The following is a 69,751-nucleotide window of genomic DNA, read 5'->3' on the forward strand; positions in this document are numbered from 1 at the left end:
CAAGACACTATTGATGCGATGGTTGGTTTTAGTCAGGATTGATGCCTGGCAGCTGAAATTGTATGAAGCAGTAAAGAGCTGCCTTTTGCCATGAAGACTCGGCAAGCCAGGCTGACACACACATGAGGAGAGGCTGAAAGAAACGAGGAGCAGAGGGGATGGCAGCAGCCTCCCACCCTCTGAGCAAGCAGGTTGAGTCGCGGCAGAAACGTTCCCACCAGGGTGAGCTGAAGGAGAGGACAGGGGGCCGGGGGGTCGTGCTGGGGCAAAGGGGTCAGGCAGGTGGAGAGAACTGAGGATGCTGGCAGGGGAGAGACCACCTCTGAAAGTCCCAAGAGGAGCAGCCCACCATGGAAGTGCTCCATCAGCAGTACCCCAAGTTGGTCAGAGGGGACAAGGGAATACACAGTTAAATCCATAGAGGACATTAAAAAGAACAGCAGCTTCTGATACACAGTCAAGGAGAGACTTAACAGCTGGATTTTACTTTAACAGTTAAGCTGTCAGCGGTTGCAGCGAAGGCAACTGGAAAAAGAGAAAACCACCAAAAGCAGGCAGATTTCACCCCAAAACTGAGACCCCGACATATGAAGGAAGCAGAACGTTTCAGCACCTCCTGTCTCTTCCCTTTCATAGGGCACCTTCACGGGGCTCATTAAGTCCAGGAAGGAGTACTCTCCTTCCCCAGGGACGTACAGCCTTGTGACATTTCACACCAGTCTGGAATGAAAATATCTGGATGAAAACTTCTTTTTTCTGTCGTTCAGGTAACCAAAACAAAATATGATAATTCAGTTCATTCTGCAGCTATAGAGGCTGGAAACTTCTAGTTTCTCATCTGTTGAATTACAGTTGTTTTCCTTTTTCTTAGTTTGTATCACTTCACTGGAGCGACTGACCAGTTGAAACTGTAGACCATTTTACCAAGTGTTTTCCGGAAAAAAAAAAAACACTGTGAAAACCTTCTGTAACAAAATGAAGGCTTTGGGCATCAAAAACATGCCCATGCTTCTGTTTTACTCCAGACCACAGGAATGTATTAATTTCATGAAATAACAGAAACCAATGTTATGTAAAATTAATATGTGTTTTCTTAGAAAACTCAGTTTTGGACCAAGTAACCTCTTCTAAAAATATAGATGAAAAAGGAGTTCAGAGAACACAGCTTGTAGTAGTACTCTTAATATAACAAATTTAGAAAGCAAAACAAAAAGCCTGAGGTAAACACACGTCTGATGCTATTAAAGCTGCACTGTTGCGCTCTCTTTCCCCTGAGATTCTGCTGAATCTAGGGCTCCTAGATGACTGTAAGCAGTAACGGTCTCTTAAAATTAAGACTAAATGTGAAAGAAATGCAAAGTAGGTCGTGAACTCTTCCCGTCCGTGGAACCAATTACATTATTAAAGAATGCCAAAACAGTCTGTATGTTAACTGCTGTTCAAGATTTCACTGCGTCCCAAAAAATAAAATTCTGTTTCCTTTTCAATTAGTGCCCAAGAGATATTTAAGAACAAAACGGCATGAAAACAGCGATAGCTATGAGAAGTTTTATTGAGAAGAGTGCCACTTAATTTCCTTAATTTCGTGCATTTCCCAAAACAGCGTAAGGTCTAATTCTTTGCCTATCCCACGTTCTGTACAGTTCACAAATGTACCCCATTGATTTTCAGTCTGCAGAGCGCAGGGTGAAGATAAACAATAACTTTATATAGAAAATATTGATTTTAAGCCATTGATTCAAAGCCCTAGGGTATCAAAAGATTAGTTACTTTTAAGGAAAGTACTGAAGGTGACTTTCAGCTACTTCGTTACTGAACAACGCAAAGCAAATAACCCCTGCTATTCAAAGCAGCAAGATACCAATGCAGAAGCTGTTACAAAGCGAGCCGGTTTGACACACAACAGACCAATAGAAAGAGACCCAAACAGGCATTGCTGGCAACTGTTTTAGTGACACCATATAAACACTACACCTTCCAGTGTAAAAAAATCCCAATGGTGTTTTACTGTAATCTCCAGATGAAAAAGGAACAGCACAGAATAAAACCTTCCTGTGATGCCAGATCCCACAAGGATGTCTTCAAGCGTATGATGGAGCAGATAAACGTAGGACCAAGGAGCTGCAATCTGGTGGGCACCACTTCCTACTCCTGAACTTGCTGGGAGCTGGGGACCCTTAGTACCCACAGCCGTGATTTGCCGGGGTTCCACACCAACCCCCTACATCCAGGGCTGGTGCTGGTACCCTGCCTCGCACCGGCACGGGCAGGTGGCCCACGCCGGGGTGCTGCCGACAGAGCCGGCCTGGCTGGGGGATGCCACGGGGTCAACCTTTTGTGTTCATCGGGAGCAGTCCGTTATTTTCCCCAGCAGCAATCTCCTGCCCCTTTAAATTATCAACACGAGGTTTAGAGACAAACGGCTCAGGGGCTGTGGACGGCTGTTCACTCCCTTTCGCTAAATCCCTCTGCTCCTTAAAGTTCTTTAAAGTCTCTAATAAAAGTTGCTACGTAGTTAACAACTCAACAGCCATTTTTGAGCCGCGTGTAGCTTCCTCAAATAAAGTCTGCCCAAGCTTTGTCCATTGCGTTATACTAAATGCTGTAACTGATATTACTCCTACTCCCCGTTCTTTTCCCCACAATAGCATTTTTCGCAAAGTCACTTCAGGGAGGATTACACCTTGCCGTTTCAACAACAGCGTCCATGTGGAGAGTATAGTCTGCTCCTCCTTAGTTAACTTCCCTCCCATGTCCCCAGTGGCTCACCTACTACAGGTGTCTTCTTAAATATGATCCGGATCCATCAACAGCTCTGCCCGCTGTCCTCAGCTTCACTGAGCTCCGTCCCCACGACTATTTCCAGTCGTCTTCTTCCTTAGCATCACGTCGGGGTCACCAGTTGTCGTTGTTGGGACGGACACAACACTGAACATCAAGTTGCAGCAGTGCAATTTCTTTATTTAACAAGCAGTGCTTTTTATATCCTTTTCCCCGGGTGCTTATCTATGAATATATTCTACCATTCTACTTTTGCCCAGTACGCTCTCACATCACACGCCAGCCAGCCAATACAATTGTTGATCATGCGCTGTTCATGCTCTGGTCAAAGCCAAGATGTTTGCCAACCCTTATCTTTTTACTCAGCTCTTCTCAGGACTCCCCAGGCTCTTCAAGGGTACATGGATATCTGCTCAAGGTCAATGTTAAACACGCGTTCTGATCCCTCGGACCAGCCGAGGTTTCCCACATCAACCCACGCATGATGAGGAGAGAAGCAGAGGTGTGGGGCGTGTTGGATGTGCAGAGCTGCACGGGGACATGTGGCCACGCAGCAGGGGACCACCAGCAGGCAGCAGCTCTGCTGGGGTGGGCACTGGGTGCCGGCACAGGACTCTGCGCTCACCGGAGCCAGCCCGGGGGAACGCAAAATGCCTGACGGTACCAAAGGGAAAAAAAACATTTAATCCATCCATAAGCTACTTCCACAATCTCCTTATAAAACTCAGGACTGGAAATAGTGAGGGAACGCTACCGTAACTAGACCTGTGTTATCCTTTAACACAGGCATCCACTGCTCAGTATTAATAAGTCTTGCTTTTGTCAACGTTTTCCCTTTTTATGCACATTCTGATGTCAGGAAGAATTTCCAGATGTCAGCTGCAAGGGGAAACTGTGAAGAGAAGAAAAATGACCATAAGAAAAGCAGCCTGTGGTAGAGTGGTAATCTCTTGTCAAAAAGTGCCTTTCATTCAAGTACAGCAATCTTACAGACACTTCCATCTGTTTCAGTAGAGTCCTTTAAATGACAGAAAAGGAAGACAGTTTATCCCTAAGTGGATGTTCTTCACAGTCTATTTGCTGTTTACATTCCCATCCACGCTGTGCCAAGAGTACAGCCATGCTTAAGCCCAGAGACCTTTAAACATCTCATTCTCCCTGCACATGCCGTAATTCTTTCCCACGTGGTATAAACTGGGAGAACTTGTCAACGTTGGCCCAAACACAAACAAGGCGAGGTCAGAAAGGAGCGTGGGCAGACGTTGAAGGTAATTATGTGAAGTGCACTGTGAAGATTACACAGTGAAGGTTACTTCTAAGAAATCTTCCTCCTGCCCTGCTGTCAACATGCAGCTTCATGCAGAGAACGGTGATCCTGTGGTCATCAGAGCCCTCTCCCAGAAAATGGGAAAGCAAGAGTGGACGAACCTCCTGTCTAAAAAAATTCAGCTGAAAGACTGTGCCCAAACAGCACCCCATCCAGCAGCTTTACAAATCTGGAAGTAATTGTATGTACAGAAAACCTGTTGCAGGTTATAAACATGAACTACACAAGCAGCTTCCACCTTTTCTGTATTGTTGTAAGTCTTCATAGCACAAGTGATTTAGGAGGATGGCCTTAGACACGACCTGCTAAACCCAAAGCCCTTTTTCTGTGGCAGAAGCAATGACAACTCACTTTACAGGAGGGAGGAGTCCTAACCAAAGGACTTCTCATATTTAGTGCATGTAGTATCCTTTGCTGGGGATTAATGGGGTTTTGGCAGAAACACAGAAGGACCATCCTTCAGGACAAATAGTACTTATACAAACATGGGTTGAGACTTTATCCTGAAACCTTATCCTAGAAAAATCTGACATACAAGAGATTAGCCACAAGAGTCCCTGTAAGCTTTTTAACTCAAACCCCAAATTCAGATTTCACGGTGGTACAGGACTTTTAACTGCAAGAGCAGATGCCTTTAAGCAAATGTACTACAGAAGCATGGAAGAAAACCAAAACCGTTTCTAGTAGCAGGCACAGAGACAAAAAAGACTGCCAAAATACATATTACTAAGTGAATGAAAAGATTCCAATTTTTCATATGTTCCATATATCCTAAATTGACACAGTGAAGGTTTCCCCAGGGATAACAGATCTCTGCCCACATACTATCCCCAAAATTTATACCACTTTTTTAATATTTGTACACCTAACAGTGTCTTTCTTGATATTGACAGATATTTCTCACTGTGAGTGAACAAACCCACTCTAATTACCTGGACCATCCTGTTACCTTTCCACAATATGAAGATGATTGAGTTTCAGGGACAAGACCTTAGAGATTCCTATCAAAAACTAGAAATTGTGGTGACTGCTTACGGGAATGAAGGAAGCGGAGGAAAGAGAATGTTGTGGGTACACAGGGTAATTAGGGTGATTAATTCCTCATCTTCTGTAGTGCCCTCAGGCTGAGAGGGACAAGGGGGGAGGCTCCTGCCAGATAGCCTCCCCCTGGAATCAGGAAAGTGTCTGAGAGGTCTCAAAGACAAGTGCAGGCAAGAAGACCCTAACCTCCTAGCTTGCAGAGAAATTGATATGAGGCTATCCCCATGTGGAAAATCATCTTTAGACTATTGTGTCATTACCCATTGATGATCTGACAGCGTAAAACATTAAGGCTGCCCAGAAGGCAATGACTGACAGGAGGGCCTGGATCCAGCCATGTGGCGTCCAGAGGTTCACCGCCCCAGAAAAAATTACTCCAGAATCACTGTTGAGTTGGAGTTGCCATAAGCATAAGGGAGAGCCTTCCACTCTGCTTGTATTTTGAGGACATTTATATGCAAACATTGATGTATGAGCAATCAAACATGGTGGGCTTTTAGCTGACTGAAGGGGGCTAATTTTAAATAGCTCGGTTGAGCAGAAGAGCATGACTAATAAGTGAAATGAAACTATTTTTACTGATTACTGCATCATCAAGAATTTTTCAGGATAACAATGACTTCAGGTCATTAACTTCATTGTTGTCTTGTTTTTCCTTTAAAGTTCTTTCGACCACTTACTCAATAAATCCCTTACATGGCCTTGACATTTACGCTCTTGTAATAGACTGAAAAAGAGAGACAATGTTTATTTCCACAGCTTATTTGATTCAAGCTTCTACTCAGCCCTGGATCACAAGAAAGTAGGTGGAAAGTAGTGAATACTTTTTCCACAATGCTGAAAATGAATGCAGATCTTGAATATGACAATTTGGCTGAGAGTTGTTCAAGCTGCTGTCTGCCAGTACTTAAGAGCACACGTGAAAAGAAAGTAACTTTTGTAAACTTCCTAGTCGTTTTTGTTGGGCTAGATGGATTCCTTCCCACAAATGAATGATAGAAGAGCCTTACACTAGTCCCTGAAGTTCAAACTTTTTATTTCAATCATGCGATACCTACATAAAGGCCTTCTTTACTGATCAAAACAATATTGGCAAACAAACTGGCAGCTAGAATTAGAAATGCTGACTGAGGAGCAGAAGTAGAGGTAACCATAATTCACATATCAGCCAAAAGTTTCAAATCAACAATACCCTACACATGCAATGTGCAGATGCTGTAACAGTCAGTTGACTGAAGTTAATTTGCTTTAGAATCATAGAATATCTCAAGTTGGAAGGGACCCACAAGGATCATCAAGTCCAACTCCCTGCTCCTCACAGGACTACCCAAAACTAAACCGCATGACTAAGAGGGTCATTCAGAGGCTCCTTGAACTCTCTCAGGCTTGGTGCTGCGACCACTTCCCTGGGAAGCCTGTTCCAGCGACCGACCACCCTCTCAGTGAAGAACCTTTTCTTAATGTTCAGTCTGAACTTCTCTGATGGTTGTTAGATCACCTTAGAGGTTACTAACAAGAGTAACTCACACAGAGTGTATTTTTAAGATATATTAGCTAGGAAAAAAAAATTAGAATTACATTTTTATTTGCATCAGAAACACTATTACAGGATGTTTTCCGGCTCAGTCAGGAAACAGAACACGTATCACTATCTAGTGACTTCTCTTAGACTAACTACAGACCAACACTTAGCGATTAAATCATTCAAGCAATAATTTCAAAGAAGTATCTTTCAGAAAAACCAACATTATTTCCTGGACATAGTCACAAGTAGTTGGAATGGCAATGAATAAATCTTAAATGGATCCAGCTTTGGTTGGGATTCATCTTATCTCACATTAAGAGTCTGCATTGTGACACTTGCTTCTAAGGTAACTTCCTAGTCTCTATCAGTAGTGGAAAACCAACTATTTTTAGAGTACAATTTATTTGATTTATGTTATACGTCTACCTTAGCATGCGATGAATCATGTTGCAGAATTCTGGAAATCCCTATTTTCCTCCTTCCATTTAAATGGTGTTCTGCCATCGTTAGTTCAGAGAAGTTTGAATCCAACAAATGTCTTCAGTAAGGAACTAACATTTCCTCCTGCATGGGCTCCTTCGTTATGTAGTACCAACGAATATATGAAAAGCAGTACCTGGCATACTGTAGAAATAACAGGCAAAAAAACTTCTCTTCCAATACAAAGTTATGAGTGCCAATATTATTGAAGTGAGAAAAAAGAATTGAGTGGTAGCTAAATTTTACATGGAAAGAACAGAACTATAGGCTACTTTCAGAACAGGTTATCCAATACATAAAACCACTAGGAATAGTTAAATATTTCTGTATCAATACAGGGTTGCAACTTAAATGATTGCCATGTAAAATGTAGTTTTCTACAGGCCAGTTCAAGGACACCGCAGGCAAAAGCAAGGGCACTCTGACAGAAATAACTCTGACTGTACCATCATTAGGATCTTTTCCTTCACTGCAGCAGAAACGTTTGCATGGGAAGAACATCTCCATTCCTCCAAAATTCATCACCTGTTTATTTCTTAGTAACTTGCTGAGATATCATAATTAGACTGGTAACTTCAAGGAGAAAATAAACCACAAGACAATCTCCGTTCTGAAGCAGGTGCCAGCCTGGCCAGCAACGTTTCTCCTTGTTGCAGTCTGAAGGGAATGGGTGTCATGTACCCTCTCTGAAGGGTTTGATTTTCAACAGCTTTAACAAGAGACAACGGGCACAAACTGAAACACAGGAGGTTCTCTCTGAACATCAGAAAAGACTTTTTTTTACTGTGAGGGTGACTGAGCACTCGCACAGGTTGCCCAAGGAGGTTGTACAGTCTCCATCCTTTGAAGCTATTCAAAAACCATCTAGACATGGTCCCGGGCAACCAGCTCTAGGTGGCCCTGCATTGAGCACAGGCGTTGGACCAGATAACCTCCAGAGGTCCCTTCCAACCTCAACCCATCTGTGAATTTTTAGAAGTTGTAGGAGCTACTTTGCTTGTTGCTATCCCTAAACTGCATTTGGGCTCTAAGATGTATTTCTTCTTATTCAGTTTACCAGCTATTTTACATCCATGAAAAGTGAGCTCAGCATTTGCCAACATCAGTTGTTCTAGTCTCAGAAGTTACTTGTTCTCTGTCATACCTGTGTTCAATCAGGATATTAAAACATTAGAAGCTGAGGGAGGGAGTCTTCTTCCTTGTGGCTTTGTATTGATCATCCTACACACGTACAGGCAACTTTTTGCACAAAATGAAGATGATAGGGGTTGGGGGCATTAATTTTTTTGTTTGATCTAATACCATATCACAGTCTCTCTGAACCTTGTTGCATGACCCCTAAGGGAAAAAAGGACTGGTATCTGGGGTATCTCCTCTTTTTGACAGGATGTCAGACTCCAACACACCTCCAAGACATTAGCTCTAAGGTGCTATTATGGCATCTGCACTTACCAATGTGAGCTGGCTTGAAAGGACCATCTATCAGGCAACGCTTCTTTCCACCACCCCCATTCACATCTCCCTCCTCCTGCCCACCGACTTGAAATCTGTGGATTTTCCTCAGGGAAATTTCCTATACCGAGTTGGTTAGACTGCTTCATATTCTCTGTGTGAACACACAAGGTCAAATACTGGCAAGCAAAGGCATTACCTTCTGGAACAGTTCATGAAAGTTTCGCCAAACCCGGAGGTGAAAAGACACAGAGACTAACTGCAGATATGCCAGCTTTGTCCAGTACTCCATCTGGCAGACAAGCTTCTTACACAGTGACACAAAGAAGATGGTGCCAAATGAAGTTTCAGCAAGATATAAATAACAAAACGTAGAAATTATAAATTAATACATTATATAGGAATTACCATAATATTCATATTGCAAAATTGAGAAGTATCACATCTGGGGAAAAAAAAAAAAATCCCTGCAGCTGACAGAATGAAGGACTAAGAACACAATGCTGTAATTTTTGGAATAAATTAAGAACAAAAGAAATAAAGCTGGTTTCACTACTAATGATAACGTTGTTGATAACGCAAAAACATTCATTCAAGTAAGTCTTCCGCATTCAGAAATATAATACGTTTGCATCACATGAGGATGTTGAAATACTTTCTTGTACATTAGCAAACCAGGAGAAGTTAAACAAACAGTGACCAGGTATAAATATTTCAAAACTAGCAGATCTAGACAATTTACAGTAGGAAACCATGAAAGAATTTCCTGAAGAATGCTGCTTTTACTAGTTCCAATAAATCTCAGCATTCCCAGAAAATTCCAGAAGATAACCTAAATAATTTTGGTGTTATTCAAAATACGAAATTACTTGTAGTCAGACTGCTGTGAGCCTATTCCCACATAAAAATAATTACAAAAGTTGCAACAAAATCAACTGGAAAATAATTAAAAGAAAATACTACAATCAGAAGTAATCAATGAGATTTCCAGGAGAATAAAGCTTGTCAAACAAATCTGCTATTTATTCCTGAATACATTTTTTTGTTCCATGAAGCTGAAATTACGCTTTGCAGAGAAGAAAAACAGAAACATAAAAATCTTGCAAGATTAACTGGCTGTTCTCAGCAAATAAGCTTTTATAGTAAAGTGTTCTCAGAGAGCTGTTTCCAGTGATGTTATAAAGGACATAACGTTATTAAAAGCTTTCATCAGTGATCTGGAAGTAAATATAAAATCATGGCTGATGAAGTTTGCAGATGACAATACCTGGCAAGATGATAAAAAGTGATAATGACATCAGTTGCACAGATGAATCTGCTTTACTATGGTGAAATGGCACCAGTCTGAGCTCATTTGAACAAAGATAAATGCCACCGCATTGAGGAAAGGAGATCTCATCCTAGGAATAGAAAGTAAACTAACACAAGAATTCAACTTATAAATTCAGAAAGGACTAGAAAATTTTTACCTATGTATTAAAACTACCAACTACCTTAACTATATTGAAATCCTGTATACGGTCCTGGTGCCCGTATTTCAAGGAGGACTCTGGAAAGTTGACGAAAGTAGAAAAAGAGAGCCACAAAACTTGAATGACATACATGTTTTAGTGAGAGAGAGTTTATGAGCTCCATTTGTTTGGCTTATCCAAAAGGAAACTGAAAAGTGATTTGATTAAAACACCCAAGTACCTCCACAAGGAGAAACTGCAGGATATTAAGGAGCTTTTTACCCTAGCAGAGAGAGGCATAACAAGAATCAATGGCTGGGAGCTAATGCCAGAAAAATTCAAATGAGGCACAAGGCACACACTCATCACCGTGAGAACCATGAAGCATTGCAACAAACTGGCAAAGAGAAGTATTTTCCCTCTTCATGCCTTCAAACCAGGACTGGACATTTTTCGGAAAGGTATGATTTAGCTGGACACAAGTTATGCTTTAGTCAAACAAATTACTGGATTCAGTACAGAGGTAACAGGGATAAATTTAATGGCTTGTGATATATGACAGATGAGACTAGATGAACTAACACACACCCCAAGGCTAAACTCTATTAATCGATTTATCGGTGCTTTACGCTGCCATCCATTGCTACAGTATCTGAGCACTTTCATATTAAATCAATAGCAATAGCGAAATCCCTCGTGGACTTCAAGGAGCTTCTGGAACTTCTGCTTTTAGGAGTAAAACTAATTAGGGGTGGATTTTTGAGTTTTCCTAGAGGAGGTCAGGTCTGTATTTATCCTACTTGTTATAGACTGTATATTACTGTATTTCCTTTGTGCTCATATAGCATTTTGAAGCGGTGAGCTAGTGATTTCAGTCAGGCATAGTACCGCTAAACGGTTCTGTTTAGAGGAGACAAAACTGACTGTGTTTCTTAATGATTGCAGAGGTGCCAGTGGGTATCACAACAGAACTGTCTCAAGAGCTCGGCTTGTCAATGTTTTTTTTTTTACGGTAACACCCAAGAAAAATTGTTTGCATCCTCAAAGGGTCATAATTTAGATGAAAAGGAAGAGTAGTATAGGCCCAACGCACCATATAATCTAGTCCTTAAAAATTACATATTTTCAGAGACAAGATACCACTCTAAGAGGATAATGTGTCTGTTCTACAATTCTCATTCCAAAGCATTTGGATTTTTATATTGAACAGTTATTATAAACTTATGCTATAGGATATGGTGTCCTCAAAATACATGTATTTTGCAAAAAGGTATTAATTCAACCTTAGACTCTAAAAATTATAAAAATGCAGAAGTATTTTTTGTACAAAAGTCCTTCCCAATGTGCTATTTGACGAGTGTACATTAGCAAAGCAACTTCTAATTAATTTAGACAATGGCTGATGTCCACACCACCAAAAATAAAGAAAATTCTCTAGATGTTTCACTTTTTTTTCAACCACACTTTATTCTTCAAGCTAAAATCAATTTTCATTAATTACACCCTAGCCTTCTGGCCAAAGAAAGATCAAGCTCGGCAAGCAGGATTACTGCAAAAATAAGATATTGATCTATCTTTTAAGCCATATCCCACCATTACTTATTTTTGCTGGTTTATTAATTGTTTTTATGGACCAGTGAAGAATGTACTTCTCAAAACTCTGTGTTTCAATGGGCTACTTGTCCCCGTTAATTTTTCAACTAGAACAATTTTACAGACTGTGCATTCTCTATTGCATTCCGTAATCTCTCTAAAACTTTGTTTGGGCTTTTTGAAGTCCTAAATCAATTTTCTCTCTTTGTACGTGCACAGAAGAGGCGACTGAAGATGGCTTTTCCCTCAGAGGTTGTCCAGCACCTACAGGAAGAGGGCAGAGACCAAGTCCCCCACTGCACACCAGGCGCCCTGGCATTCATCTTTTGTTCATGCTGTTCTCTGAAGCCACTGAGCCTGCCTGCCTCAGGCAAGTAGAATGGCTCAGATCACCTCTAGTTAATTGTAACAGCTTCATCGCCCAAGCTTTCTTCCTGAAAGCATGCCTCTAGTAAAAAGCCTTTGTCTCTACAGAAAGATAAAGATTAAAGTTTTGTAATAGTCCACACAAAGTTGAAAGGAAAACTAAGTTTATTCCCTGAGCTACAACCAAGAAACACATGGCACTCCTTAGGACCTACTTCAGGTCAATAACATGCTTATGTGCCCAGACATGCGCTCATCCATTAGCCCTGTGGAAAAAGCAGTATGCCCACTCCGGGGTACGCTTTTGGCTTGAAATGATACTAAGTTAGCTTATCACAGTGAACAGCCCAGTTCTGAAAGCACACACCAGAAGGAATATTGGGTAATGGGCGTACCAGCCACCAAGATCCAGAAAGAGCATCATGAGAAGAACAGATGGAGTGACACCAACTCCTGGAAGAGACAGGCAGCAAGGAAACTGGAGGGGTAGTGGATAAAGGAGGCAAGCCAGGAACAGCTAGCAGGAAAGAAGAGTGCCCATGACAGGCAGTAAACCCCCCATACATCAAGTTTACCCACTAGACTAGTGAAAAATATCGAATCAAAAGACAAATATAGTAATATAACACACACTGTGTAGCAAAAGTGTTTTTTGTTTCTTGGGTTTGGATCTGCAATCCCAATTCACCTTAGACATCATTAACCACAGCATAAAAACGTAAAACAAAACAATAAAATAAAACATAGTGGAATATTTTGAAATGAAAAAATAGGAATACCAGTGACTAGTCAGAAACTGCATGACGACATACTTCTGAAGTTTCACAGTAACCAAGAGGCAAGCGGAGTGTCTCCTAGACACCAGCTGCTCAGTGAGACACAGTAGGTTAGCATTATACTGCTAAAACATCAGCTTTAATTAAATTTAAATTCCTAGTCTTAAATCAGGAGTTAAAACTGATTATATTGCTTTAATTTTCTTGGAAGCCTTAAAAAAACATGCCCTAAATATGCAGTAATTCAACCACAAAGATCTGCAGTTTAGGATAACTTCTACATCTACTTTTGTATTTCAAAGCAATTCATATGAATATTACAGACTGATTTAATGTGAATTGCTCTAGTAAAATGTGTACACAAATGACTGGCAGAACATTAAGATTCATAAGACATACATAAACAAAAAAAATGAACCTGTTGTACCCAGATTATAATATCATATCCTCATTCTCAGAATTAAGTGACCCAAAAGAAGAATAGGTGAGAAAGTGACCTCCCAGAATATGAAGGTAGTAGAAAATGCATTAGGCTATTCTAATAAATTGTTCATCTCAGTTGGTTTAATAATTTATCACAAACTAGATAAAACAGAAAGGCCCTTTAGGAATACAAAAAGAGCATTCTTAGAAATCAGTGTTCAATGCTAGAAATAAGTGAGGACATTAAAGACAGTGCAATCTAGCAGCACTTCTGCAAGCAGTGAGGAAGCCACAGCTAAGTTTCACATTTATGCTCCATGACCTTACAAAGTCTGAAGCACAGAAATGGTCACTAACAAACAAACTTCACAGTTCCTCTCCTTCCCTAGCAAAATTCTGTTTGGTTTCAAGGGGACGTTTATTACAGAAAACTCCCAAATTTTTACTTTATTCTAAAAAGATAAACAAATAAATAGATTATCTGTGGAAAATAGCACAGAGGGAAGAAAGGAGAATTTGAGTGAGAATATTAGTTCGATGGGTACATTGAAAAACAGTAACAAGTCTTAAAGACTGTACACTTGAGACCGATTATATTCTTACAGGCTTCTAACAGACTTACTTTGGGAACATAATCATAGAATTGCCTAGGTTGGAAGAGACCTTTAAGATCATTAAGTCCAACCATCAACCTAATACTGCCAAAACCACCACTAAACCACAGCCCTAAGCACCATGTCTACTCACCTTTTAAATACCTCCAGGGATGGCAACTCCACCACTTCCCTGGGCAGCCTGTGTCAATGCTCGATAACCCCTTCCATGAAGTTCTTCCTAATGTCCATCCTAAACTTATCCTGACGTTAATATATGCCTGTATCTTACAAGTTTGGCACTCTTAAAACAGCAATAAACTATATCAAACCTGATGAGTCCTGCTCTTGCAGACCTGATTTGATAAACAGTCCAAGGAAACTGTCTTGACTTTTAGTCTATGAGTAAAATCCATGACCAGTGAAGGCGTGTTCCTAAATGAAGGTGTTTATGTGTCAGGAGAAGCCATCAAGTTTATTCTCCTCTGGCTTTGACTCAGTTGGAGAAAGTTGGGGTTTTTTGGTGTGTGTTTTTTTTTGTTTTTTTTTTTTTTTTTTAAATGTCACGTGGAATTCTAAAGACAGTAGGGCAGGAACTAACAAAGAGATCTGAATGACTGCATCTTTTCCCCTCCCCTTTCAGCATGACTGTTAAAAAACCCACTAAAACCAGTATCACTAAATAGCAGTAAGGGGACAGTTATTTATTACTGGTTTCAAAGAGTTTAACTCAGGGAATACACAGCAATGACTTACAGTTAAAGAGCTGCTGTTCCTTTCCTTGGAGTTCAAAGGAAACAAGGAACCAGGCTTTCAAGAGATACCTGGCTGTCCTTCCACATAAGGGGCTGACACAGGAAAAGTCAAATGATTTGACTGAACCGAGGATGCTAACCCTTACATCTACCAAATCAGAAATCAGGCTCAAGGATAGAATACTATTTCAAAATTGTCAATTACTTTTCAGAAATCTGTAGGTTCTCCAAGCTGTTGTTAAAAATTTTGCATTCCTTGTTATCTCAGTATTTTATCCCTATGGGTCCAGTGGAGGCTAAAACAGATGGCACCCAGATATGGGATGAGCATTTAAAATCCAGATCTAGAATGACAGTCACTGCTTTGATTAAAGGAACTTGTAATCATATAGATCAAGTAGGCAGACAGCAGCCAAGCATCTATCATAAGAGAGGGCAGGGATAATATTAATTGATTCAGGGAAGAAACTACCAGATGATCACTCAAGGAACATAATGACTTTACTAAATGCTCAAAAATTCCTCCTACCCAAACACTCTCAAACAGCAATCTGAAGGGAAAAAAAAAAAAAAAAAAAAAAAAAATCCAACCACAGTAGGACTACAGGTCCTCCTTTAATTACATGTCTCTGCAAAGAGACCTGTAATAATATCTCCCATAATTTTTATAAGCATTCAAAATGAAAGAGACTAGCGATTATCTTTGAAAAGCAGTGCAGGGAAAAGGGGAAGGGGAGAAGAAAGAAGCCTTGTAGAAATTTGCTAGCAAATATACAAGAAGATGCACAGTTTAAATGAGGAGACTCTAAAGAATTGAATGCAGCTGTGCATAATGCAACCGCAAAACTGAAGAGACACAACTGAACTTCTTCAAAGCAAGAATTTCCGATTACTTAATATTCCTTCAAGAAACTTAAAATTTTAATAGGCCTACAAAGGCTTAAAAATGCGTTGGAGAACCACAAATCTTAAATTTTATGACAACCTTGGAGGACAAGCTGTTCTTATACAGATCCACTAAGTGGTTACAAGAGAGATATTTTGAGAACTACTTTAAAATGAGATTTTCTCCTCGCTTCCTGAAGTGGAAAATTCACTATTACCTCTGCAAACATCTTCTGGTTTTAAACCTGAATAATAGTTTCTAGTAGTCTCCTAGGACTACAAAGCAACTCTGAAGCAACCTGCAGTTCTATAGAAAATTACCCTGCGTTACTTAAGATTTGGCAGTTAAATACAGAAAGCAAGTTTAAGTGTTTCTCTGTAGAACTAAACTGGGATCAAACAACATTCTTCTTTTTTCTAAGGGGACCTAAAGTATATACACTAGTGTTTAATTTTGACTTTCTGGGTTCATGCTTTGCCCACTTGGGCAACTTAAGCAAATAACTTGGCTGTTATTTGTGCAAAACTTTGTAGGAATTTAAGTAGTTATTCTCTAATATAGATATATATATATAGGGTAGATATAAGTTTCTACACATATAGGCGCACAACCTTACAAACCAGGTATTGAAATGCTTCAGAATATAACTGGTTTCTATCCCACCACTTGGTTTTTAAGTCTTCTTACTGTCTCCAAATTTTTTCTTTGTAAGTCAGATTTCTTTTTAAAAAGTAGGTCATCTTTCTAAATTTAAGACATAGAGATTACAGAACTAAAAATTTATTTGAAACAAACAAATACTCTGAAGAGTTACTTACTGGAAGCTACTAAGCACTTGCTGGTTTTTAGGTTTTCTAAAGTGTTCATGAGTGTTACTTGGGACTGGATAGTTGAGGTTTATATTAACAAAAATTAAATAAGAAATACAGCATAAGGCAGTATATTCTGCTATTTGTAATAAGCTAAGTAAACATCTCTTGAAATAAGCACAAAGTAAAACTTTTTTTCTATCCTATGATAACTTTCAATATTAACCCTTTTTGTTTTATTCCCCCACAAAAAATGAAATTTAAGTAGAAAGGTTACTGCTAATGTTCACATTCCACTCTTTTTCTAAAATGGCTCATAAGGTTTTAAGCAGTACCTTCACATGCATAAAACATAATAAAAATCAATTCAAAAGTGAAAGTTTCACCAAAGACAAATACAAAAAACAGGCCAAAAAAAAGAACTTTTAAATACAAACACACAGTACAAGTAAAAAAAAGCTGACAACAAACTGATATAAAAATCAGTATTTATGTAAAAAAATAATGCATTGTATATTGTAAAATCAGTCAATAACAGTATTCACCTTCACACAGATTTCTAGATTTTCAGACTTCAAATGGTTACATAGCAAGGTTACATAGCAAGGAGAAGAGACCATACCTACATGTGAGGCAGACTGCTTTCTAGTTTCCAGCCCAGAAATTTACACCCTGAGCCAGCAGGGAGATTAAGAGCAGAACATAAACTCTGCTTACAGTGGAGTGCATTTTTCTACTGCTAAAGCATTCATCCAGCTCACATGGATCTGGGAGTCAGAGCCAGCCTGCCTTTGACAAAGAAACAGCCACAGAAGTTAGGCTTCTAAAATGGGGATGGGATGAAGGTGCAAGTCAGCGAGTGGATCCTCCATGTTCAACATACAGGAACTTTTCTGGAATCCAAAAACTCACTTTATGAAGACTTCATCTCAGTTAGACAGGTTATCCAAGTTCAAATATACTTTACAAATACATTTCATACCATGCAATTTTAAATAATATTTTACTGTAACACTAGAACTCAACCTTTTTCTTCATGTTTTTCTCTGAAAAAGAGTTTGTATTATATAAACAGAACACTTTTTTTTCTCCCACTAAGACAACTAAAGAAGCAGTAAAGAAATGCTTACCTGTTGTAAATCGCTATCACCCTATTGACAGTAATGCATTCATGTAGTTGAGGGTCTAACCCAAAACTATTTTAAAGCCATGTTATTAAAAAAATATGGTAACAGGATATATTTTCTAAGAAACACATCTAATATACAGTCTGATGAAGCATCAGAACTCTTATTACAGCTCTTTGCTTTTAGGTACCAAATACTCTATAACCATTAGGTAATAATTCTTAGTAAGGAAATACAACAACTGTTTTGAGGGGTTTTTTTCTACTTTCAAAATGCCCTATAAAGCTGCAAAATCATGTCATTTTAAAAAAGTATTGTAAGACAACTTCATATTGAATTTTTGCTAAAGAATACCTCAACTCTACCTTTCGGCCACGATGGCTCAATGATGTTGAATCAAATACTGTATATTAAAAAGTCTCCATATCTACAGAGAAAACTAGTATCACATCGCATACTAGTTATTAATTTCTCAGCAAATCGTATTTAGTGTGCAGTTTACATCGAAGATGAGCAAAACAAGATTGTCAAAACAGTACTTCAACATGTAAGAGATGAACATATAAAGGCACATACAGATTGTCAATGATATCACATTTCTTTGAAAACAGAGTATTTTCTGCACTTGTAAACAACTTTGTTTACATAAAGGCTTACACCTTTAAAGTGAGGTTAGTGCTGCTGACTCAGTTATTGCTACATTCACAGTTTAACAGAATTATAGACTATATATGAGGTACACTTCGAAATAGAGCCATCTTCATTTCTTCCTTGCTCATTTGATCATTAGATAACTGAATTATGCAGACTAGAACTACTGACCATAGAAGCCAGTAACACCCAAATCATCAGATCCAAGATAAACATTAGCAGTGATTAAACTTCAAAGGAGTAAAAAGTCACCTCTGCAGAAATAAGTTCCTGTTCTTCATTACATGAATATTTTCTTCATTTTTATGTATGCTAGTAAACTTTTATCTGGGCACATTAAGAGCCAATTCAAGCCATATTAGAATTTTTGCTCCTCTTGACCAGTATGTTAATTCAGTCTCTTGATTTTACAGCTTGGAGTAAGAATCACCTTCCCTTTGATCTTCTGGCATACAAGTCTCTTATGCTTTTTGTTAACTGCTTTATGAACACTTTGTATACTCTTCCACAATATGTATGTGTGGTTTTCCGTAATTCCAGTTCTAGGGGTTGCAACAGGGAATGAACCAGATCATCTCCAAATGAATACTGTAAAGAAGTTAAGAAAAGAAGATTTAAGGTCAATATGGGAGGAGCGTCATTGTTCAGAGTTATTAAAGAGTTTTATAAAAATGCCTTTGAACACCATATTTACTTTCTATAGGCTTATTAAATGTTTTCAAGAACTTAGAGAGCTTCTGAATGCAATATTTGAAAAACAAGTATAAATTACAGAAGTATTGTCTAATGTTTTCAATAAGCCTAACAAGCCAGATTTAAAAAAAAAAAAAAAGTAAGCAAATGAACATATCCAGACAGGCAAGGAGGAAATTTAAAATTACCTTATTAAATTAAAAAACTTACAGATCTAAAACTATTTCTGGTAATTTGTTTGTTGAACAGTAACTTTCTTGAATGACATATAACTTTTAAGGAATACAATTCTTGTCAAATTATAATGAAACAACAGTATGAAAATTGTTACTACTGAAGTTTCATTAAACTGAATGATGGTCAAACACATGCTATGTTTAACATGGACATGAAATAAAGCAGTCATTAATTCAACAGTGCAATATTTTTTAAAAACAAATGATAAGCTAAAACAGCATTTCAAAGTAATGTAATTTTGTTCATCTTATTACCACTGAATCAGCAGTGTTTTACGTACTTTCTCTGACATATTCATAAACCAAATGGGATCATAAATAAAAATAAATAATTTTTTCTTCTGTTTTTGACAATGCTCAAAGGAAACAAAGAAATCATATTTTTATGGAAACACATTCACTTTCCCTGCAATGTATTCTCAGACCCCCAAAAGTACTTTTCCTCATTTTTATATCCATATGACAACATGTAATAAAGCACCATTAAAATATACTATTGATTTTTGAAGGTTATACACACACAATAGCCTGCTACATTAAGATGTGCATCAGTGCTAAATTTTACAGCTCTTCAGTGAGTATACTGATGCAGTGATAAATAGTTTATTAGATGACTTATTTGCAGAATGAAAAGAAGTCACTGTGCTTAGCATTTAAAGGAACAGCAACATGTTAACGCACTGAATCTCTCGAAAAGGTCAAAGCATGATGTGAAAAAATATTTTCAACAATCCAAATCTATCTACAATTAAATGTTGAAATGCTGCAGTAAATACGTACAAACTTTGGGAAGAAGGTTTTTTTCCACATCTTAAAAATTTCTAGAAAAATTAAGGTTCTGGTGATCTCCAAATGCTCATACAGTTTACTAGTTGTATTTATTAAAGGAATGGTAATAAACCTTTGAAATAGACATTGACAACTACAGGCAATGTTTTAGAATCCTAACCAAGACAGTCTACACCATGTTTCAAAAGATGCTCATCACAGAAGAAATACACTGGAATTCTATCCAAGCAGTAAACAAAAAACTGGTGAAACACTTCAAAGGGAAAAATACGTTGTTGCAATCAAGGTAAGTATTAACAAAACCTACAAAATACTTGCAGCACTGTACATAAAAATACACAAAAAATAACTTCATGCAAGTACAATGTTGAAAACACTTACATTTTTTATTGCTTCATAGACAGCCCTGAAAGTCGGTTGTTTATCATCATGGTAAACACCTCTGTTTCCATGAAGAATAAATATACCTTCTTCTTCAGCTTCCTTACAATTACTTCCATAGATGCAGTGGTCAGGCCGATAATTCCATTGGCATGGAAAGACATAAAGACTTTCTGTGCAGATAAATGAGAAGTCTGGATTAAGTACCAAAATTGTTTCAGGAAATACACTAATATTCTCTTTTTTCTTAAGGCTGCTTCATAAATTTCTGTACAGTTGTTTTGAAACCTAACAGCTAATTACACTCTGGGAAGCTCCAGTGCTGTCTGTCAAAGCAAACACTTTCAAAAAATGAAAGAAGTGAAAAGTCCCTTGAATGCTTCCACTGAAAAGTCTGCTAAAAGATTATTTTCCTGGATTTTTGAACATTATAGAAAAGATCAACTTTGTCATGTTAGACTTAGAATCTATGTGGATTTACCTGGATTGTGAAAAAACATAATGTTCAATAGATCCTGATCACCCCACGTTATGTTCAACTTGTACTTCTTCAGCAGTGGCATAAGGATTTCACCCCACTGTAATCGGACTGGTGTCATATCATTCTATTAGACAAAACAAAGCAAAACAACATACACTCAAAACAACTATACCTTTAAAGAAGGAAATGCCCTACAGATTCACCATAATTTGCTTTTCAAAGTTACAAATCTCAGATGTATAGATGATTTCTTCCTTTTAAGCGAACGAGCACATCTAAGGAAAATAGTTATGGACATTTCCAATATGCTTTATTTCTCAATTATAATGTTATAAGGAAAATTATATGCACCTCTTCTATGTAACTGCCACATTAAATTTTTGCCTTCAAGATTTCCCTCAAAACATCTTAAGCAAAAGTTCTAAGAAATAGCAAGGTTTCTTTATACAGCAGTAGGATCTAACAAAAAAAGTGATGCATGCAAGTAGATGGGCACTATTTAAATATCTGCACTTTGTGCAATTTCTCTGTCTTTATCACAGAGTGATAATATTCATAGCTTTTAAAGTTAACTTCAAAAATTCAAAACAGATCAATATAAAATTAATTATTAAAAAGTTCCAAACACATACAGCTGAAAAATATTGGCTAGAAAGCAGTGTACAAAAATACAGAAATCCTTCAAAGGTTTTCAAAAGAATTTTCATTGAGTTGAACTAATTTTTTTAGTTACTGAACTTGAACTTCTACAGCAAAGGCACAACTTCTCACTAGCAAAAGGCAGTGAGACTCTACACCAACCGCTCCTACTTAATTCCCAAATTCTTGATTTAGCAAAATCACTTCAAAGGAAAAGGAGGAGTTCTTCTAAGGTTTTGGCTGAGAAGATGCTACTTGGAGTAAACTGGCCTACACTGAACTCCATGTTACCAAAGGGGTTACCGTCTGCAGCGTAACAGGTTACATACTAAAGCTACTTTACATCACATTTAAGCTCAATTAGAACAGAAAAGGAACAAGGCTGCTCACTATATACCTTCTACTTCAGTTGGGAGAGTAAGGATGGAATAACAGTTAAGCCCCAAAGACAGAAAATTCCTGAACAAGTACAGGATTGTACCCTTGATTCTTTTTAACCAAGTTGCCAAAAAAAAAAAAAAAAAAAAAATTAGAACTCCAGAATTGTTTGGGATCCGTATACAGAAACACCGTTTTGAGAAACAGAAAATATTACCAGCAGCAAAATATTCATTTTCAGAATTACAGTATCAAAGACTTTCTTCTCCAAACTTTCCACTGACAAACCAGAAAGTTCAAAAATTAGCAGTTCAGTTTTCAGTCTTTCCTCAAATCATTTCAGCCATCAAATATGAAGAGCTTTCAGAATTGAAGACAAAAGAAAGAAATACTATCAGATTTCAGACAAGAATTAATACAAAAAAGATCTATAGCTTATATTATGTAAGAAGCCAAAAGGAATACTACAGTCCCTTCTGTCCTAAAAAATTTATGACTATGATTGCTTGCAAGTATTTGATGAAAGCAGCCATAAGAAATGCCCAAGAGAATTCTTCTCTAGCAAGAATTATCATTAGACTCAGTGAAATGCGATTAAAGAAAAAACAAAGGCTTAACACCAAAACCTTCCAAAAAGCGTATCAATTGAACTGAATCACAGAAGGTAAAGGTGACTCCCTCACCTGACCTTTGCCATTTATACATATTGGCCTAAGGTTTAAATTTAGCCTCAACACTAAGAATTAAAACCAGAATTAAATTAGCTCAGTGATAGGATAATCATGATAAGAGAATATACAGTAGTAAATAAAGTTTTAGAGCATCCCATAGAAATGTTACTTTAAATTTTTAAAGTCATTATTTCATATAATTTTCATTTAACCTGTACAGTTTTAATAGCAATGAAATCCAGAGTATATCGCAAGGAGATGCAAAGCAGGTTAACAGCATACATCACGTTGCCAGATGTCTAGAAGCAATACTACTTGACAAATAGCACTATCAGATTTAAGAATTGGAAATTGTAATATTTCAATAACCTTTGCATAAATAGAAAAGTTATATATTAATTTACCAACGCTGATGTATAATGAAACCAGTGTAGGAATCACAGAGTAAGAGAAATTATTTTAATAGTTATACAACCTCCTCCTTTAAAATTCTACTGTAACCTGCAGTGAGGTCAAACAGTGTGAAATAGAATGCTCAACTTTAATCAAAATTGATGACAGAATTGTTTTTCAAGTTACTCAAGTAAATATGAGAAAAATAACTGTATGACAACTTAAGGACTTCCAAAATATAAATTTCCTCTCCAACATTCAGCAAGTTGCAAAGAAGGTAAAAAAGTTTCAAGAAAAAAAAAAAAAACAACCCACAATGGTAGTAGGCATTTCTGTGATGCTGTCAAGTTGATACAGACAGGCTCTTATGACCCCTCAAAATTCTAGTTTTTTTGAATGGAAGGAAATGTGTAAGAACAAAATATACATAAGGATGTTAAGATATTCTCCTACAGTTTTTTTTTGTTTAGATGCTGTGCTTTAATTAGTTTGGCCATTACTGATTTCTGTCCCAGAAGACTTCTGCTTGGCCAAGGCTTAAGTCAGACTTAGAAGAGCTGTCACATTTATCCTGTAGCAACCTAGTATTACCTGTCTCTTAATTCTAGTAAGAAAATATAAAGTTGAGAAAAAATACTCAAATCATACAGCAATATCTAAACAAACTGCAGCTTTGTCCCACAAACAGTTGACCAACTGAAATTTCCTTAATGCCAAATGAGAGCAAGCCCTCTTCCTTCTGGTTACATGACTCTATCCTGTTCTCGGACTAAGTGTAGTGCTAACACTCAACTAGATATTTTTGTCAGCTGATTTACTTCACTAACCCAGCAGAAGGATTTCTTTTTTCTACTGTTACCAAACTTAATGGAATCATAGAAGGGACCAACAAACACCAGAGGCTAGGACAAAGTAAATAAGAAAAGCAAGGAAATGCAGCTGGTAAGAGAAAGGAACCTTCCTTTTCGAAGCAATTAGCTTTTGCACAGGCTCACCATATTTCTTGGAACTATAGCCTTAAGCAATACTGAATGGTAAAAAAAAAAAAAAAAAAAAGTGTATAATGGCTTAGCTCATAGAAACTCTCTGAATTTTCTTTTTTTGTATAAAGCATACCCATGAATCTCTCCTTTGCACACACTATCTGGAGTTCTTTTCTTTGAGGCTTGTTAGCTTTTTTAAGAGCTCATTCCCTTCCATGACTGCCCACATCTCAGGCATCACAACAACTGAATTTCTCAATAAATTTGATAAAAGTCTTTGTTCTTTATTCATAAAGCCTCACTGGTCTAGGACTTTTCGTTAAAATGCCATATCTGCAGTATTTGCTACCTCTCTGAGTTTAAAAGTATTTACATCCATATGTATGCAAATATAAAAGAAAGAGTCACCTATTTCTGTCTCCTAAATAGAGAATCTGTCTCCTAAATACCCTAAAAACCCACAGTTTTAAATCCATTGTATTGGAGGAATATACTGATCCAAAACTTCCACTTTTTAGACAAATGCTCTAGCCACCACAGTCATACATAAAGGTCTACAGGCAGCTTTTTAAAGATACACAAATTTCCATAACTTTTATATTCCTTGAGGAATTTGTTGTCTCATGAATGAATATAAACAAATTTGGACCTTCCTATAAGACAACAAAATGTTTTCTAGCTCTACTGTACTTCACTGGAATAGTTAAGGGGACACAACATGGGACAGTACTGTAAGGTCCAAAAGCATCTGCAGTGGGGTATTAGCACAGCCCCTACCCCTGAATTTGGTCTCTCTTCTAAAGGCTCAAGACTAGTAGCTTCTTTGCTATCAGTAACAAGGGAAGCTATACACTCTCAGGCATACTGTATATAGTCTCAACTGCGCTAAACCCTTTTGAAGTTTTGCTGTGAGGCTTGCTACTTTCCGTATTGATGTATCCTCCTTTTAAGACATTCCAGGAACCTGAAGATGAAAACAAAGTCTCCGCAAGTCTCCACTAACAGCAGCGTTTTGGTACTAAAGCTTGTGCATCCTAGGGTCCTGTGATGCTCCGCAAGCTTGTGGGACCACATCCTGGATCCTAAGGGAGCATAAACTAAATGGCTTAGAGACCACTCAGCAGGGGAGCCAAGACCTCAGTAATCAATGCTGGGTAAGAGAAACTCAGTTCCTGCTTTGTCACTGCCCAGGCTGAACTGTTTAGCTACATCATGAGAGGAAAATGACAAACCACTATTATTCCTAACTTTCAGGTCACAGAATCATAGAATGGTTTAGGTTGGAAGGGACTTTAAAGATCATCCAGTTCCAACCCCCCTGCCATGGGCAGGGACACCTCCCACTAGACGAGGTTGCTCAAAACCCCAGCCAACCTGGCCTTGAACAATTCCAGGGAGGGGGCATCCATGAATTCCCTGGGAAACTTGTTCCAGTGCCTCACCACCCTCAAAGTGAAAAATTCCTTCCTAATATCTAATCTAAATCTACCCTCTTCCAGTGTAAAACTGTTAACCCTCATCCTATTGCTACACTCCCCAATAAAGAGTCCCTCCCCATCTTTCCTGTAGGCCTCCTTTAAGTATTGGAAGGCTGCTACAAGGTCTCCGCAGACCCCTTCTCCAGGCTGAACAATCCCAACTCTCTCAGTCTGTCTTCAGAGGAGAGGTGTTCCAGTCCTCTAATCATCTTTGTGGCCCTCCTCTGGACTCACTCCAAGAGGCCCATGCCTTTCTTATGTTGGGGGACCCAGAGCCATGCAGTACTCCAGGTGGGGTCTCACAAGAACAGAGTAGAGAGGGAGAATCACCTCCCTCAACCTGCTGGCCACGCTTCTTTTGATGCAGCCCAGGATACAGTTGGCTTCCTGGGCTGCAAGCACACACTGATGTTGAACTTCTCATCAAACAACACTAAGTCCTTCTCCTCAGGGCTGCTCTCAATCCATTCTCTGCCCAGCCTATATTTGCGCTTGAGATTGCCCCAACCCACGTGCAGGACTTTGCACTTGGCCTTGCTGAACTTCATAAGGTTCACACGGGCACACCTCTCAACCATGTCCAGGTGCCTCTGGATGGCATCCCTTCCCTCCAGCATGTTAACTGCACCACACAGCTTGGTGTCATCAGCAAACTTGCTGAGGGTGCACTCAATCCCACTGTCCGTGTCGCCAACAAAGATGTTAAACAGCACCAGTCCCAGTATCAACCTAGTAGCTGTCTGGTTAGACATCCTCAAACTGTTCTGACTGGACTGCGCACGCTACCACAAGCCCAATACTATAGGACACTTCTCTCTTCTTCACTTAGGAAGAACTAAGTTGGTAGCATGGGTTAGAAATTATGAGGTAGCCTCCTGTTGGAAACAATTCTGAGCCTTCCAATACCAGAAAGTCTCCACAGATAAGTATGTTGTTCACTGAGAGTAAGGTCTAACACGGAGTCTTAGCAAGCCAGTCACGCTGGAGAAAGTATCCAGCTCTACAAATTCAAAGTTTGAACACATAGCAAACATTACACTTGCCAGAAACATATAAAGACAGAAGCAAAATGAGGTGGAACGAATGCCCACAGCTAGATTCTCAGCATTTGTTATATAAGGGCCTGAGAGATACTGGGGCAAGGCTTTAAATCAAGAAGGGTATCCAAAGATACCCAAAGATCCAAATGCTTCAGCTGAACCAGAAAATCCATGTATGTCAAAACACCATGCATCCAAATATTTTATCTGTGTTTCTTACTCAAGGTAACCAGACTAAGACTCCAGGAAAGATGTTGAAAACCAGGGGGGAAGGGGGGAAGGATATAGCAATGGAAGGAAAAAAGATGAATTTCACGCAAGAGAAGTTCTCAGCAACCATGTTAAAAGCTGCACACAACAACAAAAAACCAAACCCAAACTAACAAACAAAACCTACCAACCCCCAAAAACCTGACTTATACAGAACAGACCATCTTTTTTATTTCTTTTTTAATTCTTACTATCAAGTAAGAGTGAAAGAATATTTCTTTACATGCACCACTAGTCCCAAATGTTTGAGGAATAGCCACAGTGCACACACAAACATTCCTGGACAAGCATGAAGTTCAGAAGACATGTGAAAGCAAGGGCCAGAAGTATATATGCATCAGACACAGAAGGGGAAGTGTAAGTTTGAAGCAACTTTAAAGTTTTGGGAAGGATGTCAAAGAATGATGATTAATGATTATGGGCAGAAAATGCTGTATTTCTAACATTTAAAACAACTGATGTGGAGTAAGGGAATGGGTTGGTTGCTTTTTTTATTTATGTTAACTAAAGCCATCAAAAAGGGCTTTAAATCATGTGCTTTGCTATTGGGAAGGTTTGCTCTGTTTCTGCCTCCCTTTCTCAAGTGCCCTTTCATAATTCTGAATATTTAGTATACTTGCAGAGCACTGGGTAGCTCACTCCAGTCTCAGTTCCTTTCCCTTAATGTTATGAATGCTAAGCCTGCAATTCATCAAGCAGATTTGCCTAGTACAGTACATACTGAACAATTTGAGAAAGAATATTAAGATTAATGCTTTCAGCACAATTCAAGACTTGGGGTTTTTTGTTCTGATTCCCTGTAACAGTTATGACACACAACCTGCCTCACTACAGGAAAAAGTTCAGTGGCCCACTTAGCCAGAAACTGTACATCATGTTAGGTATACTGAAGTTTGTCAGAAGGATCACGAGAAAAGCGTATGGATTTGTGCCTTGCCTTACAGCTAAAATCTTATAAATCACAGGTATTTACCTCCATAATAAAGAGCAATTATAAAAAAATCACTTCCTCCAAGGCTGGTTTGGTTTAGCAATCTGACATGTTTCATTGCATAATAATATACAATATGGCAACAGCAGGAATATATAGTAGATATTTTCAGGACCTGGAAAATACTCCAGTCCTCTAGTACCAAGGGAAAGCAGCAATATTCCATTTTGAATTTCAAAATATTAATGAATGATTTCACCTACTTACATCTGTATATACAGACTTAAATTTTAAGAAATGACCAGTTTTAGGTGTTAAGGAGAAAGGACTTTATGTTGTTCTCTAGAAAACTGCAGTTAATTTGAAAGACAATTTTAGTATCCTACATAATCTGTATACTGCTGAAAATGTTAACTTCTATTTTAGTAAAAATGCATAAAGTTTCCAATAAATTGATAACCTAAGTTGTATTGAGAAGCCCAACCAGAATTCTGGCACAGCATGAATAAAAGACTAACCTTATCTCAGAGTTTACCACACTAAAAATAATTCACTACACAGAAATCTGTTGTCAGAGACTAAGATACACGCTGTTTTCAGTCCCGTATTTTTCTTGTTACACTTTCCAATATTTTCATTTTTTCAGATGCTATAAATCAGGAAAACAAACAAATAAAGTAGACAGTGCAAGATTCCACTGATGATATATACAGAGAAGTTTTTCTTGGGGAAACTACAGCTATATATTATAGCTGCTATAACCTTCTATTTTAACTACAACCAATATATTCTCCATTTTTCTTAAATTTTCTGTAGTTCCATAACAAAAATACATAGCAAGAATGTTAAGATGAAAGCTAAATCTTTCTTAAATTAGAAATGGGAGAAGTAATGTCTACTGCAAGTTTATATTGCCCCTGTTATTGGTGCACCTTCCAATAGTTGACTGCATGATTATTTTTCCCTAATCCATCTTCTCTTAAACAGAGAAGTACTTTTTCCCTTAGCATAATCATATAGCACTGCTTTTGTACCCATGTTTCAAGCCCTTAAGAAAAAACTTCCTATCTGTGAAGCAATGACCATTGCTGCTGCTGCATGCACTACTTTAGTAAGCACTTTCATGATGAACTTATTTCTCTACAAAAACTATGACTTCAAAGTAAATCAAAAGAAATTTAAGGTAATAATCACCTGGTTACAATTTAAGAGATCAAAACTTGGAACCAGTACAGTTAAAATAACTTACTAAATGTTTTAGCACCACCTCCTGGTCATACCTCTACACACATTTTTAAAGTAAGTTTACGGTATACATTAAGTCTTCAGTGATCTCTACAGAGAAGAAAAAAATACCTGAATAGCTACTGACAAATACAATTTACATCAGACTGTATCAAGTCACAGGATCTCTCAGAACTAAGAAAAATTAAAACTATCAAGCATGCTTGAAGTTCAGCAATAATCCAAGTCTTAAAGTGAATGACATTTAAAACCACAAGTTAGATACCATTTTAAACACAGCATATTTTTAGAGCATTATTCCATTTACATGAAAAATATTTTGAAAAAGACTGTCCCAATGAATTTGAAACAGGATTAGAATTTAAGATGTAAAACCAGAGAAGATATCAAGGAAACACACATACCTTGAAATACTTTCTTCTGATACGCGTCATATTCATTAACATGACTCCAGAATTTATTCCAGTTACTCCATAATAGGGATGTCTAGCAAAGCGATTGTACCACCCGATACGAGGCTCTTCATGTTCCGGTGCCATTGCAGCAATTTGTGTGGAGTTGAACTTTCCCAGAAAAGACCAAATATCATCAACAGGTCTCAAAAACAGGATGTCAGTATCGACATACAGTAGCGAATCCACATTTTTGAGGATTAACTGCGAGGGAAAGAAATTTAAAACAAAACTTTTAAGTTTTATTGAGCTTCTCTTCATAAAACAAAGGTTGGTGCCATTACACAATAAAGTTTAATATATTTTTGACATATGCAAATAAATTCATGTTAGACTGACAGTTTGCAGTCAATAACTTTGTCATTGTTCCCTCTTCTCTCATTTTGGAGAATTTCTGTAGAGTGAAAATGAAGTTTTATATAGAATAGTAATGCAAAGACACTCAGCTTACATTTTATATCCCTAGGCTCCTCAGGAATAGGTTGCAGGCCAGGTGAAACATTAACATGACAGGAGCTCCTATCCCTCTGAGAGGATGACACAACCTGTACCTCTCACTGAGGATACTGAATCATAATGCAGCAACTGAGAAAAGGACTTTTATTCCATAGTGCATTAGTGCCACAGAAGAAGGTTAAATTCAGAGGGCTTTTTAGGATGTTGCAAAAGTAGGTTTTAGAAATAGCAGTAGTTCTTAATTTAAAACTAAGCAGAAATTAGATTAATAAGGACAGCTTTGTGCTTCATAAACAGACTTCTGTATTGTCCTACTACAGAATAACTTACTGGCAAGAACAGCCTTTGTGAAGCACACGGTTTAAACAATTTCTTCCATTCTGCAGCACTTTCAGTTGGAAATGTTATTGGATATAATGTGTAATTAACTTTTCCTTCATAGGGGAAGTCATCAAGCTATGTGAAAAGAAGAAACCACAAAAATTACTTCAGTTCAATTCTATTAGAAAAAAGACATCAATCCCCCACTCAAATTGATAACTGAACACAACTGCAGCACCTCTTTCCCATAACAGAAATGCTTCCATAACTATTCAAAATACTTGAACAAAATGTGGCACCTGCAGGCCACTATGACGAAAACACAACTTATCAGATCATATACAAAAGTAAGAGCAAGTAAAATAAATTAGTAGTTATAAAAAGTAAACCCAAACAAAACTTTTTCCTCTCTTAACTAGTTTCCACTGGAGAAATACCAATGAAGTCTTTCTCAATTTAAAATAACCTTACCAAATTTTTGCCAGTTACCATTTGCATGACATTAGTGTATATATAAGGGAGGTGATTCTGTCCCTCTAGTCTACTCTGGTTATCACCCCACCTGCATCCAGCTCTGGAGCCCCTGACATAGGAAAGACATGGATCTGTTGGAGCGGGTCCAAAGAAAGGCCACAAAGACGATCAGAGGGCTGGAGCACCTCTCCTATGAGGACAGGCTGAGAGAGTTTGGGTTGTTCAGCCTGGAGAAGAGAGAAAGCTCCGGGGAGACCTTATTGCAGCCTTTCAGTACTTAAAGGGGGCCTACAGGAGAGCTGGGGAAGGACTTTTTACTAGGGCATGTAGTAGGGGTAATGGACATGGGGTAATGGCTTTAAACTGGAAGAGCGTAGATTTAGATTAGATATTAGGAAGGAATTTTTCACTTTGAGGGTGGTGAGGCACTGGAACAGGTTGCCCGGAGAAGCAGTGGAGGCCCCATCCCTGGAGGTGTTCAAGGCCACGCTGGATGGGGCTTTGAGCAACCTCGTCTAGTGGGAGGTGTCCTGCCCATGGCAGGGGGGTTGGAACTGGATGATCTTCAAGGTCCCTTCCTAAACCATTCTATGATATCAGTACGAATAACATACTAATGTCATAGTTAGTATGACATTTTAAACCACAAAAGGTTTCCCCCTCTACTCTGCACTGGTGAGGCCACAACTGGAATACTGTGTCCAGTTTTGGGCTCCCCAGTTCAAGAGGGACAGGGAACTGCTGGAGCGAGTCCAGCAAAGGGCAACTAAGATGATTAAGGGATTGGAGCATCTCCCTTATGAGGAAAGGCTGAGAGAGCTGGGACTCTAGCCTGGAGAAGGCTGAGGGGAGACCTTACTAATGCTTACAAGTATCTAAAGCGTGGGTTGAAGGAGGATGGAGCCAGGCTCTTTTCAATGGTTCCCAGTGACAGGACGAGGGGTAATGGGCACAAGTTAGAACATAGGAAGTTCTGTTCAAATACACGGAAAAACTTCTTTAAGGTGAGGGTGACAGAGCAGTGGCACAGGCTGCCCAGGGAGGTTGTGGAGTCCCCTTCCCTGGAGATTTTCAAGACCCGCCTGGATGCAGTCCTGAGTAATGTGCTCTAGGCAATCTGCTTTAGCAGGGGAGTTGGACTAGATGATCTCTAGAGGTCCCTTCCAACTCTGAAACTCCGTGATTCTGTGAAAAATAGTAAAACCTTCCCCAACTATATACTAGTCAGCTTCTAATACTGCCACTCTAGTCATGTTATATTCATTAACTGGTATTGGCAAAAACTAGGCATAACCATATCTACCATTTTCAAAGACTGACATTTTACCTTGTTTAGACAATGTAAGGCTGACTCATATTGTAAGCACAAAAAGGGGGCAAAAATGGACAGACCTCTATTTTCCCTTGTAAAACCAACTTTAAATAAGATCACACAAGATACTGTTTTGTGTTCAGAACTTCAAGTTTGTATTTAACAGATTCAAGGTGACAAATCAGGAAGTTCTGGTCTGTCTCTATGAAAAGCTTTGATATTAGCAACTGGTGTTTTGCCACAGGAAAAAAAAAATCAAAAATCTCCATGAAAGATTTGAAAGACTTGCAAATATTACCGTATTTTTAGACTTCTGCCTTTCTGCCACTATATCCAACAACTACTACCCAAGAAGCAGAGAAACTGTACTATAAATTGATTAAATAAATTATTTGGGTACTTACTATGTCTTTGAAACTCTCATGCAACTGGTCCTCAGCAAAAATATGAAACTGGAGAGGTTTGATGCTGAAAATAACAGCTGATCTCAACATAGTAACAGTCTCCTCCAGTCTTTCACCACAGGCAACCACAGCTAGATGCATTTCCTCAGAAGGAAGTGTTTCCATATAATCATATCTGATAAAAAATATTTTTTCATTTGACATTATTTCTAGGACAAGCTTAAAGAAAAGCTTTACTATTTACTGCAGCATGTAATTTAACAAAAATATCCTTTATCATATTTAAACCAGCAAAAGATAACTCAAACAGAATATACAGACTACAGCATTACATCTCATATGTAGTTTTACATTTAATCTGAACTATTCTCATATTCACTCCCACCATCCCAGCCTACGAGGGAGAAACAAGGTACGGAAGCGCTATACAGAAACTAAACAAACTTATTTTCTTAGTAATGTTATTATCCATTACTAGCAAGGAATTCCATCAAAATTGCTATGCTAAAAGAAAGATCACGAGAAGTTACATTGAAATGTGAAAGGCTGACAGCCCGTTAAAAGTCTATGCATGAGTTCATTTTCTCCTCTTTCCCTGGACTCAGTACAGAGATAGGTAAACATGATATAAATATAGAAGAGTTAATTCAACAACAAAAGTGAGGTAACCCCTATTTTTAAGAAGTTCTGTTAAGAACATTCTTAAGAGATCTAAGCATTTTGTCTATTTTCTGCTACAATAAGTCCTTCTGTCAAACCCATGCTTCAGGGCTTCTCCTAAGCACTGGCAAAATGCAAAAAGCTTTCTCCTCTCCTTCCACCCTGCAGGAGTTCGACTTGGTTTCAAACAGGGGGAAATCAATATTTCAAATGGCTGTGTGAAATGTCCTGGTGCTCCCAGTGGTTCTGGAAAATCCCTCAGGTACACTGACCACATGCACTGCCTGTGTCCTTGGGGCTAAACCACTGCAAGGTGTGGGGATTGGGACATCATTTCTCCCTGAGAACAGCTCTCCGACAGTTATGGTGAGACTGCCTGTCATGTATTATTCAAGTTACATTTAAAAGTTATTTCATTATTTTAATATAATAGGCTAAAATTATAGAATCATAGAATCATAGAATTAGTGAGGTTGGAAGGGACCTTTAAGATCATCAAGTCCAACCGTTAACCTACCCTGATAAAAACACCACCACTTCTAAACCATGTCCCTAAGCACCTCATCTACCCTTTTCTTAAAGGCCTCCAGGGATGGTGAATCCACCACCTCTCTGGGTAGCCTATTCCAATGTTTAATAACCCTTTCAGTGAAAAAATGCTTCCTAATATCCAATCTAAACCTGCCCTGACATAACTTGAACCCGTTTCCTCTTGTCCTATCACTTGTCACCAGGGAGAAGAGGTCAGCTCCCATCTCTCTAAAATATCCTCAGTTAAATACCACAGCTTGGTAGCAAACACAGTGGACATACTAAACCTAAAACCATGTTCTCCTGGATTTCATGTTTTTAATTAGTCAGAAAAGCTTGCAAAGGTTTTAAATATAGGTCAACTTAAAGCGAACATGCAAAACAATATTCTGCGCCTGAGCTATTGGCACAGACTGAAGGGGGGGGGAGGAGGAGCTAACAGAACTAAGAGTATCTGAAGATTTAAATAACAAGTTCAATTCCAAGTTATGCAGGAAAAATAAAAACCTGAAATGAGAAAAGACTTTTCCAAACTAGTAACAGTAGCAAAATGGTTGGCAAACACACCACCTATTCTTAGAAACTCGCCAGAGACGCTTCAAAACAGAAATTAACAGGTGTGATTCTTAGCACATAATCTCCACTAACTAAAACATATTTAGATGCGTACATGCTTTCCTTTAAATTGACAAAAGATACTATGCAAATATGCCTTTCTCTCTTTAAGGCATGGAAGAGCAACCACATTATTTTGAGTTACATGAGGCAAAATATAAGCAAAGATATCGCTGTAAGACTGCTGAAGTTTGACGCCATAAATAATAGCTGCATTTAACAAGACATTCTGAGTTTTGGAAGTTTAATGCCTTGGAACCAAAAAACTCCAGCATCCCAGGGATTTAAGATTAATAACATTTTAATTAGAACATGCAGTCAGTCTTAAGTCAAGGTTTGGGCCATTATTAAAAATCACATGGATGAAAGACCTCATAGGTAGGATTCTAATCCAAAACAGGACACCTAAATGAAGATGCTGACATATGAGACTGTGTCCTAAGTCTCATTAAAACCAATGGAGATCTAGTGAGCAGGATATGAAATGCAGACAGCAATTCATCTTATTTCAAAGTAAATACCTAGGGCTTAATTACATTTCTTTACGTAGGTCTAAGTGACATTTAATATGCTCTAGAATATCCCACCTGACCTCCAGGTGCCAGTCCAAAAGGACTGTGTGTCTCAAAGATCATCTAATCCTAAGGAGACATCTAGGATACCCAAGTGCTTCTCAATTAACACCGGCCATTTACTTCTCAGCAATTTAATGGCTAGTCACCTGGATCATTCTCTATGCTCTTTCAACGTTAAGACGTACTTGACAGACACCTATATGTAGACATCTATATTCAGATTATTTTATCCACAGACTGAAACCTTTTGTAAATCTTGCAGCAAAACCTGAAAATTTAGTCCATCTTAACAGGAAAAAAAGTAAAATAGAATCTTTAAATGTAACTGAGGCATGCCCACTCAGACCTTTATACATAAAGCTAATTTAAACATTACACCATGTAGCAAGTAGCTAATGGAAAAAAAACACAAAGCAAGCTGAATGTGATGAGGGTAGATGAAATCCACAAATAAGTGCATTGCTGCAGTCTGAACAAGCTGCAAGCAGGAGATTAGCCTCATCACTAATCCATTGAAAAGGGAATTACAATAATTAAGCCCTGAAGTCATGAGAGCCTGCAGTGATATTGCAAGGTCATGTGATAAGTAAGGGCACAACCTACACAAACTGCATAGCTGAAAGCCAAGTTCCTGAACCACATGTAACACACAGCTTTCCATGAATAAGATATGACAAAAATTATGCCAAAGCAACTCTAAAACACATTGAAATTCGAAGACTGTATTTTATTATTTTTGTCTAGTGACATCTGTGAATAAAAGAACATTTCAAGCCACACAACAAAAAACAGACTGATATTATCATGCTTTTACAGTCCCTTTGTTCACACAATCTCTCTTCTATGCGTTTCTGACTTTACAAGTTCAATTTTTTAAATCTGTGCTTAAAAATAAATTTTTGAAAAGGCAAAAAAGTATTTAGAAAAAGCTAGTAACAACTGAATTTCAACTTGCACAATATGGGGAACAGCTGGACTCAAATCCATAAGTCTACAGCACAAAGCTTTATCCCTGAAGCAGATGAAGCAAGAAGCCATTGAAAAGAACAAGCGACTATTCCCTCTGGGGACTATCCACTAAGAAGGGGATGGATGAGACATACTAGGTCTCAGACACATATTACAGCAAGAGAAGTTATAAGACTCCAGAATTGTGGTTCTTACTGCAGACTCCGTGCAAAGACATCCTTCAGTGATTTTAAGTTGCATTTGACTTCCCTGCATACAGACCACTGGCAATCACAGCCTCCTTTTTAATAACCAGGCCTCAGTGCTCCTTTTCTCCATATACATATATACAAACATCCCTCCACTCCCAGAGGGAAAGCATTACCCCATCTTCATCTAGGGGCCCTGACTACTTATACCTCTTGTGCTAATCCTCCACTGTCAGCATCTTTCATCACTTTTTCCCTCCTCCTGCCACTAGAAGCAGCACAAAGTTTAAGTTGTCCAGCGGAGCTTATCAGTTTGAGCTCTGCAGTCTCACCTTCAATATTAACATGCCACGACCCATAGAGCACATTATCTATGCCATGACTTGTCTCATTCCCTTCTTCAATGTTATGTCTACATTGACTTTGGTCCTTCTGCTAATTCCTTTCAAAATGACCTGTTCCCAACTGCTGCCGTCTCTACTTCTTCCTGAATTTTCCACCCTCTGTAACCCTTTTCGCCGTCTTCCCTACATTGCTCTCCACTGCAGTTAGTCATGCACCTACCTCACCAGAAGACAGGGGAAGGAAAACCTTGTTCATTTAGACAGCCCTGGGTCTGGTATGACCTAATGACACAAGCTTTTTCAGCAATACATATGGTTTTTTAGCAGTTCAGTAGCCATGTTGAGCATGAGCAAAATAAAATGTATTGTACAAGAACTGCAACTTGTCTGAACCTGAGCAAGCTTGGTATCAGAGTCTCACAGCCCTGGTATCACAGCAATAATCCTTATTGAACCTCAAATCCAGGTTCTGAAAGTCTTAAGACACTTTCAAAAGCAAGGAGATACTTCTAAAAAAACGTTTGGAGGCAATGTGGAAAACACAAAAATACAAATGCAGATTTTTATATGCACATTTCTAATTACTAGTAGCCTGATGTTTTGGTATGAGAGAACTTAGTGGAGAAGCTGGAAAAAGCAACAATAGAGTGAAATACAAACAGCCTATTGTGGGAAGGCTTTTGGATAGACTAACATGGAAAACTCAAGAGCCCTAATGTCTAAAGAAAAAAAAAAATCTCCAATAACATGGTAATCCTAGCTCCTACAGGGGAAAAAGAAAACCCTCTGATAATTAAAATGGAAGAACAAAGAATGCACCTGTAGTCCAACAGAAGATACTGAGCAGGAAGCTATCACAGGATTCCAGTGTTTAGGGACAAGTAAGAGAACTTCAATTGTCTGTAGATATTAATTACGCATGAGTGGTAGGGACAGTAAAAATAAATGAAATCAATCACTTGAGCAAAAGCACCTCACGTACTCCCATGAGTTTAGAAAACACATTAAAAACAATCCACTTTGACACCGTGACAGCAAAAATATATACTTTAAAACATGCTGCTCAGCAGCAAAGTAAAGCCAGGTACAAACCTTGCCCTGAATTATTTCTGTGTTGAAGTGTAGACCTTCATTCTGTACTGATTAATTCTGCTGGGGGGTTAATAACCTCTGACAGAGGAACATAGCTGGATATACTTAATGAATCTGCTACAACAAGATTTTACAGAGTCTGTCTGTCAACACATTGCCTTATGTTTAAAGATGTATATCACGACACACTGTACATTAAATTAGCATTTCTAGGTCATTTAAATTTATGAGTAATAATTGTCTAGTAAGCTACAGAGGTATGTTTTGATGGGTTGTACTCTTCTAGAACCTTCATTGCATCCCAGTTGAACTTTCTGGAAAAAAAAAACCAAACCCAAATGGTATCATTGCTAAAATGCCCACCAGCTCCATGAAGACCTTCGCTATGCCCTCTAGACTTGACACAAGGTAGTGCAGTGGGGGGGAGATGTCTCCTGCATACGTTTAAGGTAGGGTTCTCTTATTCTTACCTAACACACTAAGAGCACAGGTGAGAGGGTACCAAACCCTCAGGAACATGCAGGTAGACATAAGGAATCTTGTATACAGCTCCATCTAATTTGTGATCATTAAGCCTGTCCTAATCCTAGCCAGCTTTATTGAGGTCACAGTACAACAGCTTCTTCTGCTGTGTGCACACACTGCCACCTTCTGAGCTCCAAACCTTCCAGAGCAGCAGCAGTGTTACAGCATCTAGTGTGACCTGGGTACCATTCAAAGAGTTGCCAATGTGACCACGGGCAATTTTATTTTTCTCCTGTTTTTAAAGCACATTCAAGTATAGTGGCACTTAATACAGAAAGCCATGAAGGAACCACAGTCAGCTTTAATTCTGGGTTACAAACTTCGTGCACTAGAGTTCCTTTTCCCCATTCATTGATGTACTACTAAGAACATGCCTAGGGATCATCAGGAAGCTCCTTGCCCAACTTCACTGGCAATCAAACTGTTATCTCCTGTTCCCTTAACACAGTCAGGGAAGCCACGGAAAGAAAGATTAGCATCCAGGTACTAAGAGCACAGAGTGATACGAATAACTGAAGCAATAAATTCACCTCAATTGTCCTTTCAAATTTTACTCTGGCCCACTGTGGAGTTACCTTTTCTAATATAATTGCATGAGTTTTGACCAATGTAAAAATATGTCATTTTCTCAGAAAATTGCTCTCATCCTAACTTGCACCTCCAGTTTTTACGTACAAGCACCACTATATTACATAATGGTAATACAAGGATGTAGGAATTATTTTGTAGGTTACAAAAAACATTTTAAAAATTATTCTGCATCAAAACAAGTTTTCCTACACTGGTTCTGACAGAGTTACAGCCTCACTTTTCTTTGATCTTTTCTCTATGTGGTCTGTAACATACAAGAAGCACGCAATATTCAGCTTCCTGAACAAGGTTGCTTAATAAAATCTCTTTTCTTCCACAATATTATTAAACTTTCCTTGATATTATAACCAAATGGACTAGGTTGCCAGGTTCAGCTGTGCTAGAAGTTGTTCACACTTACAAAAAGAACAAACAGAAGCCTATTGCAAATCTGTTTTCTTCTTCAGTATAAAAATCTAGCCACATTATCAGTGCAAATATTTTACCCAGACAAGTTGTCTGATGATTAGCATAGAACAGGCAGAGAAAACATTTCCATGTAATCAACCTGTATTACTTCAAACCTGGCACCATGATATGCCTCAGAAAAACAAATGGCAGATATGTAAACACAATACAGATGGGTTAGTTATTGCATCCTTTTTCCTTTTAATGCTTCGTGTTTGATCTAAGTCAATCAATCTTTAAGGAGCCTAACCCAGCAGCCTTTAGTCACCAAAAGAAAAGCCAATAGGCAGAGCGAGAAGTCAACAAAGCTGATACTGATTAAAATGTAACTGTTTAACATTCCCACATTTACAAGAAGTAGGATCAAGGCAAACACAGAAATTACCTGGATTTGAAAGCTATGAAAATTCTAGTTTTTTCTCAGCTTTTTAACTTTTTACTAGTGCACTGAATTAAAAATAGGTCATAATCAGAGCTTACCCTGTGAAAGTATGCTAATGATACCAGTGCATATGATGTCCAAATGTCATCTATTCAACTACAAACTCAATCAGTAGATTAGGCTTGAAGTTACAATATATTAGTCATTTAAAAATCTACTATAAAGGTCTGAAGCCCCATCCTCCAATGAAGTAGCTAGTTTAGAGGAGAAGTCCTGTTTTTCAGGACTGTCACAATTTATCTCAATATATCCACACCACCAGGACCTCAATATACTACAAAATAAAAAAAAAAAAAAATAAAAAAAACCACAGTGCCCTTTTTCTTTAATAGGCAACACAAGTTAAAATCCACTTAGAAGCAACATCCAACAATTGAAATGAGGCAGGTTAGACAGCCACAGTAATGACCCCTAGGAATTTTTCCCTAATCAGTCTCAAGAGGAAATAGGCAGCCATAGCAGCTAGATGACACTGGGCACCTTGAAAGGTATACCAGAAAAGATAGGCATCATCTAGATCATGCAAAAACTGAGCCTCATGTTATCTTTATCAGCATTTTTTAAATTTTTTATAAAATCCATACCACTATATGCAAAACTGATCTCATGCTCACTGCGAAAGCTAACAAGAAATACTCTGTACCAAAAACACAAGACATTCTGCCTCAATAATGCTCATAATCAGAATATTGATAAAAAATGTGGGGGCAGAATAGCTCAAAAATCCTTCCCACATACAGCATAGGCAATAGATCTTACACTGATTAACTTCAAGAGACAAGTTCCTTATTATCCACTATTAGAATAAGCAACTGCTCAAAGCTCACCAATTTCAAATGATGTTGAATTACCTATAGCATGAGTCATACTGAAGTCTATATATACACCTCTCCTAAAAAATTTCAGGATTCCTCTACAGGTCTTCAACACTTCTGTTATACTAACTTGAGTCTTACACAAATCCACAGAATATTAGTTGTCACTTCACACTTTATACACTTACAGCTATTCAGAGGAAATGACATAGCAATCTGCTTTTCAAAAAACGTCTATGCCCAGTTCTTTCTCTCATGGTTAAACAAATCCCTGTGGTTCTGATACCCAGGAGGAAAAAAGCCAACTGGAATTTCAAGTCAGAAACAGAGAGAAAACAAGCTAAGTTTTTTCAAAGAAAAGACTTAAAAATGCAAAAGCTGAAGTACTACCTTCCAATGTTTGGAAAACTTCACTGGTAAAGAGAAAGGAGACATTCTAACATTGAGATAAATTTTATGAATCTATTAGTGGCAGAGAAATTTTGGCCATATGATCTGCTCCTCCAAACAAACTCATTTGAGTTTGAAACAGCAAGAATAGAACACCAGAATCTCAATTCACAAACTGATTTATGATCTGGATGAATTGTGGTGGTGTTGTATTTTATGTACTAAACCAGGCCAAATAGAAGATTGAAGATAAGTGTTAGTGCAGTTCAATGACTAGACTCTGCCACTTCTATTAAAAGCAAACTCATTGGCATTCCCATTATTTCGTTAGCACATCTATAGGCAGCGGAGTTAGCTATCTTAAGATTTCAATTAGATACATAGCTCTCATGAGCTTTTTACATTTTTCTCATGTCCCTATCCCAGTCTCTTCAAAGTCCACCTTTATTCTGCACCTCACTACACCAACTGCACTTAACAAGAACACAAAGGCTTAGTCAATCCACGATCAAATTATTTGGAATAGGACACTGTGATAGAAGTCTCACTACTTTCTATTTCAAAAGACACCCAATTTAGAATCACAATGTTGCCTCTTTAGAGAAGAAGCTTTCAAGAGGATTTATCTTCATGAAGAATATTGAAGTAGCCCTAGATGTACAATCTCAGAAAACAAGAATGCTAGACTTCATTTGCTGTGGTTAATAAACTTGCATGGAATTAAGTTCATTCCTCTTCCTCCAAAAATCTGATTTGTGAGCTTGAGAACAACTACTAAGCATCACGTTCGAAGCACAAGATGATATCAAAGGTCTAAACCCTTCAACTTCTCAGTGTCCCTACTACAATGCACATAATTTTTTTTTGAGAGTTAAACAAAATTATAATTCATATCCAAAGCCGAAACCAAACCGCAACTATCTTCTCTGTTACTGCAGCACATACAAGGAAATGAGGCTTAGGCAGCAGGTTCAGATGCTGAGACACTGTAATTGATTGCTGCTATCCAAAGAGGGTGCACTTTCTCCTCCTCTCTGCCATCTTCCCCACCTCTTCTCTTACACAAACTCACTGCACCTCTTTGAAACCAACTGAACTTATTAAACAGAGCAAGAAATAAATAAAGCTTGGGAAAGACAAGGAGAGCCCCTCTGAAGTTAGAGCAGTTCACTGAGGAATTCAACAAGCACCCCAGCACAACATACAAGGATGAATTTAATAGTAGTACACTAATAAAATAATCAAACTCAATCTGAACACTACATCCCCTTTACACATTTAAGCAGATTTTTTCTTTCAGTTTCAAAATGTATAAACATGAAATTTTGCAAATATGACAGAAACTGCACTCGCCCAGTGATACCATTATTAATGCATACTTGTCTTCATAGCCACATATGGCATGCTTAATAGAATAATACAAGTTACATCTTAAGGTATACATGTGGGGTTTCTCCACTTCTGATTCCAAGTTCCCACTTGCCTTAAACCTGGCAGAAAATCAAGAAAGGAAGTTTTCTGCTATTTTAGTGCATTACATTGTATTGTGGAGAATTCATGGATATCATCACAGGCAATGGGGTCAGAAGACAGTGAGACCCTCTCTTCTCTCAGTACTAATCAACTATTAGACTGGCTCAGATGTCCATGGATGAATGAAGCTTACAATCACATCCTGTCCCTCCACTAAGCATAGGCTAAGCCCCTATGCCTCCCACCACAACAGCACTGACATTTGGTTTACCCCCCGTGCTAAACTTCATAAAGCTAAACTCCCAAAAGCTAACCTTTGAGGTAAAAAAAAAAGTAGTGAACCGAATCCACTCAGACAGCTAAATCTGCCAAAGGGAAAGTCAGATGAATCCCTATGCCAAAAGAGGATGACACATTGGCTACCAAGGGCAGGGAGAAAGATGCAGCAGTCCCAAATCACACGTTCAGTTCACTAACAGACTAAAAATCAATCTAAGCCATTTCTTCAAGTAACTCCTGGGCAACCCATGAGCTTAAAAAGCACTGACAGCACAAAAGCAGAGGAATATGGGACAGATCCAAAGTCTTTCCCACAATCATAATTTTCAAAAATCCATTAAGTCTTGTGAAGCTAAACGTTTTTTTCCTTTGCTTCCCTAAAAATATTCAAGTTTCAGATTAAGAGGAAGAGATAGCCATATCAAAGGACAATCAGTAAAATTTTAAATATTAAGAAAAATTAACTTACAAACTTAATTATGTAATGAAGAAAACTATGTACGTTACAGAATATATCTTCCAAGTAGCCTAAGGCTTTTTCCATTTCTTTTCAAGCTACTTCCATAAACTGACAGTCTAAAGCATCTGAACCACCACATAAAAACATTTAAACTTATTGTTAAAGATGCAACTTAAAGGACACATTCTATGCTTTAATATACTGTGTCTTAAAGCACATTCTAAAATGGTTGTTTCAATGCTTTTGGATGAAATACCCTCTTCAAATTCTGTAAAACATGTAACTTGAATAAAAACCCCTCCAAACTTAACAACTAACACATCTGCCAGTTTTTATTACAAGTGACATCATGGGCATTACTGTGCAGCAAGTTTTATTTATCAAAAATAATTAATTCATCAGTAACTTTTCAGACTATATTAAGATAGACTTTTTACCAATGTTAGCAAGTGTCTACTTAATGAAGCAATGTAACTGAAAAAATTTATTCTTCGTAATAACATCTGAGTCTACAATTTTAAAAACATAATAGAACAGGAAAAATCCCAGCTAAAGGCAACCATAATATAAGCAGGTGAAATGCATGTGAAGTAATCAAAATATTTTGCTTTTTCACCTTGCTAAATAGCAAAAAATATTCATCAGCTACACCTGTCTGCAATCAAATAATAAAGTACTATTTAATAATAGATCCTACCTAAAAGCAGCTTCCCAAAAGCAGTTCATTCCACAAACATCAGAGGGCAGCATCCAATAGGAATTCCAGAAAGATACAGACAAATTCTTACACCTAACAGGATAAGACAAAAATAGCCTATATAAATGTTACTGATTTTATGGCAAAGTTAAATGGATTCTTTTCTAGCTCAAACATAACTTGAATAGTTAATTACCTGGCAGAAGACTGGGTATGTAATGGAACTTAGATAATACAAAAGAGGAGGTATTAGGTGCTAACCAGGAGGATTCTTTATAAGGAAGAATGGGCCCCATCCTTTAGTCTTTCCTCTTCATATATTTTCAGAGTGAGAAAAACAGGGGCTGGGATTTTTGAGGGTCATTCTATGTTCTTGGCTTAGTATAAGTCCATAGATAATAGAGTGAATGGCAACACTTACTGCCTGAAAGAACTCCTTCATCTTTGCAATACCTTTGACTACTTCAAGCAGGGGAACAAGTAGAACAATTCATTTTCAAAGTTGCATTGTCCATTTAAACACAATCCCTATTCATCAATGACACTATTATTTGGTGCAAACCTGCAAAGCTGATTTTTAACAAAAAAACAGGGCTTGTCAGCAACAACGAATTCTATTGTTTCATAACAAAAGGTTAATGCAATACACAAATAATCACCACATCTGGCAAGTTTTCCTTCTCCATACTAATGGCAAGACAAATAATTTATTGACTTGTGCTACACTAACAACTAAAAAAGCAGGTTCTACTAGTCCACCACTACATCTTATGCAACAATAATACAGGAAATATTTAAAAAGAGCAACAGAAGTATATTTTCAAAGGTTCTGGTGAGGAAATCGACATCAAGATTTAAAATCTTAAATGAGCAAAGCAAGGGGAATACTCTTGAGTCACTTGCTATGCGCCCTCTTCCTGCCCTGGTGACACAATGCCAATAGTTTATCCTCCTTTGAAAGCTGGTATCTGTGAATGAAAGATGTGCAAGAAGGAAACCCACACAAAACCTTGATGATGACAAGGTATTTAAGGACTACTGCTCAGAACTCTACTTGAAGTTGGCTTTGCAAGTTTGAAATTAATCAGCATCATCTTGGTAGGGTTATCTGGTATCTGTAAAGGCCAATGTTTTGCAAATACCACTTTTAATAGATTAATGAAGCATCAAAAATGGCAAGCTGTATAATTTCTTCTTTTTTCAACACTTGAGAAAAATGATGTGGTAAACACACTGTTTCACAAAGCCTCATCGTGGGGGGTGGAGCAGTTCTTTGGTACAGATTGCAGGAAGTCCTCATATCCTGTAGATACATGTGCTTGCAAGAATTAGTCAAGTAATTCTGTCTCATGACTTAAGAATGGTTTCCACAAATAAATATTCAGGTACAAAAAAGGATAATGTAGATTGTGACCGGGATATCTGCACTCCTCTGGGGAAACTAAATGGTATAAAACCACAAGTTCTCTCTGCCAGATTCTCTCTTACATTAATCTTTGTGGCTTTTGAAGTTTCTTAAAAACTTCAAGGCACATTAAGACCTTGCGCTTATCTGAAGAACAATCTTTATGATCTCTACTGTGTACCTTTTTGAAGTAACTGTCTCTCATTACTTTTAGGATAAATTAATAGACTATCTCTCAAAAACAGTTTTCTGGTTTGGAAGATTATCATCTTATTATTATTACAGGGGATTCCTCTTCCAGCTGTCAAGAGCTGTGTTTTTCTTTGCTGCCTTGAGCTACTATCCCTATCCAGACTACCAAGGTAAGAGGCAAGCTTGAATTAAAGCCTAAGTAATTTCTCTGACACATTAGGCCTTTCCAACATCCCATTTACCACGATGACAAGGTTGTCAGCCTTGGATTTGATTCATAAATTTCATATTTGAAACAAAAATGTTACTAGGATATGTACATATATAATTTACCTAATGTTAGACTAAGACTTTTTTCCCACCAACAGAAGTCTCTCTCAACTGACCATATGCTACCATATTCCATAAAGCTTTTGCATACAAAGTATTGAGAGATTGGAATCATCAGACAGCGTTTTCTTCTTATTATTCACAATAAGATCATTCAAAATGCCACTCATGAATATCTTCTTTTTTCTGCTTGAAACAAAACTTGACACAATCTTAGACTACAAATAAGCACCACAAGTGCTTTACAAGGCTAGGGAGATGCACTGTATCTGTTCATCAAACAAGAACAGTCCTTGTTACCTGTGCGAGGTTACTAGTCAGGCAGGAATAGTCACCTTCAGCATTAGGGAGGGATATTTTGCTCACACCTATTATAGGTTATGTGATTAAAGGCCAGTCTTCACAAATAGAAAGCAGAAAATAATGTCAGGTGAAGGAAACCCAGTAATCTAATCCAGGGACACTGAGCAGCACCCTGACCCAGCCCCAATGCAGGAGAGCAGTCAGCCCATGGGCCAAGCAGAAGATTTACCAGATGAGACAACAGGAGAGGGTCTCCAGACCACCTTACCAACTGCCTACAGGGGCTACTGCCTGCAGGGGTGTGGGGCTCACTATGGGACAAAGGCGGATCAGGGAAGAAGGAGAATGCAAAAACAGACAGATAAGAGGGTCCAGTCACGTGCAAACAGTTAGGTAGTCAGTATAATTGGCCATGCTGTGTCTCATTATTAAACTCAATTTCTATTTTCCTGGGTGAAGGGGTGCTCCATTCCATGTGCATGTGTGTGCACAGAGGTCCAAGTGCCAGCAAATGAAAAGGTGGCCGCAGATCATAGCAACCCATGAGCCTGCAGTGCCAGAAACTGGAGAGACGTGTGTGCATGCAGCATGCGGGTGTGCATGTTGGTGCACATTATCACTAGCAAGTATCAAGCCAGACGAGCCCGCAAGTAGAGCAAGATGCTTGGGAGCCAGGTGTCAAGCCGTAAGGGCTGGGCCAGGCTCTGCAGAGATCACAGGGTCTGAGCTACTGAAAAAGCCTCTCTCAACCTAGCCCCTGGAGACTAGGGTCTGAGGGATGGCTGCTGGAAAGACCAGAAGGTCCAAGCTAGCCACCAGAGATGCCCTGGAGTTGGCTAATATTAAGGCCAGAGGTCTGGACTGGCTATCCAAAAGACCCATTTGCATGAGGCAATCCCGTGGCCAGCCACCACACAGGCTAAGGCCAGCAACTGGAAGGATCCATAGTGTATGCATCTGTGCACATGTGTGCATGTCTAAGAGGGTCTAAGTACCAGCAACTGAAGTAGGGCTGAAAGCCTCATGGGCTTGTGTGCCTAGGCCAGCAACAGGGGAGACGGGAGGATCAGGAGCCAGTCCTGTACAGACTGTCTAAGGTCAGGTACTGGAAGGATCCACGCTATATACATTCATATATTTTTCACTAAAATCCTTTCACCCTGATCAGCCAGAGAAGGGAACAGGATCAGGCCGCTTGTGTTGTCTGTGGTTGTGCAAGTGCTGTTTTTCCTGTGTTAATGTCTGTGTCCAGCCATGTACGTATGCACAGTGGGCACATGTGCCCATGGGGAATAAAGGCTTAGCTTTGCTACTGGCTGCACCCAGGGACAGCAGCCTCGCCTCCATGACACTCCTAAGACCAACCACTGTCAAAAATAAGAAAACAAAGAAATAAAAAGTTTAAAAAGTCATTGGTATGATAGACAAAGACCTCAAAGATCTGTTTGCCAGTTCAAGGTATCTCTCCCTTAGGCATCCAGACATTTAATAATTACCTTTATCAGGTAATTTAGCTTCAACAAAACTTGGTTAGTAAAAATTTTAGTCTTGCAGACCTAGCAAAGGTGTCTACATTGTGACCTGAAAAGAATTATTTTCAGAATTAAAGGACAATGTTAAATTTGTGTGCAAAATACATAGCAATGCACAAGTTGCATTCACACGGACTGAGGCCCCGTGCTCAGGCAAGTCAAGCTTTAACCATAAGGAATGCCTCAACAATCAGTGGTAAAAAAAAAAAAAAAAAAAGTCCTTTTGTTAAGCACACCAGTGGGCGAACTAATGGAGATCACAGATTTCAAGTACACTTTTCAGTCTATGTGGCATCTTTTACACTACTGTAGCTTCACAGCAAATTTAGCAGTATGTCCAAATGGTGAGGGTTGCAGTCAACTAGCTGGAGTCACAACTATTGCCTTCCTGTCAGTACTGCATTAACAACCCAAGTCTAACCAACTGCAAGAATCAACTGACTGAGCCAAACTGCTGTCTCTCCTCCAGCATGACCCACAACATGCAGTGGAACAGGAAGGGTGCATTTTTTAGTTCCTTCCTGCTCCTAATCACAGGAGTAGAAATTTGGGAAGATTAAGAGATGTTCAATAGAACTCCCAAATGTACTGAGGATTTCTGATTCTTTTGACTAGCTCTGCCTGACCATTTGCAGCAATATCACACGTGTTATGATGTGTTTTGTCAGAGAAGCGATGGCTGTATTAGATAGGAGACAGCAGATGTAATGTTAAATGTCTGGCACAGAAAAAACTTTTTAACTGGAAAAAATCTTGATAATGTTTCATTAATTTACAACATTTCGATGTAAAATAACATTTGCTAGTCAACTGCTTCACAAATTCAGCAGATTGTTTTTTAAATGAAGCTTCAACTTCCATATTGTTCAATGTTACATCCTTTTAGAAGTTTTACTCATATTTTGGAAGGCTTACACAGTTTCTAGACCAATTCCTTAAGGCACGAGACCAGCTGAGAAGCTGGTTTTGGTGAAATTGCTGGTTAAGTTCTGACACAGAAACAGCTGCATACAGTGCAAGGAAAGAACAAATTACTTATTACAACCACCCTCCTCTGCTGCCTAAGCTTGTGGGTATACCTCCTACGCTTTTCCATGCACTATAATCCACTTAACTCTCCCTTTGCCAGCATAATTAGAGAGCAAGAGACAGATACAGTCAGGTATCAGTGCGCACATAACAAAACAGTATGGCTGGCTGCATGAAAACGTTTAACTACAGCATAATGGAAAAAATGTTTCATTTTAATAGGGTCAAATTCATTGACCTCACTGAATTCACAGAACTGACAACAGACTGATTCCTGCTCTACTTCTCAGACTTGCCATTAGGATAGCACTTTTTTTGGACCTGAATGGAAAGATGGATCTTATCTGCCTAATGGAAGTGGCAATATTGATAAAATTAACTGAAGATTCACTTCTCATAAGCACAGTCTGCTAATTAACTGATCTGAAAGTATGTGGAGGAAGACTGATTTGAAAGGATCCTCCACAGACAGCAGATTATAGTACTATTAAATGACATACATGTAGCAAATATGCATTTATTCACTCTGGTTTTTTTCATTTTTTCACAGCCTTCTTCCTCATCGGTAAACCATACTAGCAAAGGAAAAAAGGCTGACTACATATACTGACTTTTGACTGACTTTGTATCTTCTGGAAGTAGACAACTTCAATATTTTCTTTTTTTCAAGTTCAGATCTATTGTTCATTTAGCTCTTATATATGACATTACTAACTATTCATTACTATTACTCTCACTGGAATGAATAATCAGGAGGACAATTTACCTTCAACGTTAATCCTTCTTCACAACTAAAACCCAACCTTAGTATTAAGCCAATAAATTCTTGAAATGTTTTTCAGCAATTTATATCAAGTTTCAAGATACAAGCCTTTAGTTTCTAGTCATCTTGTTCCTCAGGCTACTGTACCCTTTGAAACAAACAACTCCTTACCAAAATGATTACCCAAGAAGCTCTCCTGAATTATTATGTTTATTGGAGGATCTTGCCTCAACCTGTAATTCTAGTTTCAATATGGTACTTCCTTTTTAATTAAATATTTTCTACTTAAAGCATCGTCATTATTGCAAAATTCTTCCAGGTGCCATATGCTTAAGCTATATTCAAAGCTTGCAGATTTCATGTTTGTATGTGTCTGAAAACTACCAGAAATCTCAACATCCCCCCTGCATCATGGAGCACAATTGAGTTCTTTCTACCCTTATGTCATATAGTAAACTGGATTATTCAGGCAAAGAAAACCCTTCTCGGCTAAGGAGAAGAGGAAATCACTGCTGAGTACGTAAATGCCTTCAGATCGCAGCTACATTTGCTTTGCCAAACTATATTCTAAAGCTATCGATGAAAACAGCTGAAGCAACCCATTACTGAAAGTTACTGTTAATGCATATGAAATGCTAAACTTCAAGAAGGATTAGAAGGTTATCTGAACACAATTTACTCTATACGGTTATGAACCCTTTAGGATATTACATGATCCCAAGACAGTCAGAAGCAGGCATAAAACAGCCGTATGGCTGTCATGTTCAGCCTCCACTAAAGAAACAGGTGAAGTATAAAAACTGAAAAACACCAATACATTCACCAAGATATGAGTATCAATTACACAGGAGAACATAACATGGTTTAATACTTGAGAATAATTGAAACATACATCTACGGAAACATTCAGTGGGGTGTTTAACTGCCACAGGACAGATGTTTTCCTTAAACAAAAGCCTTTTAGGGACTGTTCTAAGGGACTGACTCGCACCTGAGTTTTGCATACACTGTTTGCACAAATAGCATATAAAACTTCAATAATTTACAACTGGATGATGTTCATCCTGAGCCTTCAGTTTGACAGCAGTTTATAGGTAAAGAATTTCCACACAGGTGTCAACAGACACTGATTTTGCAAGGAGATACGCTCCCGTGAAACTGTATGCACAGGAATTATTTGCAGCACTGAAGACCTTTGGAAAAATAACTTTCTCAGTCTGTAAAGCTTTTCCACATTGCACCACAGGGCAGATTTATCTCTCATTTCACCTCAGCTTCTTTCTCCCCCATCAGTATCTTTGACTTTAAAATTACACTTTAGTACGAACACTAAAAAAGAAAAAAATATAGCTTTTAAAATAAACTTGGTTCTTCTTTTGCCAACTAGGAGCATGACGTACCTGAAAGTAATGTCAATGTTTACTAATAACAAATTATTTAGATTATAAGCTTTTACCCAACACAAGTTTTCTTCAGGTAAACTACTTCTTTTACCAAAGAAAATATGCATCATACATACGACTTTTTTCTTCACATTTCTATTTAAAACTGATTTACTAAACCAATGAAATATTACACAAAACTGTTAAAGTTAACTCTTTTATTCCAGTTATCATCTTTAGAACTAGTAGATTTCAACTTTTCACAACGAGTTTTTAATCGTCAACAAGTGAGAAACAAGCACGCTCACATTTGTTGAAGTCATTCTCTGTATTAATGTGAACTAAAGCAAAAGCATAAGAAAAAAACATTCTCTGAAGTAGTTACACGAGTCAAAAGCTGGGTTTCACATTTCAGCTGACTCAACCTCGAGCAACTCAGAATGCTGTTTCATGATATTTTAACATGATTAAATCAGAGTTTCTGTCATCCTCCATAACTCCTTCGCACCAGCACCAACACTTTCGTAATTACATGATGAGCCAATTCAGAGTGCTGAGCTGGTCAAAACCTAGGAAGTTTTCAGGCAGGCCAGCGTGCCAGATCAACTCACTTCTGTGATCAGAGGAGCACAAGCAGCGTAAGGAGGGGGGTAGGCCAGAGTGTGTGCAGCATTGGGAAGGAGGGACAGACGCCAAACTATCAAACTTACATTGCTTTAAACTGCTGTGGAATCTAAGCAGAGCTAGAGGTAGGCTGGCCCTGAAAGGCCTAGTGCTAATTTCTCCTCCTGCTTTAGTAACAGATCTCCTGTCACTCCTCTTTTCCTGGCATTAGCATTCTGGTAGACACAAGTGAACAGGATCATGAAACTAAACTAAAGGAAAACTAGCAATTTTTCATTCCATACCGTCACTCACCGCTTGACTAATTAAAAATATCTTACAGGAGGCAGGCAACAGAAATATGCAGCTATGCAGAATGCGCGCTGCTCAGATTTACACCACTTCAACTGTGGAACCGAACTCACAGTTCCCTGTCTGAAGACTGGCTTTATTAAAGGATCCCTTCAAAAGCATTTTTGCTTGAATAAAGTTAGATTTGACATTAAGTAACCAAGTTTCAGAACTGAGCAACACCTTGAAAGTTTCTTAGCTTGGAAGAAGAAAATGAAGCCTCCTCCCTTCATCTACCCCGCTGCAACAAGGAAGCAGTCTCATTTTAGTATGGGACCAGTGCGGAGCGTCAGGCCCGCTCCCGAAGCACAACCCGCCCTCCCCCCGTCCCGATGCCGCCCGCCTCTCCCGCGCCGGGGCCGCCCACGGGGCCCGGCTTCGGCCACCGGCCGGCCTGCAACACCACTTTTTTTAAAGTTTCCTTTGTTTGTTTTTTTAAGGCTTTTCCAACCCCTGCTCCCCTCTCACTGGCCCGCGGGATGCCGGAGCCGCCCGGGAGGAAGCGCACCGCGGCACCGCCACCCCCGCTCCCCCTCCAAAGCGCTTTCCCGACCCCGCGCCGCGGCGGCAGCCTCGCCCCCTCCCCGCCGCCCGAACAGAGCGGCGGCCACTCAGCAACCGGGGGCGCCCGCGACCCCGCGGGGGGGTGGGAGGGAGGAGGGCGGGCGCCGAGCTCCGCTCCGCCCGCGGGAGGGCGGCCAGCGCGGTCCCGCGCCTCCCCGGCCCTCCCCTCAGGAATGCGGGGGGGGGGAACCACCGCCCGCCCGCGCCCCCGCCCCCGCCTCCCCCCCCGAGGCCCGGCCCCGACCCCCCGCGCCCCGTACCTGCCGGCCCTCGCCTCGCCTCGGCCCGCGCTCCCCGCCGCCGCCCGGCCGCCGCCTGCCTGCCCCCGGGCGCCGGGCGCGGCGGGGTCTGGGGCCTGCCGCTCCCGGCCGCTGCCGCCGCCGCCGAGCTCCTGCTCCAGGGAGAGGGCCAGCTGGCTGAAGCCGTAGAGCAGCGAGCAGAGGCCGCAGCCCAGGCACAGCAGCGCCACCCGCGCGAACCGCCGCATCCTCCCGCGCCGGCCCCGGCAGCGGCGCCAGGCGGCGGCCGGGGCCCAACCGGCAGCGCGAGCCCCAACGGACGCGGCGGCGGCGGCGCGAGCCCCGGCATGCGAGGGGCGGGGCGGGGCGGAGCCGAGCCGGGAGTGGGCGTGGTCGGGAGGGGGACGGGGCCAGCCGGGAGGCGCCCGTGGGGGGAGCCAGGTGCCGGCGGCGGGGCGGGGCGGGGCGGGCCTCAGGGGGCGGGGCGGGTACAGATCACCCTTTAATTGCCCCTAAACGTGAATAAAAGAGCGGAAAAGTCTCCTTTCGCGGTTGCAAATAGTCTGGGGGTGGGTGGGTAGGGAGCCCGTGGGGTTCGTCCTCGTCCTCGTCCTCGTCCTCGTCCTCGTCCTCGTCCTCGTCCTCGTCCTCGTCCTCGTCCTCGTCCTCGTCCTCGTCCTCGTCCTCGTCCTCGTCCTCGTCCTCGTCCTCTCCACCACCAACCTGACCTTTGTCTCCTGTAACCCCATTCAAGCAATAACCACCTGTAGTGGTCGCAGTGGGCGAATCTCGTTCCATCCAGCTCAACGTGGTTTTGGGTAGACAGATAAGGACTCAGTAGCCAAGGGCTAACTTGAGCCACAAGCCCACCGAGCCGCAATGCTGGTTCTGTGGTCAATATGCAAATATGACTATAGGTCAATCATCTCACACCCATAAGTAGCGAACAGCCCCAGAGCCCTTTGAGCTTTCCTGCCCGGCGGTGGGCTGCATGCCAGGATCTCCCCTTGGGCAGGGACACCAATCAAGGTTACTCCTCAAAATTTGGAGATTCCTTGCCAGAACAGATCCTCTGTAAGTGACTAATGAGATGCTAAACATTCAATTCTTAGCGAAGTGATAGAAAGGATTGATTGCACATCTATAATCCTTTTGATGTAAACCGTTGACTAAGTCTGGGACTACGATTGGGTCCAGCTGCACCTGGACTCCTGTCTGAGAAGTTGAGGGGGTCCTCTCTGAACCTCATGACCCAATGGGAGGGTCTCCCTGACAGCTCTGTCTGACCCTGTTCTCTATGCAGTAAATAACCAAGTGTGCCTTTGCTATTGAATCTTGTTAAAACGCTGTCACATTTACTATCAAACTTTGTTAAATCCCTGTTTTATACCAATAAATGTATTGCGGCTTCTCTCTATGAGTGAAGCGCATCACTCCACCCACCACAGGAGGGCCCTTGAAAAGCTGCTTGCCTCCACCGGGGTCAGCCTGGTCTCGTCGCCTGCTTGGACCTCTGGAAAATGCCTCATTGGGATGAAATGGAGAGGAGAAATGTCCCAGGCAGAGGCAGTGACCAGTCTTGACAAACCAGAAGTCCACAGGCTCAGGTCACAGGCTCATGTCTCACCTTGTCTTTGTTGAGGGCAAAAGTGAGGCTAAAGTCCCCTGAAAATGACACTTTTTTCATAGAATCATAGAATTGTCTAGGTTGGAAGAGACCCTTGTGATCATTGAGTCCAACCATCTACCCTACTCTACAAAGTTCTGCCCTACACCATATCCCCCAACACCACATCTAAACGTCTCTTAAACACATCCAGGGATGGTGACTCAACCACCTCCCTGGGCAGTCTATTCCAATGCCCGACCACTCTTTCTGTGAAAAATTCTTTCCTAATGTTCAGTCTAAACCTACCCTGTTGGAGCTTGAAGCCATTCCCTCTTGTTCTGTCATTAATTACCTGTGAGAAGAGACCAGCACCAACCTCTCTACAGTGTCCTTTCAAATAGTTGTAGAGAGTGATGAGGTCTCCCCTCAGCCTCCTCCTCCTCAAACTAAACAGTCCCAGCTCCTTCAACCGCTCTTCATATGATTTGTCAGCTAGGCCCTTCACCAGCTTTGTTGCCCTCCTCTGCACTCGCTCCAGCACCTCGATATCTCTCTTGTATTGAGGTGCCCAAAACTGGACACAATACTCGAGGTGGGGCCTCACCAGTGCTGAGTACAGGGGCACAATCACCTCCCTACTTCTGCTGGCCACGCTATTTCAAGCCAGGATGCCATTGGCTTTCTTGGCCACCTGGGCACACTGCCGGCTCATATTGTCAATTAGAACCCCCAGGTCTCTTTCTGCCAGGCAGCTTTCCAGCCACACTTCCCCAAGCCTGTAGCGCTGCATGGGGTTATTGTGGCCCAAGTGCAGGACCTGGCACTTGCCCTTGTTGAAACTCATACCATTGATGTTGGCCCAATGATCCAATCTATCTAAGTCTCTCTGTAGAGCTTCTCTATCCTCCTGGGAATCAACACTCCTGCTTAACTTGGTGTCATCTGCGAACTTGCTGATGATACACCCTATGAACTTATCAAGAACACCAATGAAGACATTGAACAGAAATGGTCCCAACGCTGAGCTCTGAGGCACACCACTTGTGACCGGCCGCCAGCTGGATTTAAATCCATTGAGCACCACTCTTTGGGACCTTCCAGTCAGCCAGTGCTTGATCCAGCGGATCGTATGCTCATCCAGGCCGTGTGAAGCCAGTTTTTCCATGAGAATTGTATGGGGGACAGTATCGAATGCTTTTTGAAAGTCCAGGTATACAATATCAACAGCCTTTCCCTCATCCAATATTCTTGTTATCTGGTTATATGGTTTCCCCATACTCAAGCTTTCAATTGTGGTGTCTTCAACTTCCTCGTGTAAAAGCTTCACAAGTGCCTCTTCACAAGGACGTTCCCTCATGTTCTTTAGGCAGCTGGGGTTACGCAACTGTGTCTCTTGTGGAGACACAATCTGAGCGTCCAACTCATTGTGCACTCCAGCACCGTTCCCTCCTCCGGCCATGGCACACCAGCCACGGCACACCAGCCACTGCACGACACCACGGCCCGGGGAGCCGGAGAAGCTTGGTAAAACCGGGCCTGAAGGATTCGTTTGTGGTCTCTAGCAAAGAGACGGTTCTCTTGGCTCACCATGTCATGCTGTTGGAGAACAAGAAGTAGGTCTGGGAAGCTGCTATTACGGTTTGAGAAACCCATGACAGTTTATTGTCATTTACACAATCATTCTATCACCCAATGACCCCTCCCCACCCGGGAAAGGGAATGGGGAAAAACAAGGAAACCTGGGAGCTGAAGTATAAACAGATTTAATAGAGAAAGATTAGATGATTAACAATACTAAAGAACCAACATTGATCCCAATATTATTATCATTATTATCCCAATTCTTATTAATGCTTATAAATACTTAAAGGGAGGGTGCCAGGGGGGATGGGAACAGTCTTTTTTCAGTGGTGCCCAGTGACAGGACAAGAGGTAATGGGCACAAACTTGAGCACAGGAAGTTGCATCTTAACATTAGGAGGAACTTCTTTACCTTGAGGGTGGCAAAGCACTGGAACAGGCTGCCCGGAGAGGTTGTGGATTCTCCCACACTGGAGGCATTCAAAACCCGCCTGGATGCCGTCCTGTGCAACCTGCTGTAGGTGATCCTGCTCTGGCGGGGGGGTTGGACTAGATGATCTCCAGAGGTCCCTTCCAACCCTGACCATTCTGTGAATACCAACACAGAGTATGCAAAGATTGTACTCAGCCCATTCTATCCATGGGAAGCTGTGCACTCCCAGCAGTGGACAGTAGATGTGGGACACCGCAAGTGCTATGGCTTCGGGAGGAAGGGAAGGCATTGGGGGTCCGGCACCGGGGCATGAAGTTCTCAGGATGGCAGCCATCAAGGGAGGGAGCAAACTTCACAGCAAACTTTCTAATTTATAGTGAATGTGATGTTGATGGTATGAAGTAATCCTGTTGGCCAGCTTGGGTCAAGTGCTCAGTTCTCGCTCCTCCTCATCCCTGCACCTGGTGAGCTCGAAAACACTGAGACCTTGAGACCCACACACTATAGCTGGCTACAAAGTAAATATTTTCACAAATTCAGACTCCTGTCACAAATGGAGTCTCCTAAAAGTGCAGTCTTCCCAAGTATTAGAAGATAAATTAGTCCTGTGTCGCTCAAACCAGGACAGCTGTGCACTGGGGAGAAGAAATCACAGGTGTGCATCTGACCAGACGGGGGATGTTGGGGGGGTTTCAGCGGAACCCACTGCACTATCACATCCCCTCTCTCCAGCCCAGTCTGCTGAGCAAAGGCCCGACAGCCCAACCCACCCTTGCCAAGGTAAGTGTTATAAAGTCACCAGTCAGCGCTTCTCCCTCAGCTCTTGACATTGGTTTAGAAAAAAGAAAAAAAAAAGTCAAACTTGAAATAATTCCACTTGCTTTTTCATCCTGACGGTGCATTTGGCTCGCGTTTTCTCTACAGACCAGACTTTTTTTTCTCTTTTTTAAAATAAGTGTTGACATCCCCACTTGATCGCATGAATTCAGGAGCCTGCATTTTTAAGAAAAATGCCAATATGGTTTACAATAGGGCTTAAAAAAATAGTTCTGTCGTAGACTCTGGGGCCTGAGGGTGTGTGTCATATGTGAATGCCCATAAAACCAGAGCCGTAGCTTACTGCTGCTCTTGGCTGCCTTTAAAAGAAGGGGGAAAGGAGAATGCCAGCTGGCAACTCTCATAGCTGGAAGATCAGTAATGACAAAATTGTCGTGCCAAAATTCTTCGTCAGCTCCTTCTCAAAACACAAGTAGAAGGGAGGAAAAAAGGTGGCCCTCAGAAATACCGGATACTCAGCCATGTTTGGGGTGCAGATACCAAGGTGATTACTAAGACAGACAAGCAGGGAAATTGGGCCTGAGAAAAGAAATAGAATCCAAGAGAAGTAAGGAATTAGGGAGGATGAGGAGCAACGATGGGAATTCAGGGCCAGGGATGGCAGGGTGATGGTGGGAGAGTCAGAGATGAAATGGAGGAGGATTTGTAAAAAGGACTCTCTAGAAAGAATTTGCTTAATGAGGTAAGGGAAATTTACGTTAGCGAGATCCCCGTGCTGGTGTGCATCACAGAAAGAAGCAGCTCCGAAAGTGCCGCTCAAAGTCTCAGCTGGGCTTTCTGCCCCTCTCTTTTCCCGTTCCTCCCCGCTTTCTGCCGCAAGGGACGATCCCACCATTCTGACAGCTTTCCTGAATTTGTGTTTGCATTCCAAACCTGGATTATGGCTCTCATTGCGTATCTGCCTGCAGACCCGCGTCATGAATTCACTCGCTGTCTCGTTTCACAACCCCCGACGGATACTATCATGTCCGTATGGCAGGGAATAAGTAACACAGCGATACGAGAGTCGGAGTGGAGAGCCACAATGGAATATTTACTGACAGTGAGCACAAAAGCGGAGACCGGTCAGTCCCTACTGAGGTGTGACACTTGCCTTTTGTACTGGAGAGCGTTCCAGTCAGGGGAAATGGGGTCTGAAGGGTGTTATAGAGGGGTCACGAATGAACGTGGCAGCTGGGCAGCAATAACGCTTACATGCTTCGGAAGAAGAAAGTGTATTCTTAGATGAGAAAAGAAGAAATCGGGAGTGCTAAGAGAGGTGTCATAGGGAGAAAAAAAATTTTTTTGGATTGTCAATCATACTGTTTCCCAAGTAGGAATTTACAGGATTCTCTTCATTCAGTGCTGTCCAATAATGCCTAAATAATTAATGAGTGAGAATGTACCTGCAGTGCTCTAAAAATATAACTGAGGCAAGGTCAGAGAGAAAGTTAGTATCTTTTGTTAAGGTATCTGATGCTACTGGAGAGAGAAAAACCAGATAAACTTAAACACACAAACCTTTTTGCACCCTGCAAAATCTGTCCATTTCATCTAACTATCAGTTGGTCTGATAAAAGATAAAATGCTGCTCACTAGAAACACAGCCTTGTGAATAACGAAGATAAGCAAAAGTGACTGAAATGTCACACCTAGGTTGTATGACTGAGAAAAACCACGATCGGATGGTATGCAATTAGCTAATTCAGCTTTTATAATTATTTAAAGAGAAATAATTATATATCTTTATTACTCACCATAAACAGTTAATGAACAATACATAGCATTTTATGCTATAAAGTTTGCTAATCTTTAATAAAATTAAAACATGAAGAGGTGCAATTAGACGCAAAGTTCTCTCCATTTATTACCAATTTTAAATCTTGAAATCCCTTTCTTGACTGGAATTTAGTTACTTAGCCATGGTAACTTTCGTATCTTTAGGATTCAGTTCTATTTACTATGCCCAGAAAATAGCTGAAATCCAGAAAACAGTAATCTTTGTGAACTACAGATGTTAAATAAGTAGTTAGGACAAGTGTTTTTTTTTAAAAGAATCAGCATCTTATACTTCTGCAAGTGTGTTCAAGGGTCAGAAGAGCAGTTAGTGTATGCCAGAAAATGAAACCAAAATTCTAACAACTCATTAGATGAAGAGATAAATCAGATCAACTGAAAGAAAAAAAAATAATTATCCACAGTTATGGAAGGGGATTATCTGATGCAATAGAGAGAACAAAGAGAGAAATCAATTTCCACTCCAACTTTGTGCTAATTAAAAAACCCAGTCCTAATCAGATGCATTTGTATCACTCCTCCTGGTTTTGTTCTTTGAGGAAGTTAAGCCATTAGTTAAGTTGGCAAAGCAGTAAGAGTTTGCGCTGACAGATTTGTGTCAATGCTGCCTCGTGTGCAGACCAGTTAAAGGGGTTTTCAAAGGCAAAGACGTTTTCTTTGATGTTCTCGTGCCCCTTCGTACAACCTGCAGTGTCAACACTTCACTATGATAGATGGCAAGGTTGGGTGACCAGGGGGAAACTGCTGTACTACCACGTTTTGTGCGTATAGTATCATCGGACTTCTTGGTGCAATGCCCCTTTTCTGTTGCTGCCAGACATTTTTCCTTCCTTCCAATTCATTTTGAAGACAAGGTTTGTTACAACTGCCTTCTACTCTTCTTGCATCTACTCTTCAAATCGCCCTACATCAGCGCCCAATGTTAAAAATGTTAATAAAAATTCTCAAAATAAATTTTTATTGATGACCAAAATATTACTGCCTTCCCCTGTTTCTTCCCCTTTTAGCTCTCATTGTAACGTGTGTTTAACCTATTTAGACTATAAGCAGGAGCTTACAGTATTTTGGAATTACTCTTGGCATCAGCAATATACACACCCGAGGACAACAGTACACAAAATTAAATAAGCTGCATTGTAAGCAGTCTGGGAAGTGGTGTGATACTTTGCAAAATTCCTAATTTCTTCTAAGTTGAATCAATTATTTCTTCATCAATAGTACAATTTACTTCAAAATTTATTTAATGGATCCTCTGGGAACAATTATTAAACAGCAGAGTGTCAAAATATTTATATCATTCCTCTTAGAAAAGTTCAACTTCTGTGTACTAAATAAATAAATCTGTGCATCTATATATGCATCATTATGCATTTATATATGTAGCTTGCACAATTTTTAGTGCTTTATTACATTAAAAAAGCAGGAAGAATACTTTCTAGAAGCATAGAGAGATTTTTCTATTTAAATCTTTTTCTGTATTTGTGTGTCAAAACCTTTTCCTTTTTTTTTTTTTTTTTTCTGTAAAGATTTCTAAATATGGAACTCCACAACATCAGTCCAAAGGGGATTCTCACTGTTGGGCTTTTGTGTCTTTGCCTCATCTAAAATTCTCCAAGGACCATATCTGGCACAGGTAGTTGTGTATAAAGTATTCCTGGAAGGAGTCAAAGCAAACTTATCTGCTTATGCAAATATGTACCATGTACGAAAATATAGAAATAAGGCAAGCAGGCCTGGCTGTTTGTTTGTTTATATATAACTATACTCAAGTTTGAAAGTCCTTATCTTGTTCTGCTGTTGTTTGCTCCAGCATCAAGTGCTCTGAGTCCTCTGACACCCAGATTCAGGGTCTTTTAAGTTTCTACAATACAACATAATTGTTTTCTTGTAATAGGATAAATATTTACTAACACTAATCATACACAATAGCAACTTTGCATTATGCCTTGAAAGCTTAATTTTTAAGATGAAGGACATCAACTAATCTGAAATGAATCCTGTAAGGTATTGTCTACCTTTTCCACTTTACAGTAACAGCGCAGACTCTACGCAGTGAATTTAATGCTACTTGTAATAAGTACGCTCATCCTAATCACTTTTTTGAAGACTCGTATAAGGAATGCATTAGCTCATGAGATCCTCAGACCATGGACTGAAAACTACTGCTTTTTTTGGTTCATTTTTTCATGTTTGATTTAAAATTTTATACATTTTATGTATTTATTATTTCCAAGTGCAAAAAGCCTGCACGGCTGGGAGAGTGAAACTGCATGTAGTAAACAGCTAAAATGAAAAACCCCAAATGTTAGATGACAATGGCCAGCTGCCCTTACAAGAGGAAACAGAGGTTTTGGAGCGCTGGCAGGGGCTCCGAGAGCCGTTCAGCAATGCAAGCCAGATGATACACTGGAGGCAGTGAGCCAGGTAGCCAGTTGCCCCTATTTCGAAACAGCAGCACAGCCTGGAATGGAAAAGATGACAGACGGTCAGTCATTCAGTACGCAGAGGCTTTGGAAAGCAGTCAGTCAGTCAAACCAGGCGAAGAGTTGATTTACTTGGTCAATTTCTAGCAAGCCCGCTTGCTGTTTTACTTTTTTCTTTTGTTTATCTGTACGCTGCTGTTGCTCCCTGGTCCTCCTCAAGTAGGGTTTAACATTGTAAACCAATGTAGAGACATGTCAAGGACAGAGAAAGGAAGTCCTAACGTTCATCTTTCCACATCCTTTTCTCTAGGGGTTGCTTTATTTCCATAATTACTAATTCAAAAAACAGATTACAGCAGTCAAAAGTAGCAGCTGTTTAAAACATTTAGTGTTTGAATTAATCAGGAAGAAGAGGTAAGACATTAATATTTTCTTTTGTACCGACTACCCCTTTAAAAACTGAATAGAACAACCCAAGAACAAGGCAAAAGCCCCACGGTACATAACAGGCTGAGGTACCAAGTATCCTTATACTTGGTCAATAGTCTTAATCACGTCTGAAGTTCACAGAAGTAATTATGCTGGGCAGTCAGCTTACCTTGCACACTCCCGGCTGTGCAGACATTACACGGATTTATCTGATTTGTCATTAGAATTGTGTTCTCAAATTATTCCACTGCACAAGTGGCAGCAGAGTCAGTGAGTGGTTGGGATATTGTGTTGCACAGATCTTAGAGCTCGAAACGTCTAAGGTACCACCCAGCACTGCTGGCTCATGATTGCACTACTACAGGAAGTGCAACGAAGGAAGGATTACTCAGCCTTCCTTCACCCATCCTTTATCTCTAACTTTAGAAAGATTTTTTTTTTTTTACTTTTATTTTCTTTCAGGTCAGGAAAGGGTAAAATAAAATTGGACGCTGTCCTAAGCTATCTCCAGGCACCAGGCACATAGTGGAATGCTGTGATCTCCCATGGCTGCCAAAACATTTGTGTGGAATTTAAGAAATTTGTTTTCATCTTCAGACCCATAATTGTGTAGCAGACTTAACAAACAGTCAACAGAGGAAAGAAATGAATAGAAGGGTGATAGAAGGGCTTTACAGCTTGCTCTCCTCTCTTGAATTCCTTCTGTTCTTCTAAAATAGATGAGTAAGTAGACTAAATTAGACTCCCTTAATTAGTGACAATAACCCCATTCTGGTCTCTGATGCCAATTTAGTCTTGTACAAGTCAGTGTTTCTGCTAGTACCAAGCTCAGTAGTTGTATCAACAGTTTGCTACCGCTCGCTGCCTGCACTTCGGGATCTACGCCCAGCACTAACAGGGTGGCATTAAAAGCATTCCGTGCCCGAGGATCTATCAGCCTCGCACGTTGCCTCCTTGGAGTGAGGATGAGTTTACGTACTCATGGCCAACGCTTCAGTCACCTGCTTACACAACTGGGAAACTCTGGCTGCCTTTGCAAGGGAACCAGCTTCTTTCAAGAACGCCCCCGAGGGTTTCAGCCTCACGCTGCAAAGCAACACAAATGACAAACCATTCAGAGAGAACTGAATACTGGAACTGTATGTAACTTGAGACAACCCACACGGACCATTTTTTTTAGAACTTGCTTTGGTAACAAAAAGGGTAGTTCTATATACAACGAGATGAAGCCATCTTCTCAAGCTTCTTACCTCAGTTGTTACTTGAATTTGCAAGCGTGGAAACTTGCATGGATGAAAGTTTCTTGCCTTGAAAGCAGTACTCTCAGGAGTACCTCAACTTCCATCATAGCCAAAAGGGGTAATGATATGGTATGGTAATGGTACCTGTGCCAGTAAAATAGCAGAGGCCTTTTGGCATTGTAAGATCAAATTGCCTGTGTCTGCTGTTTATCCCCAAATTGCCCACTTGCATTTCTTGCACTTTTTCCTAGCCAGTACAAATAACACATTCAGAGAATGGTTCTGAACAATTTAATTATTTATTTACCATTTCATTTATCATAACACACCCTAAGCATCACCACTGCCAGTTAAGATTGAATATAGTACACCAACAACAGTTTTCACCAAAAATACTTTCTTGTCAGTTTCTTCACAGGCAAGAAGTATTAATTTATTCCTGGAGAAGGCATTCCAATATGTTTCACTATTCTGGGCTTCAAACACATCTATTTATACTCATCTGAAATCAACTGTATGTTTATCAAACAATGTGAAATAACTATAGAGCTGTTAATTTTAAAACAATTCCATTATCATTAATTCTGTGGCATTTATTCTGGGAAAAAAAATCTTTTCACTGTGATTAAATTGTTTAATAATGTCTTTGAATTGAGGTCAGTTTAAGGCAGTGTCCTAATGGGTTACCATACACTTGGATAAATGCAGTGTATTGTCGTCTTTATTTAAAGGACTGCTTAACTGGAATTGAACATAGTTTACCAGACAGAAAATTTGTAGCATCTCATGATGCAAACTGTATTTTCTGACTGCTACAAAGAGACCTTTTAAGTGTTGGCCTATTGGCCAACACTGGTTATGGTTTTATTTAGAGTACCTTTAATATTTTTGTAACAAAATTGTATATATTAAAAAATTACAACCACACACAATCTTTTGTTCACGGAGATGTTTATTTTTGTCTTCAATGTTTGTAGGGAATACGATTTCACTACAAAAGTGTCTCAGAGAAACTCCATTCAAAGTCCAGGCTTAAGAATGAAGGGAAAATATACTTTCAGCTGTACCAGTCCTGAGCAAAGTTTAAAAAAAAATTAAAAAAAAATCCTCTAGATTGGAAGCAGCACCAATAAAACCAGAGGGCCTCTTACTGATATTTGCTTATGCTTTCTTTTCTGCTTGAGAATTGGTAAAAACTTAGGTAGGAAGAATTACTTTATTAAAATGTGGACCTAAGATTCACAGTCCCAATCTCTCCCCAAATACCATGCATTCTTTTACAGCCAGAGTTCAGGGCCTCAGTTTTACTTTCCATTAAGTAGTCAGGACTGCTAACAGCAAGACTGTTGCCCCCACGGTGTAATATTTTCTCTTACTTAAATTGGTAAATAAATATTTATTTAATATACTTCTTTTAATAAATATTTATTTCCTATCAATATCAAGTTCCTGAAAAGTTACATTGTTCTTAGAAGTATACTACTCATAGCAGTTATAAAACTTCTGATAACATCAGGTCTCAAAATAATTCAAGTGGCTTACATTCTGTCTCTTGCTCTTTCAGTGAAAGGATTTCAAAAGCCATTGGTAACACTCAGTACTTAATAGTTGGTTTATCCAGGACATTCAGATTCAATCTGACAAAGTAAATACTTCTAAGAGTTAGAACAGAAAAGGCACTTACTCATTTTGGGGAAGACACCTGGCAGGTAAGATTTTTATTTTCAAAATAACAAGCCCTTTTTCTGACAATAAAATCATCAAAAACTATTGTTGGATAAACATAAACCATATGAATAAAACCAACCTATGTACCCCTTCCCAAGAAACGTAATACTGTCCTTGATGGAGAAACTGGGAAGTGTGAAAGCATCCAGAACCACTCAGAAGTTTTATTCACTTCTGTGATATTCCAGTAGGCTATCACAGCTGACTAAAAGAAAAAAAATCTCCTCCGAAGAACGTATGTTTCACAAACTGAAAGCCTCAGAGATTTCTGGACTGTTTCTTATTAGGTACTTGTATCAGCAATAAAATATAAGATTCTAGTGTTATAACCAGGAATATCACCTTGGTTACAACTGATAACCTGTGACTCCATCCAGAGGAGTAAATCTTTTATCCAGCTTCCTTTTGATTGAACCATTGCCTCAGTGATGCTCTGTATAAGGCACTTAGTAAATTTTGAGAGCATCTGATGGTGCTGTTGGTAGTTTTGATTTGTCTGTGAGGATGCTCTACCAACGCCTCAAGGTTAATGGGCTAAGGTGTGGAATAATCACCGAGAACAGCCATATGAACTACTGGCCGCAAAACTCTTCAGAAGCCACATCCATTCTAGTCTGGGATCTTATTACCCTTTCATCATAAAGTTATCCTTTTTCTAGTAGTCCAGGAATCAGACTCTTTAAGATTGGGTAGTGTCTAAATGTACATGAGGAATCTATCTTGTTCCTGACTAGCTCTTTAATCAAAACTACTGCCCTTTCAATAAATGACCTGTACCCAAGAGAGAAACGTTCATGGTATTTACTATGAAATTCACAAAAAGCTACATCTATCTTTAGGCCAAAAGTCACTGAACCAAGAGGTATCAAGAATTATAAAGCAACATACCTATAAGTGTGGGATGCTGCCTCCCTACTTCCAATACAGTACACAGAGAAAGGAACACTAAACACACGAAGAAGCCATTATATAGTGGCTTTTCTAGGTATTATTCAGAAAACATATTTTCTTTGTTCTTTTTTCCCCCTTATCCTCTGTCTTTTTGTTGGACGGAGGGTTTTTGAAGGTATTTGACATTTTAGAAACAGAAGCTACTCAGAAATTCTGTAGGAAAGCTGAGAAAGCGCTCAGTGTCTGTGCATGCTCCTCAGATCTCTTTCTCCAGCTGGCACCAAAAGCATGTTCTTGCACCTTTCAAAAAGCCTCCAGGTACTGCAAGTTACTTGGCAACATTATGCCTCCATCAGTTGGAACGCATTTTGCTTATTTTTCCATGTTTGGAAGCCTCCCAGCAATAGAATCAGACCATTTGCAGAAATGCAGATATGAAGACCAATAATTGGCATCCCAGAATGCCAGCTACCTCAGCCAGAATGCTTGAATGGTACAGCACTGGGGGAAATAAGTTTGCTCAGCAAGAATCTGTTCAGCAAGTCAATTATATAGAAACAAGGACAACAGTGACATAATTGCTAGCCAACCTTTAAGCTCCACAAGCCATTGTTGGTCTTACAGAAACCAAGATATAGTTGAAGAACTGGGAATAGGAGTCAAATTCCCCACTTAAAAATAATAAATTATTTCAAACTCGCTGCATCCACTTATACTATAGACATAATTTAAAAAAAAAAAAAAAAGAGAGAAGAAGGAATCAGAATGTGCTTCCTTCAGAAGGGGGAGTAGTGATACCCAGCAAATACACGTAATCTTAAGAGGTTTCCCTTGCTGAGATTAATTCATAGCTGAAGGTGGTTACAGTAAGAGAAGATCAGTCAGATGGCAGATTTCCTTGCTCAGAGATCTGTGCAGTCAGAACTGGGCTTGGCATTGAAGCATGTTGATTTATTCTGTGCAAAGAAGGATCAGCTTGAAATAGATTATTCATGGATGGTAATTATATATTAGATGCATATAAATAGCAAATTAGATCTCTGTATTTCCAAAGTGGGTATTCAGAAAGCAGAACCAACCTGACCACTCATCGTAACTAACAGATGACAAATGACTGAACAACTCCATCCTTTTCTAGTGAAAAAGTACCTGCAACTGCCTTTGAACCAAACAGAATTTGTAGTTTGTAGAATCTAGTAAGCTTGGGAAGGGGGTAAAGAGCCAAATTTCATCAGCCCTGGTTATATATATTTCAGTCTTCTGTATACTTTTGCTTCTTCATACAGAAGAGGAAAATTACAAGCACATGGTCTCCTATGAGGAGAGGCTGAGAGAGTTGGGGCTGTTCAGCGTGGAGAAGAGAAGGCTCCAAGGAGATCCAGTACCTAAAGGGGGCCTACAGGAGAGCTGGGGAAGGACTTTTTACTAGGGCATGTAGCGATAGGACAAGGGGGAATGGCTTTAAACTGGAAGAGGGCAGGTTCAGATTAAACATTAGGAAGGAGTTTTCCACTGTTAGGGTGGTAAGGCACTGGAACAGGTTGCCCAGAGAGGTTGTTGAGGCCCCATCCCTGGAGGTGTTCAAGGCCAGGCTGGACGTGGCCTTGGGCAACCTGGTCTAGTGGGAGGTGTCCCTGTCTATGGCAAGGAGGGTTGGAACTTGATGATCTTCAAGGTCCTTTCCAACCTAAACCATTCTATGATTCTATGATAAATTATCAAAAAATAGATTAATAGTCTTTTTTCCTCAGTTGTCTTCTCAATAACTGCATTGTAAGCTAGAGCTCCATTGGTCTAAAGCCACATTTCTTAAAATCTTAAAGTTTAAGGGACCTCATTCATTTTGCAAGCACTTTGACGAAGATCAGTATTTATACACAGAGAACAGTGTAATTAAAGATTACGCTTTTCCAGGTGGCCTAGATCCTGAAAAATGTAGTCCTGGATGGCTTCTTGTTCAGATATTCCTACCTCTGTCAAGATATGCCATACTTTCCACAAAATAATTAACATTTTGGAACGATTCTTTAAATTACTGTTACCAGAACAATATTTTTTTCTGGTGGTAATTTTCTTTTTAAACATACGGGACAAGAAATTATTAGATAGTGTTACCATCTTGTCTTTTACAAACCCCAAATGGTACAGCAATCTTTTGTGATCACTCTTAGTAATACTCATTTGAGCTATGGAATATGCTTTTGGTCTTCGTCTTCCATGTTTAACTCCTTAAAAGTACAGCTAAAATTTCATGTGCACATTAAACTGTCTCCTCTTAAAATCTCCTGTGTCAGTGGACGGAGCAAGTTCTTTCACATGACTTTTATCTGTTTCCCATAATAAAAGGGGCAAGATTAAGATCAAAAACATCTCCTGAGGGATTAAGTATTATACAGTGGGGTTCATTTTAATTAGTTGTCACCAGTACAGTTAAACAGAAGCTGTCAACAGCTTCTGCATTACTAAGGCTCTAGGATCTAAAATAAATTTATTTGTTCACTGCGTTTTCTTTTGCTGTTTGAATCCAATGGTATAGTTTAGGCAGGGGTGGGGACACCTGGACTTCCAGGCCTTGTTCATAGACATATCAGAGTCTTCTCATGTAATGTCTTCAGAGAGTTACTTAAACATCACTTGCTGTTGGATAATACCATTTTATAGCAAGTGTGCAGCTATCCATAGCTGTTGGACCATTTACTCCATTCATATCCATCTAGACGGAAAGTTACAATAATTTCTGTAAAACACTGATATGTAATTAACTTGTGAAGTACTTTTCTGATTTTTAGTAGTTAAGTCCTGTTAATCCTTATTAAAACATGGGTTCTTCTTTAGATGTCAAACTAAGCTCAGTACCTGAAGTTGTCTTAGACAAATCTCTTAAGTCTCTCAACAAGAGGAGAAAGTTTCTCCTCTTGTTAAAACTTTGACAGTAGAAAAGAAAACCAACCGAGCTTCCTCAGTTTGACTGATTTTACTGTACAGCTTTTGCTGGTTTGTGAAGTTACACCCTTTCAAATTGAGACTGCTCTGATGTAAGTCGGGGATAATTTCAGGTAAGGAAAAAAACCTTTGAAAGCTCAAACAGTGTTTCCAGCACACCCAGATTTTAACATTGATAGAAGTACGCATTTGCAAATTATCGTAGCCAAAACCAGCATTAACTTTTTCTCTTACCTATCTTATTCCTGAGTAAGCACAGGCAAATTTTACTACAAGCACAGCACTTGCTGCTGCCTTTGGAGAAATTAAATTAAATTGCATTTCTATTTCCATATAGTTTCTGATATTTGAAAGGAAGCACACCCAGACTCCCTAGTAGGGAGCAGAGTGAAAAAAAGGCATGTGACAGAAAAAACCAAGCAGATACAGTTAAAGAACCCTGGATGTATATAAGAAGTACACAATAGAGAGTTCCATGCCAAATCCATCCTGTATAACAAAGTATAATCAATTAGCATGATGTGGGCTTTTGAGCAAGGAGAGAGAAAAATTAAAGAATTTAAGATGCGGAGCCATACATTTGAGTCAGATTTACAAGACTTGCCTGAACACGATAGTGAACTGGTGAAAAAAATTATAAAAACATATGCCTGGCTACCTAAAAATGTGCTACCCATAATATTAAAAAAAGTAAAGTGCACAAATTATAAAATCTAAAAAAAATTTTCAGATTATACAATCTATGCCACAAATATCTAGAGAAACATATAATAAGTTAAAACTTCAGTCGTAGTCTTAATTTCAAGACTTTTAACATCAAGAATTTTTGTTTTTAAATGAAATTTTTTTTTACTAACACTTCTCTTAGAATCAAGATTTTATATTGCATAATTTAACCTGCTACTAAGTAGAACAACTTTTGTTTATCTCCAATATACATACTTAATTTCAGAAAAAAAAAAGATAATAGACTACAACTGTGTATTTGTTCTTTTCCTTATACCACCTATAACTAGTAGCAAATTTAGGAAGATAGAGAGACTTAATTATTGTACACTTTATCAATGAACTAATTATACTTAATTTTTCCCCATTTCTCCCCCCTTTTCCTTTCTGAAACCAGACAATCAATCAGCACATAAAGGAAGTCATTTATATGGAACACTATTACACTTGTGTCTGTTGGGTCACCATTTCATGAACAACCCAGGATGTACGGCTGTTGAAGACTGGTGCATATATAGAATTTAACAAGTAACAGTTCTTATGCTGAGAGCAGTCACAGAGAAAAATAGCTAATCAAAACACATTACAACATTAAATTTTCAATTTTTATAAATGGACTAAAGAGGCTTTTAAATATATTTACAATTAGAAAAAGGACTTAGGATTACTACAAGTCAAAATTATTTAGAAATTATGAAAGTGAAGTTCATTTAAATTATAACATTATGAACAGAGTCAAATGCCATATTCTACTTAGAATTTGTCTACTCTGCTGTCAGTATTGTCACATCCCTTTAATCACAATCAGACAAAAATTCTTAACTTTGCAATGATGCCTGTTTTGGCATTAAACAACGTAAACACTGACAACTTAATAGTTCAGTTAAAACCACCACAGCTCAGTTTTAAGATCCTAGTTGACTTGTGTTGTATCTGTGGATAGAAATTGCTTTTCTATGTCTTATGCCATAAAGAACAGTGAGACTTTTTTGCATTCGTTTTGATTATAACCATACTTGTATGACATTTTTGAGATTATTCTCTAGAGACAGTTGAATCATAGTAAAATCCACTTCATCCTCCCTTCCTTTCAAACCAAATGGCTACTTATTTCTGAAGATACAAAGAGACCTCTTGTTGGCAGTGCTGGGTGTTTTATTCACATAAAGTTAAATGAAAATACGTTTCCCATTTAGTGAACTACTGGTAATAGATTATTATTTGTTTGCAAGGAATTCTGAAATGTGTTAGCATTCATTACGTTTTAAATTAGAAACACATTTCA

General features: G+C 39.4%; 1 protein-coding gene across 3 annotated transcripts; it reads right to left on the reverse strand.

Annotated features, from left to right (window-relative positions):
- Nucleotides 1–17,353: 17,353 nt before the first annotated feature.
- On the reverse strand, nt 17,354–52,097 carry GXYLT1 (glucoside xylosyltransferase 1; the record flags this gene model as incomplete). 3 transcript variants are annotated; one of them, XM_082498452.1, is made up of 8 exons in its annotated part: nt 17,354–18,624; nt 20,136–20,308; nt 20,617–20,740; nt 29,049–29,300; nt 29,883–30,008; nt 32,064–32,238; nt 43,157–43,249; nt 51,871–52,097. In XM_082498452.1, the coding sequence occupies 8 exons, from the start codon at nt 52,095–52,097 to the stop codon at nt 18,463–18,465; spliced, it is 1,332 nt and encodes a 443-aa protein (XP_082354578.1). In that variant the 3' UTR covers nt 17,354–18,462. The 3 variants fall into 3 exon arrangements, with proteins under 3 accessions (XP_082354578.1, XP_082354577.1, XP_082354579.1); XM_082498451.1 differs by having other exon boundaries at nt 43,157–43,273; XM_082498453.1 differs by lacking the exon at nt 43,157–43,249.
- Nucleotides 52,098–69,751: the final 17,654 nt, after the last annotated feature.

This window comes from Vanellus vanellus (assembly GCF_965231255.1).
Source record: "Vanellus vanellus genome assembly, chromosome: 1".
NCBI lineage: Eukaryota > Metazoa > Chordata > Aves > Charadriiformes > Charadriidae > Vanellus > Vanellus vanellus.